The sequence below is a fragment of the Pipistrellus kuhlii genome, unplaced genomic scaffold (genome assembly GCF_014108245.1).
Source record: "Pipistrellus kuhlii isolate mPipKuh1 unplaced genomic scaffold, mPipKuh1.p scaffold_m20_p_1, whole genome shotgun sequence".
NCBI classification, from domain to species: Eukaryota; Metazoa; Chordata; class Mammalia; order Chiroptera; family Vespertilionidae; genus Pipistrellus; species Pipistrellus kuhlii.
The window spans coordinates 99,329,335-99,401,423 of record NW_023425404.1 but is presented as its reverse complement, the minus strand read 5'-3'; the positions used below and the strand labels follow the sequence as shown (position 1 = coordinate 99,401,423).

The following is a 72,089-nucleotide window of genomic DNA, read 5'->3' as shown; positions in this document are numbered from 1 at the left end:
TGAACCATTTTCTGAAATGATGTTTTTAAAGTGAGATAAATTGCCCTACCTGATTCAGTGGATAGAGTATTGACTTGCGCACCGAAGAATCTCCAGTCAAGGTCACATGCCCAGGTTATAGGCTCAATTCCCAGGGGGGGTGGGGGGGCATGCAGGAGACAGCTGATCAATGATTCTCTCTCATCATTGGTGTTTCTATCTCTCTCCCTCTCCCTTCCTCTCTGAAATCAATAATTTTTAAATAAAATAAGTTATTTATGAAAATTCTACCTGAAATTGCTATAAAACATAATATTCTGGAGGCCCATGCATGGATTCATGTACCAGTGGGGACCCTAAGCCTGGCCTGCAGGCCAAAACCAGCTCTCCAACAACCCCCAAGAGGTACCAGATTGCAAGAGGGCACAAGCAAGGCTGAGGGACCCACCAGGGCATGATCAGGGCTGGGAAGGGACTTCAGGAGGGCTCCAGGGTGTGTCTGGCCCTTCTTACCCAGTCCCAATCCACCAGACCCCAGCATCAAGCTAACCTATTTATCAGAGTGTCTGCCCCTTTGTGGTCAGTGCATGTTTAGTAACTGGTTGAACGGTCGGACATTTAGCATATTAGGCTTTTATTATATAGGATTATTTTCCAACTCTACCTTATTTAATAGCATAAATAATTTTCCTTATTAAAAAAAAAAGTTTTACTTTACAGAATATTTCTACCCACCTTCTTTCCCTCTTATATTCTATTGTACCAAACAAAGCCTTTTCACCAATGTGTCTGCCAAGTTCAGAGATCTTTGGGCCCTTCTGGCCTTTGACACACCTGATGCTAATGCTAAGAAAACTCTGGTGCAGGAACTAGGAAGAATCAGGATGCACAGGACCCTCATACTGGTCAAGCCCCTGAAGCACTCTCCATCCCAAGCTTGTGACCAACCTTGGGCCCAGAGTTCTGCTGTTACATCTTCTTCCCATTCACTGTACTAGCTGCCTATTGATGCTGTGGCAAGTGGCTTAAAATAACACAAATGTATTCTCTTACCATTCTGAAAGTTCTGAATGATCTTACTGAGTGTACTAAGTGGTCAGCAGGGCTGTTACTTCTGGAAGCTCTATTTACTTGTTTTTCCATCTGTATTTCTTGGCTCATGGCCCCATCTTCTATATTTAAAGCTAGCAACATAGCATTGTCAAATCTCTTTCTTCAGAGGCCGTATTCTGCCCCCTCCACTTTGTCTATCTACTGTATTTTTTGAGGCTATCTCAAGTTCAGCTGCAAATTATAAGCCTGTCTGCCTAGATCTCCACTATATTTCTCCCAGGAAAAGTAGATACAGACACCTTTCACTTTAAAGGTTTATACTGCTAATCACTATGGAGGAGTTAATTTAAAAACTACTAAGTGAGGAATACTATAAAGATCCAGGGAGACTTACTACAAGACCACAGTAGATGAGAGCTCATACTTTAGAATCCACAGGACCTGAGTCAGAGGCCTGGTTACCAACTTTGAATCAATTTATCGTGTCGGTTATTTCCAATGTCAAATTGGAGACCTGTTTCACTTCAAATCAATCTCCCTCTCGAAGGGGGAAATTGGACCGTTTTGTCTCCAGGATTGAAAAGATACAGCAAAATGTGTGATAAGAAACTATAACATCTGAGCTGGGCACAGCCTCTGGAACCTGGCTGCCTGGCCAACTCCTTAAACTCTCAGTGTATGTAAAGTACTAAGAACAGCACAAGCTATGAAAGTGTTGACTTTGCTGAGGGTTTCCATGTGGCCATGCAAAAAGGAGTCTAAGAGAGAGTTAAACCTGATTCTATGAACATAAACAGAGAGTAAGGGCAATGACAATAAGATGGCAATGAAAGTATTAGCTAAACTTGAATGCTTACTATGTGTAAGGCACCTTGCTGGGAGACTTATATAATATTTAATCCCTACAACAACCCTATAAAGTATACTTATTATAATCACCACTTAACTGTGAGGTTTTTATGATCTTTTTTCCCATCCCTATACAGTGTCATTTCCTACCTCCCTGATTTTGCTCACACGCTCTCCTCCACTAACCCTCACAGCTTTATCCCACACATATCCTTTGCCTTACCACTTGCCCACTTCTCTTCATGTCCTCCCAACTGGATTAGGAATACTTCCTCTATTTCCCCATAAAATACTATTCACATCACAATTATCACATACAAAATTCTCTTTTATGTATCTCTCTCCCCATTACACTGTGACCTTTTAAGAGCCAGGGCCACCTCTTCCTAAGAATTACAATACAGCCTCATACATAGTAACTGGTACAAATAAGTGTTCCTAGGGATAAAGGAAATACTAAAAATTAGATAAGTAAAACCATTAGAGAAGTTTACAAACATACAAAGATATGTTATATGGGGGCAACCATATCACAAATTGGAACAAGATGTCCAGCAATAGGGACATGGTAAATGCATTCTATTTCCTCCATAATTTGTCTCCTGTGATTTCCAAGATATTTAAAGTCATGGAGCCCTAGCCAGTTTGGCCCAGTGGATAGAGCGTCGGCCTGCGGACTCAAGAGTCCCAGGTTCGATTCCCATCAAGGGAATCGAACCTGGTTGTGGGCACATCCCCAGTAAGGAGTGTGCAGGAGACAGCTGATTGATGTTTCTCTCTTATCAATGTTTCTAACTCTCTCTCCCTCTTCCTTTCTCTCTGTAAAAAATCAATAAAATGTATTTTTAAAATAAATAAATAAATAAATAAATAAATAAATAAATAAAGTCATGGAAGGATGCTACATTAAACAAGTAGACACAAAATTACATACATAATATTACTACAGTTGTGTATTTAAAAATAACCAATGGATAGAAAACATACTATAAATAAAAATATCAATAGTAGCTATGTGTGGATAGGTAAATTGTGGATAATTGTTTTTATAAATATTTTTATACACTACACATTCATTTTTTTACAAATTAGAAAGTTCAGAGAAATAAAAATTTAAAAAATCTATATATATGACAGCCTAAGCAACTGTTATGACCGGACAAACAGCTGGTAGCTATGACACACACTGACCACAGCCAACCTCCCACGGTCCCTCCCCCATGGTCAGCCAGCCCAAATCAGGACTGGATCAGCCCTAATCACTGGCCAGGCCGAGGGACCCCATCTGTGCATGAATTTGTGCACCTGGCCTGTAGATTAAACATAATCCCACAATAGATAGGTGTGTAGATACATAGACAGATATGTAAGTTTTATTTAATGGGTTAAACCCAGTAGAGTACAAACAAAAAACCTCTTTTTACCACCTTCTTCAGATTGGATCTGTCAACCCTCCCTTCCCCCCTCACTCCCTCTGATAAGTGGATCACATCGTTTTTTGCCAAGTCACTTTCAGCTATAGCAACCATTCATCCTCTCCCCTACTTCAGAACTGATCCAAGGATTAGAGATCTACAGGGGCCAGGAGTCTGAGGGAAGAGACTTTTGTTCTTTCTTGCTTTCCTCCTCCCTCCTTCTTCTGACTGAGACAGGAGATTAAGTTCAACTAGCAAGAGAGATGTGGGGTGGGGGAGGCTTTTTTCCTCAACTGATGACCTTGTGTCAATCACCAGCTATCATGACAAGCAACCAAAATTTAGTTCTCTCTCATGGGGTAAAGAACATTATTTTCATAGTTATTTAGAGATACCTGTGTACCTCCATGGGCACCATCTTGACACCAATGATGTTCTCAAGGATAAAAACACTACCCTTATTATCTATCTTTTGGTGTTCACCTACAGCTTCTTTCTACTGAAGTCTCTCCCCAGAGCAAGCAGCCCTCTTGGGTGAGACACTTTAGAAAGGCATTAAGACCCTCCTCAGTGTCTACTTGGCTCACAGAACTCACAAATCTTTGTCCCCTCCTATTCCCATTTTTGCCCTGTCTCAGGCAGTCTCCCAAAATCAGGACTGTCCAAGTTAGAGGCAGTCACCAGTTTTAATATGCCTTTTTTTTTGTCCCAAATGCCTGGGCACTGGTATCCAATTCTCATCAAATCTCTCAAGTGACCCTAGCCAGTTTGGTTCAATGGATAGAACATTGGCCTACAAACTGAAGGGTCCCAAGTTCAGTTCTGGTCAAGGGCACATCCTGGGATTGTGGGCTCAATCCCCAGTAGGGGGTGCAAGAGGTGAGCTCAATTCCCAGTAGGGGGGTGCAGGAAGCAGCCGATCAACTATTCTTTCTCATCATTGATGCTTCTATCTTTCTCTTTCTCTCTGAAATCAATTTAAATTTTTTTTTTAATCTCCAAATGCCACATCTATGAATTTGTGCTGTTCAACAGACATTCAGCAGAGGAGCAAAATGCCATCTCCCCTTCTTACAAATACTCCTCCAACCTCACTGAGGAGTGCTCTTACAGATTTCTCACTTGGCTCATGGAGAAGATTCAAAGACCCATCTACTACAAACTACTTTCAAAGAATCTCCCAATAATGTACAGGCTGTATGTAAGCAGGCTGCTGCTGATAATGTATTCTGGGCTGGGCTGGGCTGGTCCAATACCTCAAAACAAGTCTCCTGGCACATCACCTAGCACCTCTTTTGAAAATGTGGTGGTACTTGATCCTCACCTTTGAGGATCAAGCCAGAATTCCATGGCAACAGAAAAATTGTCATTCCATCAGTTATGTACATATACTTTTATAAATATGGGATTTTATATATATTTATATATTAATAACCATATGTCCCAAAATGTTTTGGCCTATTATGTCCTTGGTATTAAGAGAAATAAAAATATGAATATGATAAAGTCTCGGTCCTTTTAGAAAGCTTGTAATCCACCAGGGAAGATAAGACATAGAATAAATAACTGTGATAAAAAGCATTAAAAGCCCAGCCACTGTGGCTCAGCGTTTGAGCATTGACCCAGGAACCAACAGGTCTCAGGTTCAATTCCCAATAAGGACACATGCCTGGGTTGCAGGCTCAATCCCCAGTAGGGGGTGTGCAAGAGGCAGTTGATCAATGATGTTTCTCTCTCATCTATGTTTGCATCTATTACTCAACCTTCCTCTCTCTCTAATAAAATCAATTAACAAAACACATATTTTTAAAAAGTATTACAAATGCCATAAAAGTGACAAAAGCAAAGCATTATAAGTGATACACAAACAGAACATTGTTTCCGGTGCTGAGTATAGAGGACCATTTCTCAGGAGAGCTTAAATTTCAGCCAGATTCTGAAGAATTGGTAAATCTCAGTAAAAATGGAGGTGGGAAAACACATATTCCAGAAACAGGAACTTCATGAACAAAAGGGCAGAAACTAAAAAGCATGACTTTTCTTCAGGGAATACTGAGTAGTCTAGTTTTCTGGGGAATACAGTATTGTGGAGTTACTGCGACAATGTCTTGGGCCTATGTCACAAGAGATAGCTAGAGAACTTAAACTGTTCATTTGGCAGGAGAGAGTCACTGAAGAATTATGAATTACAAAGAGATAACACGCTGTGCAAGGAAAGCCTTAAGGCAAGAAAGAATCATGGAAGCATAGGCAATAATCCCTGCCTGAACTAGAATGGTGACGGGGGAATGCAAAGGGACGCACACTGGTTCAGGTGGCAATCCATAACCTTTCAAGCCCATCAATCTCCCTGATAAGAGCAGTAAAGCCTCGCTGGAGAGACTGGCTTCACTGTCCACCAGTAATGAAGGATTTGCACTGAGAATACAAATTCCCACCTTCTATCCCTCTTAAGGCCAGGGTAATGCATTTTCAAAGAGGCTGTCTAGTGTGAACAGTCATGGAAAGACACAAAGTTAACTAGTTCATATAAGAATCAAACAAACAAAAAAAACGTCTTTTTAAAAAGTATTACAAATGCCATAAAAGTGACAAAAGCAAAACATTATAAGTGACAACAAACAGAACTCACCAACAGAGACAGAGCCACAGGCACAAGTCTACAAGCTTAAATTACAGAACAGAGGAAATGGATGGCAAATGTACTAACATCTTCTTGAACCTGCCTCCCTAATAAAATTTTCCATAATAGCAAAACATGAAATGATGATGGTAAGTAATGATCTCTGCTAATTAAGAAATAACAATAAATGTTACCTATGGATTGTGAATATTTAGACATGTGGTGCTGATTTAAAGTGCTATATAGCACTCAATTTCTGTACTAGGTGCCCTAATAACATGTCAATGTGACCAGGAATTCATGTTGTAGGCAGCCTTCATTTTTATTATCATTAAAACAACAAGTTTAATGGATGCTTTGACTTTAAAGCACCCTAAACACCCTGTAGCTATCTTGATGTCCTACAAATTTCACTTTGATGCCAGATATAATTAGTAATCAAATGTTTCAAGATTAGGTCAAAGGGGAAGTGATGAAAGGAGAAGACGTTATCATTGGCAAAATAAAGGTCATCTTTATAGAAGCAGGAATACCAATTGTGATGTATAGCAGAAAAATAGAAGAGCTTCTTGGATGGTACTGTACTGCCCTCTGGAGGCGCAGCAACATACCTATCACTTGCAGCATGGTTAAAACTTAGAAATGAAAATCTAGCAAATATAATTAAGGCAAACCAGAAAAGATGTGAAATTCTAGTATAATTTTTTCCAAGATCTTCTGCTTCAACAGGAAATAAAATTGGCATCTGAATCAAAAATAAAGGTAAGGGTGTTTTGAAGTACAGGATGTGCATTTTCCCAGAAATTTTGAAATGTAAGGGCAAGAGATTTAACAACGGAACTTGAAGTAGTATGAAGATCAATATAAACGTGGGCAAAAAGAAATTGAAGTAGGAGACAATAAAAGGAAAAGTTTTCTGGGAAGGCAAGCACCATTAATAACTTGAATAGCAAAAGATAGTTCAAAAGATGGGGGGTGGAAGAAAATGAGGAGTTTCAGTTATAAGAAGTAGGTTCTGATACCTAAAGTACAGCATGGTGCCTACAGTTGATAATAATGCATTGTGTACTTGAAATTTGGTAAGCGAGTAGACTATAGTTCTCACCACACACATGCCAAAAGAAATGATAAATTTGCTAGGTGATAGATATGTTAATTACCTTGGTTGTGGTAATCATTTCACAATATGTAATATATCAAAACATCACATTATATTTTTTAAATATATAGTTTTTATTTGTTAATCCTACTTCAATAAAACTAGAAAATAATATATGGGCTGTGAGGCTAGATAAATTCCCTTCCCTGGGCAAAAATTAAGACACCCCCCCCCCAAAAAAAAAAAGGACAGCCTTCACAACGTCTTTGGTCATTTTGGAGGGAATGGAGTGTTAATCCTCACCTGAGGATATTTTTTCTATTGGTTTTTAGAGAGTGGAATAGAAAGAGGGGGAGAAAGAGGAAGAAACATCAATTAAGACACATCTGTTAAGACACACATCGATTTGTAACCTCCCACATGTGCCCCAACTAGAGTCAAAAACAAACCTGCAAGCCAAGTAAGTGCCCTTAAGAGGGAATCGAACCTGTTTCCTTTTGGTGTGTGGGCTGTCTACCACTGAGCCACACTGGCCCAAGAGCATATCTCTGCTCATTTTAAATAATGCCAAGATTTCTCCCCTATAGCAGATGCCTCTGAAGCTTGAGTCACATTCCCTCATCCTACTCCTGATTCCAGCAGCAACTTTGGAGGACAGTCTCAGTGAGCTTAGACTAACCCAGAAGTAACTGTATTAACAGAATGCTTGAATATTCTATCGATATTAAAGGTCAGCTGAGGCACCAATTCGGGGATGCTACTTTGCAAGATAGGTACTCTGTTCTCCAGGATGCAGTACATGAATTCAACCAATGGCTGATATTGAGATCTGTGACTCAGTAGCTGAATATATAAGTACAGAACCAAGAGGATGATATAGTATTGTCACCTCTCTCCATCACTCCAGTGACTCCATGTCCTCTTCACCATCCTGGGCTCTCCAATCTTCCACCCTGGTTCTCAGGGTGAGGGGGGGAGGACGGCATTTCTACCAGGAGGCATAGGAGGACTGTGCTGAATCTGAAGCTACAAATAAAGACCTGATCATTTTGGCATCCTTATGCCAGTGGCCCAGCAGACGACACAAGAAGTTACTATGTTGCCCGGCAGATGTGGTTCAGTGGTTGAGTTTCAACCCAGAAAACAAGAGATCACTGGTTTGATTCCCCGTCAGTTCACATGTCCAGATTGCAGGCTCAATCCCCAGTGGGGAGCACCATGCAGGAGACAGCCAATTGATGATGTTTCTACTTCTCCCTCTTTCTTTCTCTCTAAAAAAAATCAATAAAAACAAATTTTTAAAAATGTATTATGTTGCAGAGGCAATGAACTCTGATTATCATGAGGAGCCAAGGTTGCTGCCATGTAATGGGAGCATGGAGAGGTATGTAAGTACCTGGGATGTTCACTTGCATCTTCTGGTGCTTTCATGTCCAGTTACCACAGCAAACAGTTAATTGCAACAACTAACACCTGATAAGAGCAAGACAGCCAAGAGTTCAGACACCTCAGAGATGAGCCTGTCTGGATCACCCTGCCAGATAAGCAAACTACGCCCCAAGAGCTGATTAAGAGAAACCTAAAATGGAAAAAAATATATATATCAGTCATGCCTTATGACCCACTGCCACAGCAGGGACTAAACCTTGTTCTTCTAGCCCTCTATAGTAAGTCTTACATAGTGTGAGGCCTGCCAACTCCTAAAGACTCAGTGAAAAAGTGGACTTAACATGCGGTACATGTGAATATGAGCTATGTGATGGATGGACAACAGTAAATGCCTCCTATGTCTACATCTCATCCTCAATGCCCACCTCTAATTTCAGCCATAATGGTGGCAGACAGCTCCATGTGACCCCAGACTTACTCCAGCCTCTTGCGTTAAAAGCAACACCACACTTCTTTCTCCTGCTCCCATGATTCACTTCTCAAATAAACTATCTACATCCAGCTCCTAATCTCTGGTTCTGCTTCTTGGGGAAACCCAACTTGTAGCAAGCATTTCTCTTCTTCCATCCTCACTGCCTTTGTATGGCTATTGCTGATTTTACTTCAACCACCCCAATCCTGCTGCCATTAATGTCCTCCACCACTTCTCCGATTTCCCATCACCCCTGCCCCAAAAGAAAGCCTCAGGAAACCAGCAGTTCTGTCCTTCAAAGGCCTGTGCTCAGGTACCAGACCTCCACAAATGAATCACTTAGTTGAGATTCTTTTTAAATACATTATATGAAGGCTCTCCAGTCTGCCTACATTTTCTAGTATAGAATATTTAGTACAATGACTGTCACCACCTCAAAAACTGTTCTTTTTTCTGTCAATACCAGATAATCATTAATCAATAAATAATCATTTAAAAGATTCAAAGACTCTCCTCATCCTTGAAGTATATCCAGCAGTAACACACACACACACACACACACACACACACACACACACACACAAAGCCCCACAATTTTATCCAAATGGAAATCCAAAGTTTACTAAAAGAATTTATACAACAAAAGATAAAAGAACATTGTTTGGCTTTGGGAGCTTATACAACACTAGAGGCCTGATGCACAAAAATTCGTGCAAGAGTAGGCCTTCCTTTCCCCAGCTGCCAGCACTGGCTTCCCTCCAGCACCTGGGACCTGGGCTAGTTTTCCTCAGGTCCCGGGACCCAGGGTAGCTTCCCTCCAGCCGCCCACAGGCACCCAGGGCTGGGCTGCTTTCCTCTGGCCACGGCTTTGTCAGGAAGAATGTCCAGAATGATGTCCAGAAGACATCCATTCTAATTAGCATATTACCCTTTTATTATTATAGATATTGTAATAATTAACTTTAATCTCATATGATGAAATGTACCAATTGGCAAATGTTCATGGACTTAATAAATACTAGGGATTTCCACTGCATTTAAACAAGGTACATCCTCTACTCCTAGGAGAGTGAAGTATAAAATAGGCAACAAATAAATACACTTCATCTTAACCTTTGGTCCTACTACTTTGTCCACAGATACAGCACTACCTTGAATATATCATGGTGGACATGGACACTCTAACCCAATGAATAATAAGTTAAAATTAAATTAAGTTGCTAGCACTTGACAAAATGGTATACTATGAACCTTCTCCCCCTGCTAAAATAGTTAATATGTCCCAATATAAATTAAAATATTCAATTATTGAAATTCATTATATAAGACCATTTACAGAAGGGGTGATTGTCCTCACTGTCTTTATCTTAACTTGGAAAGAATGAAAGGTGCATCATGTTGAATTACCACAACCTTAAATCCTGTGGGCTGATTCATCAGGGCTCCTATACCCAATGTTGTTGAAATTACAGGCTATCCAATCAACAACTGATGAACATTTTGCCATTATAGATTTGACTAATACATTCTGAGTGACTATTTCTCAGCTGCAGTTTGCCTTCACCTCCAAAAGGGAAGAATATAACTTTACTCAGCTGATAATGGGACACTTCAACAACCTTAATATCATACACAATCTTTGCAAGCAAGAGCTTAACTCTCCAATTTTTCTTAGGATTACAGGTATGACATTACATTGGTGAGATTCATTGGAAATACTTATTTGGGGCATTCAATTACTCACAAAGGAACTCAGAAAAGAGATGGGCCATCATCCCACACATAATACAAAGCCCCACTGGTTCAGTTAATTCCTAAAAAGTATTTCATAAACCAAGGGCTATTTTATCCCAGGCATTGTCAAGAAACAACTACTGACCATCCGCGCACCCACAATATCTTTTTATCCTTTTGGGGTTCTGAAGACAACATATTCTTCATTTACAAATTTTACTTAAACCCATTTATACTATTACTTGCAAATCAGTCTACCTTAAATGGTCCCCCTCCAACAAAAGACTAGAATCTACCCAAATTGCAACATAACATGCATTCTCATTAGTGCCCTAGAGACTCCTCCATAGAAGTTTCAACAACCTCATCTCAAGCCTCCTGGAGTCTCTGGACCCACCTGTAAGGGTCACAAGTTGTCAATATGTGTGTGTTTTAATCCCCACCCAAAAATATTTTTCCCATTAACCTTTTTTTTTTTTTTTTTTTTTGAGAAAGGGAGAAACATCAATGTGAAAGGGACACATCAATTGATTATCTCCCACACTCACCCAACCTTGTATGAGGATTCAAACCTGCAACCCCTTAACCAAGAATCAAACCCATGACATTTTGGTATAAGGATCAATGTTCTAACCACTTAGCAACATTGACCAGGGCTGTCCATATGTTTCTTTAGCAAAAACTGCTCTCCTCAGCCTATGCTATATACCATTAGAGCAGCAATTGTTAACCACTTTCTTGTCTCTCCTGGAACAAAAGTTCTCACAGGCTCTGAGTTCACAAACTAGACTCAGCTGTTCATCATTCCTTAGGCCATGGAAACAGCTCCCCACAAGCTCTGCAGCACCCCACTTGCTACTGAATGGAGCCAAACCTGAACCCTCAGGCATATTCCACCTGCAGGAGTGGGTGGCTTTTCTTAACCTCATTTTTTTTTTTTTTTGCCAGATGTTATGATGCTGATGCTCAAACCCCTCCCAGATTCCTTAGCTACCTGGAAGACCCCTTGGGATCAACTGAGTGAACAGCAACGTTAGCTCGTGCACTTTATAGTATTTCTTGGGCAGAAGGAATGGATCCTAGATGGAAAGACAAAGAGTTTGAAGGGATAAAAAGCAATTAAAATGTAAGTATGTGGGTGAATATAAATGAATATTGACTATACTGAGCAACAATAACAAAATATTAATATTTTATGGGGTTTCAAATGAATATAAAATTAAAATACAATACTAATAGCATGTAAGTAAAGAGAGAGTTAAAGTGTTCAAAGGCCCTAACATCACTTAGGAGAAAAGCAAATGTATAAATTAACATTAAACTCTGTTGAGTCAAAAATGCATGTTATAATTTCTAGGGTAACTGCTAAAAGAATAGTAAAAGAATATCTACCTTTCAGTCAATCAAAGGAAAAACTGGAATAATAACATAATAAGTCCAAAACATGAAAGCAGAGAAAAAGGACATAGAATAGGTGGGAAAAGTAGAAAGACATAATAAAGATATGCAATAATTAAATATAAAGTAAATATTCCTATTAAAAGACAATATTAATTATATTGGATTAAAGAAACAAAACCCAACATGTGCTGTTTATAAATTATACATCTAAAATGCAACATACAGAAAAGTCAAAAGCACAACAGAACACAAAAAGCTATACCATGCAAAAACTAACAGAAAGCTGACATATTACTATATTGATATAAAAAAATAGACTTTAAAGCAAAAAGTATTATAGAGATATAGAAGGTTACTTTATCATCTTAAAAAGGTTCACTTCATTGATAAGTTAAAACAATCTAAATTTCTATATCCCCTAGCTCCTACTTTTCATTGTTAAGTTTCCATGGAGAAATCGAAGTCCAAAAGTATCTAATATACAAAAGGCTAATATGTTAAGTATTCCTCTGCTATGACATCACTGATTACCCGAGTGGCAGACGCTCAATGCAAAAGCTGCTGTGATGCGCACTTGCCATTTACAGAGAAATGGCACCATAGACCTGATGCTGGCAAAGCAATACTCAGCTTGCTCCCATGTGGGACACAGGCCCACTACCACCCTAAAGTGACAGCCCACCAAATCATAGCCGATGCTACCAAGATACCATGGAGCAAAATGTGGCCCACAGCCCAGCTCAGCAAACAGTGGCTATGGGCACAGGTAATGACATCATGTAGCAACACCTGGCTTTCTCTCCCTAGTGACTAGTCTCCTTGGAGTTTCTTCAGCCCAGGAACACAACTTGCTTTATTGCCAGGGGCAAACATTTTATACTTTATGTCTGTGAAGCTTTTCCTGTGCCTCATCTCATTTGATCCTCACAGAAGTCCTGGAGTAGGTAGATAGGAGACACAGTGGAATCCTATATTCTTTTCATTAGCCATAAAAGAGAGATTTAGAAACTTGACTGAAAAGAAATAGTGGACCTTGAAAATTACTTCAGTTTTTCTCACTGTGCAGAATATATTAGGTCTAGTAATAATTAATGTCGTTTTCTAATACTTTTTTTAAAATCGAATTTATTTAAACAATACAACAAAATTTAATCAACAATATAGTTGCCGTTGTTTTCTACTACTTGTGCCCAACGCTCAGGAAGCATTTTAATCCCTCTGTTGTAAAATTCTTGTGATTTTGATGCAAAAAATTCGGTCAATGCATTTTTGAGACATTCTTCATTATTAAATTTTTTTCCAAGAAGAAAGTTTTGCAAAGAACGAAACAAATGGTAATCGGAAGGGGCAATATCAGGAGAATATGCAGGTTGAGGGAGAACTTCCCATTCCAACTGGCGCAGTTTTTCAGCAGTGATTCTTGCAGTATGCGGTCGTGCATTATCGTGGTGAAGAATTACGCCCTTCCGATTAATCAGTGCGGGTTCTTTTTCTCTTAAAGCTTGGGCTAACCTTTCCAATTGGGCCCTAGACACTGCACTTGTGACGGTTTGGTTAGATGGTAAAAGTTCATAATGAAGAATTCCTTTAAAATTCCACCAAACACACAACATCACTTTTTTCGCATGCAAGTCAGATTTAGAAACTTGAGCCTCATTTTTGTCCAACCATTGAGGCCGCCTTTTCAAATTAACATACAGCACCCATTGTTCATCTCCGGTAACAATTTGCTCTAAAAACGGCAAACGGTTTTGACGAGAGAGGAGCGAACTGCAAATTATGACTCTTTGATTACGGTTGTTGTCGGTCAACTCATGAGGAACCCATTTTCCAAACTTTTGGACTTTGCCAAGTGCACGCAATTGATTGGAAATTGTTTTTTGTGAACAATTTAAAGTTGTCGCAAGCTCTTGTTGGGTAATTTGAGGATTTTGCACCAAAAGAGCTTGAAGAGCTTCTTGATCAAAATTGGACACACAGCCTCGACCACTCTTGTCATCTAACGAAAAATTTCCCTCGCGAAATTTCTCAAACCAACGCTGGCATTTTCTGGCGCTAACTGCATCTTGACCAAGAGCACTACAGATGTTTTTTGCAGCCTCACTTGCTTTTCTTTCTAAATGGAACTCGTAAAGCATGCAGTGCCGAATATGCTCTTCATCTGCCATCTTCTTAGCCCTAGTTTTGCAACAAAAACCAAACCAAACACAAACTTTTTCAAGCAAAACTTGTTAATTGCATTTCACACGTTCTGTAGATACCACATGTTTGAAGGTTATGTCAATACAAGTCAACGCCAAGCAAGATTTTAAACGAATGTTTAAAAACGACATTAATTATTACTAGACCCGATAGTCAAACACTACTACAGTTAAATATTTTACTCTTTGTTCTCCCTGTGTGATCTACAATAATCTGCTTCATGTTGATATTTACTGCTATATTGCTGACAATTGCCTGAAAAATAAGTTAGCATGCTTCACTGGGCTGGAAAAAGTTTAGCTATATCAGAAAGCAGGTCTAATCAAGTAAATGTATTATTTACATTTATATATATATATATATATATATATATATATATATATATATATATATATATACACATACATATATATATGTATGTATATGTATATATATATATATATATATATATATATATATATATATATATATAGTGTATCCTACCTAATAAAAGAGTAATATACAAATTAACTATCACTCCACTACACCCACAAGCCACGCCACTAGCCAATCTGAGCGAGTATGCAAATAAACCCAACCAAGATGGCTACAGCCACAGAGAGCATGAGGGAGGCTTGGGTTTCCCAAGCAATGGAGGAAGGCAAGCTTTCCACCTGCCCTTGCTGGCCTAAGCCTCCACTCAAGGCTACAAAGTTTCAACTATAGCAGTTAAACAAATTCAAATAGAAATGGCAGCAGCCACGGAGCTGGAAAGAGCAGGAGACTAGGGTTGCACCTCAGCAATGGAGGAAGCAAAGCTTTCAACACACCCTGGCCAGCCCAGGCCTCTACTCCAGGCTTCAAAGTTTCAATTGCAGAAGGTAAATAAATTTCAGATACCAGGACCTCTGCTTGGGTCGCCAGGGGGCATAGCTGACCTGCAAACCACCACAGGCCCCTTGCCCAGGCTGCCCCACGCCCCAAGGGAACCCCCACCCTGATCTGGGATACCCTCAGGGCAAACCAGCTGGCCCTCACCCGTGCACTAGGCTTCTATCCTATCTAATAAAATAGTAATATGCAGATTGACCATCACTCCAACACACAAAATGGCTGCCCCTATGTGGACACAAGATGGCCAGCAGGGGAGGGCAATTGAGAGGGGCCAGGCCTGCAAGGGAGGGCAGTTTGAGGCAATCAACCCTGCAGGGGAGGGCAGTTAGGGGTGACCAGGCCAGCAGAGGAGGGAAGTTGAGGGTAAACAGACTGGCAGGGGAGCAGTTAGACATCAATCAGGTTGGCATGGGAGTGGTTAGGGGGTGATCAGACTGGCAGGCAGAAGCGGTTAGAGAAAATCAGGAAGGCAGGCAGGTGAGCAGTTGGGAGCCAGCAGTCCTGGATTGTGAGAGGGATGTTCAACTGCCCATTTAGGCCCGATGCACTGGGATCAGGTCTAAACAGGCAGTCGGACATCCCTCGAGAGGTCCCAGATTGGAGAGGGTACAGGCTGAGCTGAGGGACACTCCCCTGCCCCCGTGCACGAATTTCATGCACCAGGCCTCGAGTATATATACAAATTTATTATAAAAAAATATATGGTTAAGTTGACTCACACATTCATGATAATATAAAGCTCTTGCTGGTGCCAAACGCACGTGTGTATTTCGATCTGGCATTGTCGATTGTGAATTGGGTTGACACTTCTATTATAAAGAAAGGGCAAATAGTGATATTAAAATGTTTCTTCTAATTAATTTCCTTTCAAGGTGCACGCATTCATGCACCAGGCCACTAGCAAAGAAATAAAAGTGGCAAGGAAACTGGAGCCCCTAGTTCTCCCCTTCAATCTTTAATTTTGCTCAGTGTCCATAGAAGGGTAGCCTCAGAGGACTGGCTGCCTTCTTCAGCTGTCGCCTAGTACTCTTCCCCTGAAATGAGTGTTATTCCTTCGGCACCACCCTAAATTAAATTAATCCCAATATCAACCTGCAGGTATCTGAGTTCTGTCCTTCAACATGTCAGTAAAACACACATGAACAACAATGTCATCACCTATCTATTTTAAAATTTAGAACCAAATGTGATAACTGCCCCAGTGGCATTTTCCAGACAAATCCAAGTTCCCACATTGTGTCACCTACCATGACCATGGCAGAGAACTGGTATTATCTGAGAAAGAAGGGCAGACCAAAACAAGCAATCAAGAAAACACAAGACTCTCTGTGGTTTCTGTCTTGCCAAGATGCTGGTCAGTCCATCCTAAACATTTGGATACTCAGCTCACAAAATGAATGCAACTGAATTCAATGAAATCCAAGGCTTATAGAAACTCAAGATGTTGGTAATTTGTGAAGTTGCTGTTATCTTCTTTTTCCCTGGGGTCCAAGGAGAAGCAAGAATCTCTCACCAAAACTTGATTTTCCTTAGATTTTTCATTCCCAAGGCCTTAGTTAATCTTCACTAGTCCAGGGGTAAAAATAAAATAAAAAATCCTAATCCCTTGCTACTGTCTAGTTTCCCATTGCAAAAGAATCTGATCTTCCTTAGAGAACAAAACTTGCCTTTGCTGAAAGACCAGAGACACAGGGGAGGAGGAGAATGGGCTTCTGCTACCTAATTGTAAAGTACATTCTCACAAAGCCTGAGCATCGAAGATGTGCCGTTTTGACATTGGTTTTCTCTGATTCCAGAGAGAGTTTGCCCTCTCCCTATGTATTCTGTTCATAACATCTGGCGCTGTCTCTGCAAGACTACAAGCTCCTAAAGAGGTTCTCGCCCTGAGAAAATACTTCTCTCCCCTTAGCAAGACCAGATCCCTGCTTGCTCAACCAAATCTGTTCTGACCCCAAAATGAACCCTTTTTTTTTTCTTTTTTTGCCAACCCCAGCCATGGCCTCATGCCAGCAATACCATCTGCTGCAGCTGGGCTGCCACAATTGAAGCCTGCTGCTGCATACCACACAAAAAGCACTGTGACTCTAAACTCCAGGCTCTGTTTATACTCACTCAGCCCCACAGTGAACAGCAACATTTAGGCATGCAAAGTGAGGTTTGAATGACATTAAGCTGGTATTAAACTCAGATCCTGCCCTATCCTCACCTCTCCTGTCTGCACATTTTCCAATCGTGGGGAAATTACTCCTTTATTAGCAGCCAAGCCAGCACCCAATAACTCCCAATGCTGAGGTATGACAGAAGCTGGTTTGAAGAATGTGACTTAGTCCTAGAGGTTTACAAATCAAAAATGGCAAGACTCACAGAGAAAACAGACTCTGCCATTATGTAACCACCCAGTTGCAGACATGAAATGAAAGAAAAAGATAGACAATCTTGTCTAGGCAGTTCAACATGACAACTCAAGATGCAAAAGACATGTAAAATGCCTGGCCTCTTCTAAAAAGACAGGGCCTACTTGGGAGTGTATACCACATCAGGGTAGGATAAACAAACAGGACACCACTCATAGGTATTGACACTTTTATATATACATACCATATATATATAATTTGCTTTCAGAGAGGAAGGGAGAGGGGAAAAGAGATAGAAACATCAATGATGAGAGAGTATCATTGATTGGCTGCCTCCTACACAACCCCTACTGGGGATCAAGCCCATAACCTGGGCATGTGTCCTTGACAGAATTGAATCTGGAACTTCTTGAGTGTCTGCAAGCTGACACTCTATCCATTAAGCCAAACCAGTTACCTCAAAAATTAAAAATTGAATTGCCTTATAACCCATTGATTCCTCTTCTGGGAATTTATCTGAAGAAACCAGAAACACTCATTCAAAAGAATATATGCATCACTATGTCCATTCCAAGATTTGGAAGCAGCCCAAGTGTCCTTCAGTAGATGAATGGATTAAAAAAAAAATTGTGGTTTTACACAGTGGAATTCTATTCTGCTGTAAAAAAAGGAAGAAAGTTTTATCTTTTAAGACAGCATGGATGGACCTGAGAAACTTTATGATGAGTGAAATAAGCCAGTCAGAGAGGACAAGTACCATATGACTTCACTCATATATGGAATTTAATGTACAAAATTAAGTACCAAGAAAAATGTAAACAAACTCACAGAGAGCAGATTGACAGCTCTGGGGTAAAGGTGATGGAGGGATCGAGCAAAAAAGAAAAAAAAGAGAGAGAACTCATGAACATGGAAAACAGTGTGGTGATTTTGGGGGTGGTGGGAAATAAGAGGGCATAGAGGGGATAAAGGGTGATGGGGGAAAAATAATCCTATATAATAAAAGCCTAATATGCAAATTTCCCCTCTGGTGTTGTTCCACTGGGAGTTCGACAGCTCACTATGACATGGGCTGACCCTCCAGGGGGCAGTGCAGGACATGGTGGGCACCGGTGACGTGGCACTGGCAAAGGTGGCAGTGGAGGTACTGCTATCCCCAATGGGCCCCTGACTAGAGTGGGATTGTGGTGGGATGGTGGAGCAGGTGAGGGGGCAGTGCCAGGCCACAATAGGGTGCCAGCTGGGGTTGCAGGGTTGCAAGGCTGGGGGAGTGTGAGCTGAGGCCCAGTTCCCATAGGCCACCCCGAGGAACCCCACCCATGCACAAATTCGTGCACTGGGCCTCTAGTTTTTTAAATAATAAAATAAAAATAAATAACTAAAAAGAGAAGTTATCTATTCCACACAGACCCAAAATATGATTGTGTGAAAGACCCAGGGGTGTCAAACTCAATCAGAGAAGGGGCCAAAATCTAAAATCCAGCCTAAATCGCGGGCTGAATGGTTTACTGAACAGTCATAAACTGACAATGTTAACCAGAAATGTGAATTTAAAATGAGTGGAACAATCTTTTCCTTAACAGTGCTGTTAACCAACTCACATGCTATCAAGCAAAACAGTAATATTGGTATCAAGCAAAACAGTAATATTGGAATGTACCTAAAATGCTCATTGTTTTGTTTTCTGGCTAGATGTCTGACACCGTTTTCCCCGGATCAATGAGTCAATGTTCGGTTTTATTTCTTGGGCTGTAGCAACCCGCAAAACAGCATGGAGGTTGTCATCGGTAATGCGTGATCTGTGCTTGTTTTTGTTCAGATTCATTATTGAAAATATCTGTTCACAAAGATAAGTGCTCCCAAACATGGAAAGAATACGGGCAGCAAGAAGTCGGAGCTCTGGCATTGAGTCAGGGGGCAGTAGAGGGTAGAAGTCCTCAATTTCAACATCCTGAAACCTTGATTTCAGGCCACTGTCAGACTGAAGCTCGATTATCTCCATCTGAAGGTGATGGGGCACATTGTTGATATCAACTGTAAAAGGATTGGCAAAGATGTCAAAGCCTGAGTGCTGTGTTCTAAAGTCAGAGAAGCGCCGCTCAAATTCACTTAGTAAACTGCTAACTTTGGTAGCCAGCCGACTGCAAGGAAAAGTACCAGAAATAGTGGTTGAGATACTCAAACAAATGGGAAAGTGGGCAAGATTGTCCTGTTCCAGTTGGGACTTCCATAGTTGAAGTTTACGCTGGAATGCTGTGATCATGTCAGACATCTTCGTGATAACTTGTTTGCGTCCCTGCAGCTTCAGATTCAGTTGGGCAAGATGCTTGCATATGTCACACATCATAGCAAAATCACATAGCCAGGCGGGATCCGACAGTTCAGGCAAGGGCTTTCCTTTACTTTCCATGAAAAGAGCAATTTGTTCTCTGAGCTCAAAAAATCTTTTGAGGACTGCGCTCTTGCTCAGCCATCTTACTTCTGTGTGGTATGGCATGTCTCCATGCTCTGCACCCACCTCCTGTAAAAACTGCTGGAACTGGCAATGATTCAAGCCACGTGCCTGTATAAAGTTAATAGTTTTAATGACTGTGGTCATTATGTCATTCATGTCCAGAACTTTTCCACACATAGCCTCTTGGTGGATAATGCAATGATAAGTAATCAAGGGTGTGTGGCAGTGACTTTTTTGCATTCTTTCCTTCATTAGTCCAACCAAGCCTTTCTTTTCTCCGCACATTGAAGGTGCGCCATCGGTAGTTAGCCCCACCAACTTTTCCCAGAGTAATTTAAAATTATTTATAGATTTCTCCACAGCCTCAAATATATCTCTACCAGTCGTCGTCCCATGCATGGCAGCTACATCCAAAAGTTCCTCAGTGACAGAGAGGTTGGTCTTCGTAGCACGTATAAAGATGGACAGCTGCGCTGTATCAGTGTTGTCTGTGCTTTCATCGATAGCAAGTGAAAAAGCGAGATAACTGCATGCCTGTTCGGCCAGCTGTGATGATAGATTTCCTGAGAGTTCTTGAACTCTATCTGCAATGGTGTTTCTTGACAAACTGACATTTTGAAAACTCTGTATCTGGTCTGGGCATACTTGCTCACACACTTTTAGCATGCATTACTTCAAAAAGGCACCCTCTGAAAAACATCTTGAAGTACGGGCAATTTCTTCAGCCACTATAAAGCTTGCTTTCACTGCAGCATCATTTTTCGCTGTAGCCTTTGTAAACATTTGCTGCTGTGATTGTAGTTTGCCTTTTAGTTCTTTAACAATTTTATGCTTTTCTTCCAAAGTATATTTGCCATACTTAACATTATGTTTGGTGTCAAAATGACGACGTATATTGTACTCTTTCATCACCGACACTGTCTCATAACACAATATACACACTGGTTTGCCCTCTCTAAGCACAAACATGTATTCATTTTCCCACTTGTCATTAAATTGTCTGCCTTCACCGTCAACTTTTCTTTTCCTGGACATTTTGGGATCAATATTGGCAGTAAAAGATGTAGTTTATTGGAAATCTGCGTTAGAAGGAAAAAGTTGAAAACTGCACAGGGATAGCTTGATTTGGCAGATGGAGTGGAGAAAAAAAAAGTCAGTCAATAAATGCCTGTTTGGGTACAGATACCAGATTCTGTTGTGATTTTTATGCCTGCACTTTATGCCAGGAACTGGCATCTTCTGCTGTGTATTTTTTATGCCCGCACACTCACTCTCTCCTCTGCTCTGCCACCCGCACAACCACATCGGATGCCGGACTATAGGTCACGCCTCCTGAATCTCGCGTGACTTGTTATCTATGCACATGCGTAATAGATAGCAAGTACGGTGGCCAGCGAGGCGGCCGGCGAGATCACAAGCCTCCTATGTCACCGCGCGTCATTGTGATGGAACGCAGCGGAGTGCAGTGATGACAGCGCGGTGCGGGCCACATTGCAAGGCCTGGCAAGACGGATTTGGCCCGCGGGCCTTGTGTTTGACATGTGTGACCCAGAGTAACTTCAATAAATAAATAGCCATTAATAAAGGAAGAAAATAGGAGGTCACTAAGTCATTGAAATTATAAAATACAGTTGAGCATAGACTTTCAGTTCATGATTGGGGCCTAATCCTGCTTAATAGAAAATGATTTTCCATTTTTGGTTATTCCCTTTGAGATTTTGGTTTTGCCCTCCAAGTCATTCTTCCTTTTCCTTAAAACTATACCATTTCTTCTTCTTTTTTTTTTAATTGGGTTAAGATTGGTTAATATGATCATACAGGTTTCAGGTGTGGGTTTCTATGTTACAGGATCGGATTATTGCACTGTGTGCCCACTACCCAAGTTCTCTCATCACAGTACATTAGGACCCCTGTCACCCTCCACACCCTTCTCTCTGGCAACCACCACACTGCTGTTTGTGTTCATGAATTGCAGTTTTATATCCCACAGATGAGTGAAAATCATATGGTATTAGCTTTTTCTGATTGACTTGTTTCACTTAGCATAATGTTCTCAAGGTTGTTGCAAAAGGCAGTATTTCATCCTTTCTTCTAGCTAAGTAGTATTCCACTGTGTACATGTATCACAGCTTCTTTTCCCAGTCCTCCATCGCAGGGCACTTAGATTGTTTCCATGTCTTGGCCATGAATAATGCTGTAATGAACACAGGGGTGCACATATCTTTCAGAATACAGTATTTTTATATTTTCAGATATGTATCCAGGAGAGGGATTACTGGGTCATATTGTAGCTCTATTTTTACTTTTTTGAGGAATCACCAGACTCCTTCCCATAGTGGTTGTACCAGTCTACATTCCCACCAGCAGTGAATGAGGGTTCCCTTTGTCCCCAAACCTCTCCAATACTTATTATTGCTTGTCTTGTTGATAATAACCACTCTAGCAGGAGTGAGGTAGTATCTCATTGTAGTTTTGATTTGAATTTCCTTAAATGCTAGTGATATTGAACATATTTTCATCTATCTATTTGCTGTTCTTGGGAGAGGTATATTTTCAGGTCCTCTGCTCACTTTTGGTTTTGTTTTGTTTTTTGACTATTTTATATTTTAACTAGCGACCCGGTGCACAAAATTCATGCAAGAGTAGGCCTTCCTTCCCCTTGTCAGCACTGGCTTCCCTCTGGCCCCGAAACCCAGACTTCCCTCACAGCCCCAGCTTCATCCAGAGATTGTCGGGAAGGACATCTAGTTTAATTAACATATTATACCTTTATTATTATGGATATTTTTTATTATTCTTTATATCTTTATTGTTGAAAGTATTATAGATGTCTCCTTTTATCCCCCTTGATCCCATCTATAACAAATCCACCCCTGCCAAGGCCTTCACCACACTATTGTCCATGTCCATGGGATATACATATATAATACAAGTTCTTTGGTCAGTCTCTAACACCCATCCATCCCCACCTTTTCTCTGAGATTTGACAGTTGGTGCCATGTTTCTATGCCTGTGAATTTATTTTGTTCATCAATTTATTTTGTTCATTAGATTCCACAAATGAGCAAGATCACAAGATACTTGTCTTTCTCTGACTGGCTTATGTCACTTAGCATAATACTCTCTAAATCCCTCCATGCTGTCTCAAAGGGTAAGAGATCCTTCTTCTTTACTGACGCATAGTATTCCATGGTGTAAATGTTCCACAGCTTTTTTATCCAGTCATCTACTGATGGACACCTGGGCTGTTTCCAGATCTTAGCTATTGTAAATTGTGCTGCTATGAACACAGGGATAGATATATTCTATCTGATTGGTGTTTGGTTTCTTAGGATATGTTTCTAGAAGTGGGATCATTGGGTCAAATGGCAGATCCATGTTTCATTTTTTGAAGAAACTCCTGTATTCTACAATGACTGCACCAGTATCATTCCCACCAACTATGTGCTTGGGTTCTCTTTTCTCCACATCCTGGCCAGCACTTAGCATTTGTTGTAGCAATTATGACAGGTGTGAAATAATAAATAGGTGATTATCATTTTGATTTGCATCTCTCAGATGATTAATGACTTTGAGCTTTTTTTCTTATGTCTCTAGGCCAGTGGTCAGCAAACTCATTAGTCAACAGAGCCAAATATCAACAGTACAATGATTGAAATTTTTTTTGAGAGCCAAATTTTTTAAACTTAAACTTCATCTAACACCATTTCTTCAAAATAGATTCACCCAGGCCATGGTATTTTGTGGCCACACTCAAAGGGCCAAAGAGCTGCATGTGGCTCGCGAGCTGTAATTTGCTGGCCACGGCTGTAGGCCATCTGTATGTCCATTTTGGAGAAGCGTCTATTTAGGTTCTTTGCCCATTTTTTTAATTGGATTGTTTGACTTCTTTTTATTAAGTAGTATGAGTTCCTTATACATTTTGGATATTAACCCTTATTAGATGTATTATCTATCTATATAAAAGGCTAAATAACCAACTGTCTGTCCCTTTGACCATCTAGTACATATGACACAAACTGGCAATTTAAAAATAAACATTGACAAGCAAGTTCACAATACATATAAAGTTCTCACTGGTGCCAATCGCACACGATAACAGAATGTATCAAAAGACCAAGTACTGGCACTTTGTTATTGTTATATCATGCTGTTGTTATTTTTTTTGTTGTTATTTATTCATTAATCACTTTATCAATCATTATTTTTATCAATGTTGTTTTTGTCTTGTTTTTGTTATTTTTATATCATGTCTTTGTTGTTTTTATATCATGTTGTTATTGTTTATTTATTTAATAAACTTATATATTATTTTCATATACATTTTACTAATTTTATTCCACCTCTGACACTTCTATTATAGAGAAAGGGTGATAGCAATATTAAAATATTTTGTATTTTAATTTTATGCTATATTATATATACTACTTTGACATGTAATTTTTTGCAGTAACATAATTACCACAAGGATCTTCTAATTAATTTCCTTTCAATGTGCATGAATCCATGCACCAGGCCACTAGTTGGCAAATATATTTCCTATACAATGGGCTCCCTTTTTATTTTGTTTGATGATTTCATTTGCTGTGCAGAAGCTTTTTCTTTTGATATTAGAGGCTCGATGCACAAATTTGTGCACCACTGGGTCCCTCAGCCTGGCCTGTGGGATTGGGCCAAAATCAGCTCTCCAAAATCCCTTGAGGGGTCCCAGATTGAGAGAGGGCACAGGCTAGGCTGAGGGACCCCACCAGTGCATGATCAGAGCTGGGAAGAAACATGGAAGGTTGGCCAGCCAGGGAGGGCTCCAGGGCATGTCTGGCCCTCTCACTCAGTCCTGATTGGTCGGACCCCAGCAGCAAGCTATTCTATTGATCAGAGCATCTGTCCCTTGATGGTCAGTGCACATAATAGCAAACAGTTGAGCAGCCTTAGCATATCATTAGCATATTATACTTTGATTGATTGAACAGACAACTGGACACTTAGCATATTAGGCTTTTACTATATAGGAGAGTCCCATTTGTTTATTTTCTCCATAGAGTCCCTTGCCCTAGGACAGTGTTTCCCAAACTTCTCTCATGATGAGAATCAACTGGTGGAGTTGTTAAAATACAAATTCCTGAATCCCAACTAAAAAGTGCTAAACTAGAATTTTTGGGAACATATAGGTAAAATTGAATATTTAACTTAGTGCTCTAGCAATATATTTTAAAAAATCATGCATCATGACCAATGTGATTTATTTCAGAGCACTAGTTAAGTATACAATTTTACCTATATGTTCCCAAAAAATCTAGTTTAGCACTTCTTAGTTGGAATTCAGGAATCTGTATTTTAACAACTCCACCAGGTGATTCTCATCATGAGAGAAGTTTGGGAAACACTGCCCTAGGAGATATATCAGCAAACATATTGCTATGAGAGATGTCTAAGACTTTGATGCCTATGGTTTATTCTAAGGTTTTTATAGTTTCACAATTTACATTTAAGTTTTTTATCCATTTTTAGTTTATTCTAGCATATGGTGTAAGTTGGTGGTCTAGTTTCATCTTTTTGCAAGTGTCTGTTCAGTTTTCCCAACACCATTTGTTGAAGAGACTGTCTTGTCTCCATTGTATGCTTATGCCTCCTCTGTCAAATATTAATTGAGCATAGTAGCTTGAGTGGATTTCTGGGGTCTCTATTCTGTTCCATTGACCTATATACTAGTTCTTGTGCCAGTACCAGGCTATTTTGATTACAGTGGCTTTGTACTATAACTTGATATTTGGTATTGTGATTACTCCAACTTTGTTCTTCTTTCTTGAAATTGCTGCAGCTATTCAGGGTCCTTTATGGTTCCATATAAATTTTTGTAGTATTTGTTCTAGATCTGTGAAATATGCTGCTGGTATTTTAATAGGGATTGCATTGAATCTATAGATTGTTTTGGATAGTATAGACAATTTAATTATGTTAATTTTACCAAGCCATAAATACTGGATATTCTTTCACTAGTTTATATCTTCCCTTATCTCTTTTTCAATGTCCTGTCATTTTCTGAGTACAAGTCTTTTACCTCCTTGATTAAGTTTATTCCTAAGTATCTTAACTTTTTCGTTGCAATGGTAAATGGAATTGTTATTTAGTTTCTCTTTCTGAGAACTCATTATTGGTGTATAAAAATGCCTTCAAATTCTGTGTGCTAATTTTGTAGCCTGCTACATTGCTGAATTCATTTATTAAATCCAATAGTTGTTTTTTTTGGTGGAGTCTTTAAGGTTTTATATGTACAATATAATATCATCTGCAAATAAAGACAGTTTTACTTCCTCCTTTCCAATTTGGATGCCTATTATGTTTTCTTCTTGTCTAATCACTATGACTAAGACTTCCAGTACTATCTTGAGTAAGAGTTATGAAAATGGACACCCCTGTCTTGTTCCTGTTCTTAGAGGTAATGGTTTTAGGTTTGCTCATTGAGTATGATTTTGGCTGTAGGTAAGTCATATATGGTCTTTATTATGTTGAGGTATGATCCCTCTATTTCCACTTTGCTGACAGTTTTTATCAAAAATGGGTGTTGGATTTTATCTAATGCTTATTCTGCATCTATTTTTATGACTGTGGTTTTTGTCTTTCAGTTTGTTTATATATCATATTTATTGACTTACAAATACTGTGCCAGATGTGCATCCCTGAAATAAATCACACTTGGTCATGATGCATGATTTTTTTAACTATATGGCTAGATCCAATTTGCTAATATTTTGTTGAGAATGCTGGCATCCATGTTCATTAGGGATATTGGCCTGTAATTCTCTTCCTTTGTAGTGTCTTTATCTGGTTTTGGATTAAGGTAATGCTAGCCTCATAAAAAGAGCTTAGAAGTGTTCCTTCCTCTTGGATTTCTTAGAATAGTTTGAGGAGGATGAATGTTAATTCTTTGAATGTTTGGTAAAACTCCCCTGTGAAGACATCTAGACCAGGGCTTTTGTTTGATTGGCGGTGTTTTTGTTTCATTTTGTTTTTTATCACTGCTTAAATTTCATAATTTATTATTGACCTATTCAGGTTTCTGATTCTCCCTAATTCCATTTTGAAACATTGTATTTTTCTAGGAATTTTTCCATTTCATCTACATTGTCCATCATGGTATCTATATATATATATAAAAGGTTAATATGCAAAGTGTCTCCTCAGGAGTTCAACTGGGAGCTCAATCGCTTGCTATGATATGAGCTGACCACCAGGGGCAGTACAGAGCATAGCAGTTGACCAGCTGTGGCAGTGGAGCACTGAGGGAGCAAGAGAAGGAGGAGGTGGGGAGATCGGGAGGCAATGTAACAGGCTACAAAATTAGCACACAGAAATGGAAGGCCTGAATGACCCTGATTGCCAGCCAGGCCTAGGAACACTACCAGTGCACAAATTCCATGCACCAGGCCACTAGTGTTCTTATAATTTGGTACTGTGATCCCTCAATGTAGCTTCCACATGATCTTCTGCCATATTTGTAGCCCTCCCTCTGCCCACTTTTTGATTGGGTTGTTTGTGTTTGGTGTTGAGTTTCTTTTTTATGTATTTTGGAAATTAAACCTCTGTCAGAGCTACTGTTTGCAAATATTATCTCCCATCTGGTTGACTGTCTCTTTGTTTTGTTAGTTTCTTTTGCTGTGCAGAAGGTTTTTAGTTGGACATAATTACATTCATTTATTTTTTGCCTTTACTTCCCTTGCCTTTGGGTCAAGTTCCTAAAATGTTCACTACAACCAAGGCCCATAAGTTTGGTTCCTATATTTTCTTCTATGTAACTTATTGTCTCAGGTCTTATATTTAGGGCTTTGGCACATGTTGAACTAATTTTTGTATATGGGGATCAAAGTGTAATCCAGTGTCATTATTTTGCAGGTGCCTTTCTAGTTTTCCCAGCCCAGCATTATTTATTGAGGAGACTATCTTTACTCCAATGTGTTTCTGGCTCCTTTGTCAAAAATTATCTGTCCATATATACATGGTTTTATAGCTGGGCTCTCTGCTCTGTTTCATTAATCTGTGTATCTCTTTCTCTACTAATAACAATATATATATTATTGATTTTTTGCAGAGAGGAAGAGAGAGGGATAAAGAGTTAGAAACATCAATGAGAGAGAATCATTGATCAGCTGCCTCTTGCACACCCCTACTGGGGATGTGCTCACAACCAAGGTACATGCCCTTGACTTGAAGCTGGGACCTTTCAGTCCACAGGCTGACGCTCTATCCACTGAGCCAAACCAGTTTCAGCTAACATGTTGTTTTTGGTTATCATTGTTCTGTAGTATAATTTGAAGTCAGTTACCATATTTTCCAGCATATAAGATGACCCCCCTAATTTTACAGTTAAAACATAGGTTTAGGCCTATATTCGCTGTATAAGACTACTCCCCACATCAAAGAAAAGACTTACTTTGCCATCAAGATCTGCAGGTAATTTTTGTGCAATTTTGGTCTTTTGCCCCCGATTTTTGGTTGACTTTTTTTTGTTTCAAAAGTTGTCTTATAACATGATACCTCCAGCTTCATTCTTTTTTCTCAGGATCGCTTTGATTATTTGGGGGGTTTTGTAATTTTATACAAATTTGATGATTTCCTCATTCTATTTCTTGAAAATATGACAATGACATGTTGATGGAGATTGCATTAAATATGTATATTGCTTTGGATAATATGTCCATTTTAACTGTGTTGATTCTTCCAATCCATGAAGATGGGATACTTTTCCTTTTTGTTGTGTCTTTTTCAACCTCTTTTATTTTTTAAAACATATTTTTATTTATTTCAGAGAGGAAAAGAGAGGGAGAGAGAGATAGAAACATCAATGATAAGAGAGACTCATTAATCAATTGCCTCCTGCATGCCACACACTGGGGGTCGATCGAACCCACAACTCAAGCATGTGCCCCAACCAGGAATCGAACCATGACCTCCTTGTTCATAGGTCAATGCTCAAACAATGAGTAGCACTGGCTGAGCCAACCTCTTTTACTAACGCTTTGTAATTTTCAGTATATGGGTCTTTCATGTTCTTTGTTAAATTTATTCCTAAGTATTTTATTCTTTTGGTTGCAATTGCAAAAGGAACTGTTTGTTTTTTGTTTGTTTTTTCTTTTCTGAAGTTTTGTTGTTAATGTAAGGAAGGCAATGGATTTTTTTTAAATATATGTTTTATTGATTTCAGAGAGGAAGGAAGAGGAAGCGAAAGATAGAAATATCAATAATGAGAGAGAATCATTGCTCGGCTGACTCCCTTCTGGCAAGCCCTAAGCTGGAATAAAACTGACTTCCTGGGTCATAGATCAATGTTCAACAACTGAGCCATACAGCCAGGCAAGGCAATGGATTTTTGCACATTGATTTCGTATCCTGGAACTTGACTGTCTTTGTTTATTGTTTCTAATAAGGTTTTTGGTGAAGTCTTTAGGTTTTCTATATATAGAATCACTTTGTTGGCAAAAAGTGACAGTTTTATTTCTTTCTTGCCTATTTGGATGCCTTTTATTTCTTTCTCTTGCCTCATTGCTCTGGATAGAACTCCCAGCACTGTGTTAAATAAGAGTGTTGAGAGTGGACATCATTGTCTTGTTCCTGATCTTAGAGAAAAAGCTTTCAATTTTTCACCATCAAGATTGACATAAGCTAAGATTTTATCATAGATGGCCTTTATTATGTCGAGGTACTTTCCTTCTATTCCTATATTATTGAGCATTTTCATCATAAATTCATGTTATATCTTATCAAATACTTTTTCTGCATCTATTGATAAGATCATATTATTTTTATCCTTTTTCTTTTTTAATGTGGTGTATTACATTGATTGATTTGAGTATTTTGAACCATCCTGTGCCCCTGGAATGAACCCCACTTTATCATCATGTATTATTTTTTTATGTACTCTTGTATTAAATTTGCTAGTGTTTTGTTTAGGATTTTTATATCTGTATCCGTCAGATACTGGTTTTTCATTTTTCTTTTTTTGTGTTATCCTTGCCAGATTTTGATACCAAGGTTATATTGGCCTCTTAGAATGTGTTAGGAAGTATTATTTCTTCTTCAATTTTTGGGAAGAGTTTGAGGATTGGTTTTAAATCTTTGAACATTTAATAGAATTCACTGAAGCCATTTGTTCCTCGACTTCTATTTTTTGGGAGGTTTTTGTTTTTGTTTTTGTTTTGTATTTCATCTGACACTTTATTTCCATCTTTTATGTTATACATGGGATTTCTTTGAGTGAGGTGGAGGTTTTTTTTATAGTTGTTTTAATTTCCTTACTGCTGGTTGGTCTATTTCAATTTTCCAGTTCTTCATGATTTAGTCTAGGAAGGTTATATATTTCTAAGAACTTCCCCATTTCTTCTAAGTTATTGAATTTGGTGTCTTTCATAATATTCTAGTATGATCTTTTGAATTGGTGTCTTTCATAATATTGAATTTGGTGTCTTTCATAATATTCTAGTATGATCTTTTGTGTATCTTTGATGTCTGTGATAACCTCTCCTCTCTGATTTCTGATTTTGTTTCTATGGAGCTTTTTCCCTTTTTTCCTTAGTGAATCTAGTCAGGGGTTTGTCAATTTTCTTAATCATTTCAAAGAACCAGTTCTTTGTTTTTTGGGGGTTTGTGTTTTTTGGGGGGTTTGTGTGTGTGTGTGTGTGTGTGTGTGTGTGTGTGTGTGTGTGTAGTCATTTTGTTCTCCATTTTATACAATTCTGCTCAAATTTTTATTATTTCTTTCTTCTACTGACTTTGGGTTGCTTTTGTTCTTTTCTCTATTTCTTTCACATGTGATGTTAGCTTGATTACTTGGGATTTCTCTTATTTCTTGAGATAGCCCTGTATTGATAAAACTTCCCACTTTTTACTGCTTTCACTTCATCCCAGAAAATTTGATATTTTGTATTAACATTCTCATTTGTCTCCATATATCCGTTGACCTCATCTGTGAAAGCCACAACCTGCACAGCTAGGGTTTAGGATCTGAAGAAGGGCTGCACACAAATGGAGATACTAGACAAGAAATATGAATTTGGAAATTACAGGGGGCCAGGCGGAGAGTATTCCTCTAGCAGAAAGGCTTCACTGGATCCCAGACCCAGTTAGCTTTTTATTCACTTTTAGAGTACACCTTTTGCCCATAGTCAGCAGGCAATTCTGGTAGCAGATAGATTATCTTAACGGTCAGTAAATATTAGTAAAGATTCACTTTGATACTATTAGGTCAGGAAATTGCATGAGCCACCATTGTCTCAACAGACCAATTGGTGCATAGCTTTTAGCCCTTGCCAAAGCTCAAGGTCCATCAGCCCTCTGGGTTTCCTGTTTGCACTTTCATGATAGTGTAGACAATGCATAGCTTCCAGCACTCATCTTTTGTTTCTTCTTTGACTCAAGCATTTGCTAGAAGTATATTGTTTAATCTCTACATATTTGTGGGTTTCTTTATTTCCTTTTTACAGTTGATTTCTAATTTTAAGGCATCATGGCCAAAAAATATACTTGGTATAATTTCAGTTTTCTTGTATTTGTTGATGCTAGCTTCGTAACCCAACATATGGTGTATCTTTGAGAATGTTTCATGTGCACTGGAAAAAATATAAAATCTTCTGTACATGTCAATTATGTCCATTTGGCCTAGTGTTTCATTTAAGAGTGATATTTCTTTATTGGTTTTCTATCTAGAGCTGTCAATGAAGTATTAAGGTCCCCACCTATTATTGTGTTTTTTATCTGTTTCTCCCTTTAGTTCGGTGAATAGTTGTTTTTATATATTTCAGTGCTTACTCTTTGGGTGTAATATATTAAGAAGGGTTATGTGCCAAAACCGGTTTGGCTCAGTGGTAGAGCATCGGTCTGCGGACTGAAGGGTCCCAGGTTCGATTCCAGTCAAGGGCATGTACTTTGGTTGCAGGCACATCCCCGGTAGGGGGTGTGCAAGAGGCAGCTGGTCGATGTTACTCTTTCATCGACATTTCTAGCTCTCTATCTCTCTCCCTTCCTCTCTGTAAAAAATCAATAAAATATATTTTTTTTTTAAAAAGAAGTGTTATGTGTGTGTGTGTTTTATATAGTGTCCCCTTTTCATTATAAAGTTTCCCTCATTACCTCTTATTATATTTGTTATTTTGAAATCTATTTTGCGAGGTATAAGTATGGATATTTGCTTAGAGAATCATTATCCGCCATTTTACTTTGGTCTTTTTGTTTCTTGGTTTTTAATATTTTTTATTGATTTCAGAGAGGAAGGAAGAGGGTGAAAGAGATAGAGGTATCAATAATGAGAGAGAATCATTAATCAGCTGTCTCCTTTTTGCCCCCTCCTGAGAATGGAGCCCACATTCTGGGCATGTGCCCCAGACATGTGCACCAAACTGTGATCTCCTGGTTCATAGGCCCACACTGAGCCACTGAGCCACACCATTTTACTTTGAATCAATCTTTTCTTTACTCTTTAAATCTGTCTTTTATAGGCAGCATATAATTGAGGTGTGTTTTTTTTTTTTAATCCACTCTGGTACTCGGTGCCTCTTTTTTGGTGAATTCAGACCATTTATACTTAGGGTAATTATTGTTGTATGAATGAACATAAAGTTGTGACATTTCCTAAAGTCATTTTATCTTTTGTTGTCTGGTAGCTCTGTACCTCCATTGGTTCTTTCCTTTGTGTTTCTATATGTTGGGTTTTGTTGTCTTTGTTATTTGTTTGTTTGTTGTTTTGGTGATATTCCATAATTCATTTTTTAAGCTATGTGTCCTGGTTTATGGATGTTTTGTGTGGTTACCATTATGTTTATAAAAAATAACGTTGCATATATACAGGTGTTTATTTTTCTTTTGAGTGCATCTAATCTTCATCCTCCTTTTCCAGTTCATATCTATGTCCCCTCCCCTTTTATGTTTTTGTTGTCACAAATTATCCCTGCTTATGCTATATGGTTTTTGGTGATCTTATATGTAGTGTTGTGGCCTTGTCTTCTTTGTTTCAAGTAGAATAATTCCCTAAAGTATTTCCTGCAATGGAGAATATCTGATGATAAAATTCCTCTGCTTCTCTACATCTCAAAATGTCTTTATTTCTCCTTCATATTTAAAGTATAATATTTCTGGATATATTATTTATAACTGGTAATTTCTTTTTTTCACATGTTTGAATATTTGATTCCACTCTCTTCTGGCTTGTAGAGTTTCTGCTAAGAAGTCAGATGAAATTCTAATGAAATTTTATTTTGTAGGTAACTTCCTTATTTTCTTTGGCTGCTTTGAGAATTTTTTCTTTGTCATTAATTTTTGACAGTTTTAATACAAAATGCTTTAGAGAGGGCCTCTTTGAATTGAAATATTAATAACTAGGTGTTCTGTTTGCTTTTTGGATTCGAGGATTTAGTGTTTTCCATATGTGTGAGAAGTTCAGACACTGTTCCTTTCTCCCTCTCTTCCTCTTCCAGAATTTTTATTGTTCTAAAACTGCTTTTTCTGGTGTAGTCAGATAGTTCTCACAGAGCTCTTCCATTTTTCTTTATTCTTACGCCTTCTTCCCTTCTTCCCTCTGCAACATTTCTAGATTCCTGTTTTCAATATCACTAATTTTTTTCTCCATCATGTTGGCTCTGCTTTCTATGCTCAGTAGTTCACTCTTAATCTCCTTAATTGCATGTGTCATTTCCAGGATTTCTGATTGGTTCTTTTTAAAAGTTTCAATCTTTTTAATAAACTACCTGTTTTGCTCATTGATTTCTTTCTCAGTGCATAGCATTGCCTGTCAGAATTTTCTCACATCTCATTGAGTATTTTCAGAACTGCGAACTTGAAATCTGTCATTTTTATCACATATTTACATGTCTTCCAGTTTGCTTTATGGGAATTTTTCATTTTTAAAAATATATATTTTATTGATTTTTTACAGAGAGGTAAGGAGAGGAATAGAGAGTTGGAAACATCAATGAGAGAGAAATATGAGTCAGCTGCATCCTGCACACACCCTACTGGGTTTGTGCCTACAACCAAGGTACATGCCCTTGACCAGAATCGAACCTGAAACCTTTCAATCTGCAGGCTGACACTCTATCCACTGAGCTAAACAAGTCAGGGCTTCATTTTCTTTTTAATAATCCTCATTACTGTGGTCATTCATGGTATTTTCTGTTCTTCTTAGTCTAGGCATGTATATCTATTTATATTACTGTCCTATATCATCTTTCTCTGAAGAGGTCTTTCTACTATTTCCCGTAGATGGCACTGAATAACAAGGTTTTTTATGCCCATGGCCTCTCAGATTTGCCCTCCATGGCATCCTTAAGATAGTACAGCCGCACTGTTTAGAAATGGAGTTTATTTTGCTCTCACTATAATGGTGACCCCTGACCTCTGTGGGGACCCACCACATGCACCCCACCTGTGGATCAGTCACTGAGGGAAACGGCAGTTCTACTGAAATAGTTCTTGGTTTGCAGGTAATGTACTCCTTGATCCAATAACAAAGGGAACAGTGAGTTTTAGGATAGCAGAGCTCTGTTTCTTTGTCTGAAACCCCACTACCCAGTCCTACAGTGGAGAGCCTCATGGCAAAACCCAATGCTCTGTCGGGTGTCTCTTTGTTTAGTCCCTGTTCCATCCACTTGCCCTGCTGGACTGCCCCCTGCAGATCTCTGTCCTTCCTGAGGGAAGCGCCAGCTACCACCAGCTCCCTCCCCTCTCCAGGCTGAGCCACAAGCTCTTGGCTGCAGAGCTGCATCTGTGGGCCATCTGAGCTTTGCACCCTTCTTGTTTGCACATTTATTCCTGGTTACCTGCCTTTAGATGTTTCAATGTGCATGTCTCTCAGATGTGCCTCTGTATTGAGCAGGGAATTCTTCATTGAATTATAGTTGGTTAACTTGTTAACATTTCAAGGAAAGAGCTCAAGGGGATCTCTCATGCCACCATTCCTCTGTCAGTCAGAACTATGCCATTTCTGAAGCTGGGTAGCCCACTCAGCCTGCTTCCTGCCCATAGATGGTTGAAAGTCCAAAATTCTCTCTTCATTTCATCAAGTCTCTGTTTTGGTTTTAGGGGTGGTGTGGGGGGTTTAAGTCCAAGCTGATATAATTACTGTACAAATTTCATGGATTTTTTTTTGTGTGTGTATCAACTTATATCCTAATTCATAGATAAAAGTCACATCCACAAATTCCTTCTAAATAAGTCCTTTTCTACCTTGGGCTACCCGTATGAGGTTGCTGTGGGGCAATGTCCCAAAGATTCTTAGAAACTGTAATGTTTGCCAAAACCGGTTTGGCTCAGTGGATAGAGCGTCGGTCTGCAGACTGAAAGGTCCCAGGTTCGATTCTGGTCAAAGGCATGTACCTTGGTTGCAGGCACATCCCCACTAGGGGGTGTGCAAGAGGCAGCTGATCAATGAATCTCTCTCATCGATGTTTCTAACTCTCTATCCCTCTCTCTTCCTCTCTGTAAAAAATCAATAAAATATTATATATATTTTTTAAAAAAGAAACTGTAATGTTTAAGAGAAAGTTTATACTATAAGTCTTTAAGCATCTTACAAGCCCTTTTATTTGTTTCTGAAGTCTTTTTTTTCAAATCAATCTTTATTGTTCATATTATTACAAAGGTTCCTCATTTCTTCCCCCCTCCACCAGGTTCCCACCCCACCCTCTGCACCCTCCCCACCCCCCATTGTCCTCATCCATAGGTGCACAGTTTATGTTCAGTCTCTTCCCGCATCCACCACTCCCCCTTTCCCCAATAACTGTCAGTCCACTCCCCTCCCGTATCGCCGACTCTACTACAATCAACAGCTAATATCAGGTTTTTCAATCTCCTTTTTTTATTGTTGTTGTTGTTGTTGTTTAATTAATTAATAAGTTTTAAAATCTAATAAATTTAAACCTTGTTTTTTTCTGCCCTGGGAATTGAGAAGCAAACTTGTTTACATGTAAACTTGCCCTTAGGCTATCAAAAGGTGTAGCCATTCAACTGTAAATGGACACATTGTTTAAAGATAGCTGCTGGTTGGAATTGGATTACCTGTTCTGGGTGGGAAGGGCTTGTCCTCCCCTTTCTCCATTAAAATTAAGGTGTTAGGTTTAAAACTTCTTTTTGGCAAGAGACCTTAAACTTTCAGAACTTTAAATTTTTCAGATAGTAAATCAGTTACTTAGCATTTTCTCAAATCAATAATACCTCCACATGCCCAAGGATACACTTCACACAAAAGACATTTCCAAATAGATCAACCAACCTCATCCAGGCCCCGCACAAGGCACTCACAGATCAACACGCCAGCGCTATACTAACTCAACACATCCAGATCTAAGTCTTCATCGCTTGATTCAGCAGACCCTCAAGTTCCCCCAAAAGTTTCCAGCCATGTCTGCGAGGCAGCCCTAGGGCGGGGGCAGGTGAGGAGCGAGCTGCTCCAGGCCTGGACGCTCCCGACCTGGCTGTTCCTGGCCTGGCAGCTGCTGCTCCGGGCCTGGCTGCTCCCAACCCAGCTGCTCTGGGCCTGGCAGCTCCGGGACCGGCCGCTCCGGGCCTGGCCACTCCCGACCTGGCTGCTCTGGGCCTGGCTGCTCCCAACCCGGCTGCTCTGGGCCTGGATGCTCCCAACCCGGCTGCTCTGGGCCCGGCTGCTCCAGGCCCAGCCACTCCTGGCCTGGGTACTCCTGGCCTGGCCACCCTGGGCTTGGCTACCTCCACCCCAGGCCTGGCTGCCACTGCCCCAGGTTTGGCTGCTCAGGGCCTGGCTGCTGCTGCTCTGGTTTTGGCTGCCACTGCCTTGTGCCTGGCCACTCTGGGCCTGGCCACCGCCGTTCCAACATTCTGTCCTTTTTTTAAAAAAAAATGCATTTATGTTGCAATGTTGGCTGCTGAGTTGAGTTCTGACTTAGTCTTCGAATTTTCAAGATCTTCTTTGTATTCTTTCTTAAGTAATTTTACTATCTTTTGCTCTCACTTGATTTCTTCACATTGAAAACTTCTTCGGTTTCTTCCTCCTTGTCCTGGAAGCTCAGCAGGCTGGCCTGTGGCACCCCTTTGTTCTCCGCGGGCTCCTGTGCTGCTTCAGCCTGTTGCAGGGGTCAGCGCCGCCCAGGAAGCAGCCCCCAGCCTCGGCTCCGTGGCCCGCGCTCAGCGGTCGAGGGCCCAGCAGCACCGCCCCCCTGGGGTCCCCGTCTCCCGACTCCTTGCCGGCACCCTGCTGGTCGGTGTCCAGCAGTGGCTCCTGCTCCTCATCACATTCCTCCCAGTCTGGAGCTTTTTTTCTCCTTCCCGCTAGGGGAGTCTAGCATCAGAGTCAACAGACTGTCCTCTGCACGCAATGTGTGCAACCCCGGAGCCTCTGCCCCTCGCCGTTCCCCTGGGACTCCGCCTCACAGCCCCATCTCCCTCTGTTTGAGCCTGGGTCCCCAGGATCTGCCCTAGAACTGGGGTTCAGAGCAGTCAGAACTGGGGCCCAGCATGGCCGGAGCTCTTGTTTCCTTCCCGCCAGGGCAATCCAGCATCAGAGTCAACATTCTGTCCTCTGCACGCAATGTGTGCAGCTCCCGGGGCTCCGCTTTTCGCCGCTCCCCTGGGATTCCACCTCACAGCCCCGTCTCCCCCTGCCTGAACCTGGGTCCCCAGGGTCTGGCCCAGAACTGGGGTCAGTGCTGTTGGTTCTGGGGTTCAGCCCAGTCGGGGCTTTTATTTCCTTCCCGCTAGGGAACGCCAGGCAGGCACCCAGCCCTCTCCTCCTCTCCAGCTCCGTCCTCTCCGCGCACACGCGCAGCATGTCTCTGTACCTTAGGCTTTTTCAGCTTCTCTGATTTTCCTTCTGGTTCTCTCTTTCCTTCTTGTAGAATTTTCAGTCAGTCGACTACCTGTAGCTCTGGGCAATGTCCATTTTATATTTTAGTTGTATTCCACTGAAATTGTTGTGTGCGGCTGCGGTTAGGTGTTTACCTGAGCAGCCATCTTCTGTTTCTGAACTCTTAACAGAAAATTTTATGAACATAGCCTTGGCTTCATCTCTACCTTGAATCCTTGCTTTTCTAACAGGGCCTTAGATTTGATCTTTGTCCTGAGGTTGTACTTTACTTTGAGTATGTTCTGCTGGGAGAAACTAAGGATGAGAAATAGTTTCATTTTCAGATCTTGTTCCTCTAAATTCTGTTTGAAATTGAATAGTTCCTTCTCTAGTATAGCTTTGTCTACCCATACTTTATGATTCACAGTTAAAAGCAAACAAAAAACAGTTGACCCATTCAACATTCTATCTCCAAATCTCCTAAGCAGGATTCATCAGTTCATTAAATACATAATTATCCACATTATAAAATTTTCTAAAGCATGTGCCATGACACAACAAGGTCCTCCATTATCTTCCAGTAAAATTTTTCTTACTTTTCTTTAAGTCCTCATTGACACCTTCCTCCATGTCCATGAGGATTCTACTAACAGTCTTCTCAAAGTCCTTTCAACTTCTCTCTGACATCTTGTCACAAAGACAAGGCCACATTTTGGGTTTTTTACAACAGCACCCCAAATTTTGTCCTACTTATCTAATGTTGTTTAACTACTTCAAAAATAATTTCTTAAACCAATGATTTCATTATATCTCACAATTAAAAGAATCAGGAATTTAGGCAGGTTTTGGCTAGGTTATCTTTCCACTCCTAGTAAATGAGAGGCTTAGTGGGGTTCAAGACAGCTTCACTCACATATCTGATGCCATGGCAAGAGTGTCTAGGCTGCTTGGCTTCTGTTGACCAGAATGTGGCCTCACCAGCCTGGTAAGTTTTTGCTGGAGGATAAGGACAGTAGATAACATAATAAATGTGAGAAATCTGTCAGAAGGCTGATGGACCTCTTTTAACACTTACCAACAAAGTTTATAGATTCAAAGCACAAATAAAATGTTGGAAACATAATATTAAAAATAGTCTACTAATAATAATATGAGTCCCAAAATTACCTATTAAATAGATCAATATCTGTGTATGTTTAAAGAAAAACATTACTATTAAGTACTTATATGAAAAATTTGAATTGATTGTAAACCCATTCTCATTATTACAAAGAATTTCAACCTTACCTTGTTAGTGAAACAGTTACTAGATTTAGAATACAATTTTTAAAAAATCAAATTATCTAAATTCTGATTAATGACAATGCTGTGAATTGAAGAAATGCAATCGAGAATTCATTTCTCATGCAAAAACTGGGCTAGACTTCTGAGTTTAGTTCAACAAGGCCATGCAGATTTTGCTTTGTAACACTTGCTGTTACAAACCTGAGTCCCCATGTGAGAAGACACCATGCTAGAGAAGCCACATTCTGGTCAACAGAGATAACTGAGCCCAGCCTTGTCTGTCAATAATAACTATCCACAATCTGAGGAGCACATTATTAATACATCTTGAAGAGGATTTTGTGTACCCTTTTCAAGCATAAAACCTAGTATTAAGAAACCATGTTCAAAATTACCAGGTGGCAGAGTTTGGAAAACTGTTCAACAATTAAATTATAAAATTTAATATATGCATACCCTAAACCCAGTAATTTCACTCCTACACATATTCTCAACACACATACGTACTATAACACATGGACTAGAATTTCAAATTAAAACCTCTCATATTAGCCAAAAACTAGAAACTGCCCAAATGCCTGTCAACAGTAAATAGGACAAAAAACATTATGTGCTATTTACAAAATAGAATACTAAACAGTAATAAGAACAATCTACATGGAACAACATAGATCAATCTCACAACCAATGCTGAGAGGGGGAAAAAGCTAGACACAAAAGGTACATATTGCATGATTCATTTCAATAAAGTACAAAAATAGGCAGCCTGTGCTAATAGAAATAAGGGAAATGGTTACACTTGGGGCAGCAGGTAATGACAGGAGTGTGAGCTTGAAGTATTGGTAATGTTCTGTTTCTTGAAAAGAGAGCTGGTTACATGAGTGTGGTAGTTTAAAAACATGTCCACAGATCCTTAGACACTTCTCCCATCAGAAGGTGAAGTCAAATTCCTTCCCCTTGCTGAAACCGGTTTGACTCAGTGGATAGAGCGTTGGCCTACAGATTGAAAGGTCCCAGGTTCAATTCTGCTCAAGGGCATGTACCTTGGTTGCGGGTACATCCCCAGTAGCGGGTGTGCAAGAGGCAGCTGATCAATGATTCTCTCTCATCGATGTTTCTAGCTCTCTATCCCTCTCTCTTCCTCTCTGTAAAAAATCAATAAAAATATATTTAAAAAAAATAAAAATAAATAAAAATATATATTTAAAAAAAATAAATTCAAGCCTTGGCCAGCTAGCTTAGTTGTGTAGAGTATCATCCTGATATGCCAATGTTGAGGATTTGATACCATGTCAGAGCTCATATAAGAATCAACCAATGAATGCATAAATAAGTGGAACAACAAATTGATTCTCTCTCTCTTCTCTCTTCTCTCTTCTCTCTTCTCTCTTCTCTCTTCTCTCTCACTCTCTCTCTCTCTCTTTTTTCTTTCTCACCAATAAATTTTTTTAAATTTTAAATTGTGGCTATGGTAAATTTTTAAAAAATTAACTCAAAATATATCATAGACCTAAATATACAGCCTAAATAAGAAAAATTCTAGAAGAACACAGGTAAAGGTCTTTGTGAGCCTAGAGTAGGTAAAGATTTCTTAGAAATTATACTAAAAGCACAACCATTAAAAAAATAGTTTGAACTTTATTAAAATTTAAAACTTATGTTCTTAAAAAATGTACTGTTAAGAGAATGGTGTTGGGGGAAGCCACATACTGGAAGAAAATCTTTGTAAAGCCTATATCTGATAAAGAACTTGTTTCCAGAAATATATATAGAACTCTGAAAGCAAACAACCCAGCTTTTTTTTTTATCCTTATCCTAGGACATGCTTAGAGAGAGGAAGGGAGGGAGGGAGGAAAGTAGGAAGGGAGAGAAAGAAACAAACATTGATTAGTTGCCTTATGTATGTGCCTCAACCAGGGATCGAACCCACAACTCAGGTATGTGCCCTGACTGGGTATGAAACCAGCAGCCCTTTGGTACACAGGTAGATACTCAACCAGCTGAGCCACTCTGGCCAGGCACAACCCAATTTTTTTAATGGAACAAAGATCTGAACAGATACATCACCAAAAAAAGATATACAGATGGCAAATAAGCTCATAAAATAATGCTCAACTTCATTAATCACTAGGAAAACTCAATCCACAAGATATGACTATATACCTATTAGAACAGCTTAAATTAAAAATGATTGACATACCAAGTGCTGGTGAGGTTATGGAGGAAATGAAACTTGAATACCCTCCTAATGGGAATGTAAAATAGTACAACCACTCTGGAAAACAATTCAGCAGTTTCTTACAAAGTTAAACATACATCTTCCATGAGATCTAATCATTCCACCTCTAGATTTTTACCCCAGAAAAAAATAGAAATAAACAGGGTTGGCCAAAGTAGGCTTACAGTTGCATTGTAATATTCCAATAAAGCTACTCCAATAATCATAACCTGCATTTTTTTTTACATATAAACAACTGTAACTCTATTTTTGCTCATTCCTGTATGTCCATATAAACAGTTGTATACACTGTTCATAGTAGCTTTATTGGTAACAGCCCAAAAGTAGATGCAATACAAATGTCCATCATCAGGTAAGTGAATAAATAAATTACAGTACATCCACATAATAATGTAGCAAAAAAACTAAAAGGAATGAACTATTGATACACAGAACAACGTGGATAAATGTCAAGATAATGATGCTAAGTATAAGAAACCAGACACCACCCCCTAAAAAAAAATACATACTGTCTGATTCTACTTATATAAAACTTTAGAAAATGCAAATGAAGCTATCATGATAGAAAATGGATCAGTTGATGCTTAGGTGTGGAGGCAAAGAGGGATAGGGGAAAAGTTTAAAGGGAATGAGAAAACTTGAGGATGATGGATCTATTCACATGATGGTTTCAAGAGAGTATACATATGTCAAAACTTATCAAATTATATACTTTAAGTATGTTCTATATATTTGTCAATTATACCTGGATAAAGTTGTCTTTTAAAAAACTGCAACTCAGGTATCAGACTTTAAGGGGAGCAGAAAAGAAGCAGAATGAAAATCTGGGTTAAAGGCTTCAGTGAGGTTTGTGAGTTATCCAAGTATGCAAGGAATTCATGATTTCCCTCCCTAGCCAACCTTCAGTCCAATTTAATGGGCCTTGCTATATCTCATATTCTCCAGAAATGGTAACAACCACCATTATTGGATCTGTTTACTGGAAGAGAATGACCCAAAAAGTATAAAATGAATTCCATGTCTCATGAGAGATTGTCAATTAAACATATAATCCAACTTATAAACATTTTAAATAAATTTTTACTTGCAGAATGGTTTTAATATTGAGAGTGAACTTTTTTGCACGTGAATTCCAATACACACTAGTTATTTAATGAGCCTAAGTTTCCTCATTTGTGAAATACCATAATAAGAAAAGGCAGAAAAGAGCAGACTTTGACACAATTATTAATTCCTTTGGTTGAGGCAGAGCCATCTTTCTTCCCCTTCTGCTCTGAGAGATATCCATTTATTCCCACCTCCACCAGCAGTAATTAACTTCATAAGTCAAGCTTCTCTCCCAGCCTTCATCCTTCCATCACAAGACTCCTTGAGAGAGGTCTGAGGTCCACAGTCTGGCTGACCATCACATTGGTCAAGATGGCATTCCTCTTCCACTGTGACTAAGGACCACAATGATGTGCTGGGCTGACAATGAGCTCTCTGAATTGTGTGTTCTAACCATTGCACTTCACTTTCCAGACAATCATCTGTTGAATGACTAGATAGGGAAAATCTCAACATTATCCCATTTCTAATTGTAGGTGGAGTAGTTTTCCAAGGTGGACTGTGCTCTACAGAAGCAAAGCCATGTGGGCTTTGACTCTTAAAGAAGAATACAAGAACCAAGACCTACTGAACAGCTATTATGGTTGAGCCCACAGACTACAGCATTAAGCAACTCGAGGTTAAATTTTTGGCTGTCACTTCGTGTGTAGAGTCTTATCATACCCAAACCAAAACATTTTCATCAGGAATTAAAGCTATCTAATTTATTTAGATGGTGTTAACTTCTATTATAAATTACAGCATTTTGACCGAGCATTACCTTCAACACTGCAGACAGCATTTAATACACTAATTCAAAATTTTCCTAAACTTATATAAAAAAAAAACTTGAATAATTAAAAACAAACTGAGAAAACAAAGCTTTCCCCCTCCAAATTAAGAATTTGAGAAGGCAAGATCTAGCTAGAATCAAACAAATCAAGGAAGGTCCAAAAATGGTACAGACCTCAAAAAGCCTAAGGGGCTTGGCACTCAGCTCCACCTCCGTGCAAACCCCGCCCACTTGGACAGCTCCACTTTTCCTCCGACACTGGGACCACGCCCCGCTCTACGAGGTCCCGCCCCCCGCACCTGATCTTCGCTCCCATTGGGTAAAGCTGAATGCGGTGTACACCCCCGACACACGAACATCTGACGGGGGCGTCTCTGCGCCTGCGCAGTCGCACCGCCGGGCGTCTGGGAACTGGGGGCTGGGGGAAGGGAGGCGGAGGTCAGGCCGAATCTTCCTCCGTAATAAGCAACGCGGCCCGCGGTCCTGGCTCGGTGGATCCCGTCGGGTCGGGCCTGGGCGCCGGAGCTGCCGTGGCTCCCGCCGCGGCGGGTGCGATGGGGGCCGTGCCGGAGCCCACCGCTCTCGCCGCGGGCGGCCGAGGCAGCCGGCGGTTCTAGTCCATGCGGCGGCGGCGGCAGCGGCGGCAGCCCGGGCTCTCCATGAGCGAGCGGCGGCGGCGACGGGTGCGGTGGCACCGGCGGTTTTCGGTCCCCGAGGAGGTACGAGGACTCGGCTTCCTGGCGGACGGAGGCTGTCGCGGGTGGAAGCCTCCAGCCCGCTGCCAGCCGCCCCGGGCGCCCTGCGGGCCGCCGCCGGGCCGCGGACCCTGGCGCCCAGCCTTTCCCGGCGGCTTCTGTCCGGGGACCCGCCCGCATTGCGGAGCCGGTGCCGGCGCCGGGCCTCCAGGGGCGGCGGGCGGGCGGGGGCCGGGCCGGGGCGGGGTGGGCGCGGCCGGGCCGAGCTGGGCCCCGCGCTCCCCTCCCCGAGCCCGCGGCGGGGCGCGCGGCTGTTTTCACATTGTTTCAGAGCGCGGCTTCCAGGCGGGACCTGCAGGACTCCGAGCTTTTAGGGAGTGCGGCCTGCAGTTCCTTAGGGAAATGGTCTGGTTTCCACACCAGTGTGGAGTACAGATTGTCACTCTTGGAAATGACCGCAAAAAAAAAGGCGGTGCTGTGCCAAGGAAATCCCGTAAGAGATCTGAGCAGTTCAGCATGTTTGTTCAAACTGGAGGGCCTGTTGAGGCAGGAAAATAAAGACAGCAGGGTAACTCCTCCAGGGTTTCTAGCACAATGCCTAAGGAACAATCTTAGGTGTGGCGAAAACAAGTCAGGGCTTTGCAGGCGTTTCTTCATCTTTTTAAGTAATTTTTAGTTCCTTGGGACACATCACACAATAGTGTTGATACTAGAGTAAGTGCCGTCTTGTTCCTCCAGTCCTCTCTACCCCCTCTTTTTTTTTTTTCCCTGAAAAAGGCTAAAGAAGTTTCATTGTGTGTGTGTGTGTGTGTGTGTGTGTGTGTGTGTATATATATATATATAATTGTAGTGTAATCCTCTTAAGTATAAATGTTGCTTTGTAGAGCTGTAGTTAGTTACTCTTCATTTGGTCATACCCAAAAGATAATTTGGAAAATAGTACTAGAGATTTACCATTCCTTTTCAGTGTGGTATGTAGGAGTGTGAACTCAAGCTCTTGATCCTATGACTTTGCTACAAAGTTCTTTAAAATTCAACAGAAATAAATCAAACCATGAAATTTATTTTCATTTTTAAAGTATTTGAATGCCTTATGATTTTTTTTTCAAATCTGTTCTGGATATGTTAGTTCTTAAGAAGAAGAAACTGAGTTTGTGTTTTCCTAGGTTCCAGGTTTACCACACCCTCTTATTCCTAATTGGTTGACTAGAGCCAACCTGTTACTGACTATATATAAACATCTACATTTCAGACTAAATATAGTATTGAATACTTTAGAGTGGAGGATATCTTTTTTCAAGCCAAAAATACCGTGTGTTTATATATCATAACTGAAAATTTTAGTCTAATACTGTTGTAAAATCAACTTCAGCTAAATTTTTCGCACAAATAAGATATACAGGCCCAAAGTATTGAGTGTTGAATTCATGTTATGCTTGGGAGGGTGTGGCACTTGAAAAAAATGGTCAAAATAAGACACTGACCGCAGTCACTCACTTCTCTTTTCCTATTCCCAAATGATTCCTTTTTTTCACGAAAAATATACTTTTCCATGAAAGTAATATATTAGAAAGTACTATGATGTTTTTAGATGACATTTTTATCCCAAATAAAGCAGTTTTATATTGTTTTATTAAGACATTGTTCTTTAATTTTTTAAAAAATTTTGTCCTGCATACCATATATATGACATGACCATTTTTGTTAGAATAGTCAGTGACTTTAAAAACAGAATACTTAGAGCTACCCTCAAAGTTGGGGGAAGGATATGTACCAATTCAAACAGAGAGGACACCTCATTTCATTCCCAAATTGTGCAGAGAAGGGAATCAGGATACTTACCAAGTTCTGAATCAAATCTTCACAGCATGAAAAAAAAAAAAAGGAGGGGGTGTGGTCTTCACAGCATGGCCTCAAATTGTAAGGATATATAGCATGTCCTAGATTGTAAATAAAAATCCCAAAGTACATACAAATAATATTTGTGTTAGCTGTGCTACTATTCAATTCAGTTCTCACAATTACTCTTCCTACGTTATCTTTCATAGCTAATTGGTCATCATTCTGTAGCCTAAATAAGGGTTCCATTACAGTTCTCTTTATAAGTAAAATCACACATATTAATTAAATGAAGCACAGCTTGTATTTTGGAGGGTGAAAGAAGTTTACATTAGGAATACACAAAACCAAATTTAGATTGTATCATTAAATAGTTTTACCTTCATTTAAAATTTAATACAGGGTTTTCCTATATCATTGGAAAAAATCTGTGGTATAATATAAAGCCTCTCAAAAAAAAAAGATTGCAGTTTCTTTTCCCCCCCATCTTTATTGTTGAGAGTATTGCAGACGTTTTCCCCCCTGCCCCCCCGATTTTTCCCCCATTGCCCCCCTCTGCCTGGTTTCCACCCGCCCTAGGGCTTCACCACTCTGTTGTCTGTGTCCATGGGCAATGCATACATGCATATAATAAATTCTTTGGTTAGTCTGTTCCTGCCCACTCCCCCAGACTCCTTACCTCTAAGATTACCTCTGAGATTTGCCAGTTTGTTCCATGTTTTCATGCCTTTGGCTTTATTTTATTCATCAGTTCATTAGATTCCACATATAAGTGAGATTATGTAATATCTTTCTGACTGGCCTATTTCACTTAGACTAATAGTCTCCAGGTCCTTCCATGCTGTCTCAAAGGGTACGAGATCCTTTTTTATCCACTTACCTACTGTTGGGCACTTAGGCTGTTTCCACATATTAGCTATTATAAATTATGCTGCTATGAACCATAGGGGTGCATATATTCTTTTTTGAGATTCTTAAAATATATTCCTAGAAGTTGAGTTTTCCTACATCACAGATAAAAATTTTCAGTATAATTAATATAAAACCCTATCAAATAGCATTCAGTACCTCAAAAAAAAGATGACAGCCTCATAAGTGGTCTTTTCAAAGAATATGTATATTGCTCCCAAAATGACATAGCTGGAATTGTCTTTTTGTTGCATTGAGAGGCCATCTAACCAAATTAAATCTTTAGTTTATATATCTAATCATATATATGTTCTTTTAATTTTTAAAATGCAGGATGAAGACACTGTTTGAAGAGATCAAAGCATCAATTAAAAATAACTATAATCAAGATCGCTCATTTTGGAGGCCTGTTCTTCCTTGGGGAGGTGTTTTTACTATCAAAGCTGGCCGCAAAGCAGTATCCTGTACACCACTCTATGTTGAAATAAGACTGAAAAATACCTGCACCATAGATGGATTCTTGATGTTATTATATGTCATTCTTCATGAAAATGAAAATTTTCCCAGGGAACTCTCTCTTCATTTAGGTAGAGAGTTTGTAGACTGTTTTCTTTATTTAATGGACACCTACAGTTTTACAACTGTGAAGCTACTTTGGATTTGGGACAAGATGGAAAAACAGCAATATAAATCTGAAGTTCATAAAGCTTCATTAATAATTGATTTGTTTGGAAATGAACATGATAATTTTACAAAAAATCTCGAAAATCTCATGTCTACCATACAAGAGAGTTACTGTTCCAATTGGCGATGCCCAATTCGAGTGCAGGAAGATCAGCAGCGTACAATTAATATAAAGTAAGTTTTTCTAAAAGTCTTTATCTGCTCTACAGTTTGTTTTTGTCACTTTTTTAAAAAAAATGATTTTATTTTGTTGTTAATCCTCACTTGAGGATAATTTTCCATTGATCTTTCAGAGAGAGGGGAAGAGAGAGAGGAAGACAGAGAAACATCGATGTGAGAGAAACACATCAATTGGTTGCTTCCCGCCTAGGTCCCAGGCCGGGGAGGAGCCTGCAACCAAAGTTCATGCCCTTGACCAGAATCAAACTTGGGACCCTTTGGTGTTATTATATGTCATTATAAAGAGCAGGCCACTGAGCCAAACCTACCAAGGATATTTTGTCACTTTTAGAAACAGTATACAACTTTTTTAATGAAGTGCTATAAATGTAAATATATAGTCAAAGTACTTCTTAAAGTACAACACTGTAATTACACATAAATCAACCACACAAATTCAAGGTTTTTTAGTCCAATGACAGAAATATCCAAACATTTTAGAATTTACTTTAGAAAACCAACTGATAACCATTTTGCTTGCAAAGTAATGAATTATTCAGAGTGCAAAATATATTGCCCTTGCTCTGAATTACTAATGTGATTTTATAGATAGTAAATTTCTGCATCACAAATGTAACCTCTTGAAGAACATTATCCAATATATGTTTCCAAGATCATTCACTTTTAAATAGATCTTTGCTGAGTGGGCTAGTTCTACATGAACAGGAGGATTGAGCCATGGCCAGTGTGGCTCAGTTGGTTGGTGGCAGATTGATTCCAGGTCAGGGCATATATCCAGGTTGTGGGTCCAATTCCCCATAGGTTCACCTATAGGAGCAACTGATCTCTCCCTCACTCCCTCTCTCCCTCCCTCCCTTTCTTCCTCTAAAATCAATTTAAAAAAAAAGATTGAACATACTCAATGTACTTTGAATAATTATAGACAGAAATCACAAACTTGGAACCTTAACACCTGGAGATGTGGCTGTAAGGAGCATTTTCACTGATTAGGAAAGGTTCTGGTAGCCTATTTTTGGCTTTCAGAACGAAGGCAGACCTCCAGGCTAGTAAATGTCAGGGAGGAAGGCCAAACTGGCAAGCCCTAGTAGAGTGTTAGGAAACATTAACACCCCCAAGGGGCATGAGCTGGAACAGGGATAATTGTCAGTGGAAAAAAACATGACCGAAAAACAAACCCAAACACATTGTTGTCAGAAATTGTATTTGGCCCTATGGTCCAGAAAAACAGCCTAATAGATTGTTCTCTTTGAAGGATGTATCTCACATACAGTTCATATTTCTTTATTGCACATTTACTTTAATATTATACCAGAAGCCCGGTGCACAAAATTTGTGCACTTGAGGGGTGTCCCTCAGTCCAGCCTGCACCCTCTCCAACATGGGATCCTATGGGATCGGGCCTAAATCGGCAGACATCCCTCTCACAATCCTGGACTGCTGGCTCATAACCACCCTTCTGCCTGCCTGCCTGATCCCTAACCACTCCCCTGCCAGCCTGATCAACCCAACTACCCTCCCCTGATGGCCCAATGCCCCCAAATGCCTTCCCCTGCCGGCCCTATCACTCGTAACTGCTCTCCCCTGCCAGCCTGATTGCCCACAACTGTTCTCCCCTGTTGGCCTGATTGCCCACAACTGTTCTCCCCTGCCGGCCATCTTGTGGCCATCCTGTGATGATGTGAGGGCAGCCATCTTGTAGTGGTCTAAGGGCCACCTAGGCTTTTATTAGTATAGATTAGGGGTGTCGAACTCAATCAGAGAAGGGGCCAAAATCTAAAATCCAGCCTAAATCGCGGGCCGAATGGTTTACTGAACAGTTATAAACTGTCATTGTGATGGAAACGCAGCGGAGTGCAGTGATGACAGCGTGGTGCGGGCCACATTGCAAGGCCTGGCGGGACGGATTTGGCCCACGGGCCTTGTGTTTGACACATGTGGTATAGATCATGGAACACTGAAGATACTTTATTCTTTTTAGAGTCAATGTCTCTATTTTTCTGAAAAATGCTTTGTCCATTTTCCTGTATTGCTGATTGATATAAGGATGTTGATTTTCAAATCTTATCTGGCAAGAAAGTTTTATTACTTTAAACCACATTTTAAAGCATTTCAGGAATTTGTCTTTTTTTTAACTAATATTTTAATCTGCATATGTTTTGGAACTATAATGAAATATTTATGGTAGCATATTAATGCTAATATTTTATGTTTCTCAATAAAATATTTTTATCATACTCTACTTTTTCAAGCTTTTGCACATTTTATTTAATCCTATATTTAAAACAACTTTTGAAATATGTAGGAAAAAGTTTTTTAACAAATCAGGTAAGTGAAGCCAACAGTGGCTGCAACTTAGGCTGGCAATTTTAGTAACAAATCAGCTGCTTTCCTGATTCTGGGTCCTAATTTCTCTCTTCTGTTGAATCCTCTGGAAATTTTTTTTAAAATATATTTTATTGATTTTTTACAGAGAGGAAGGGAGAGAGATAGCGAGAAACATCCATGAGAGAATCATCAACCAGCTGCCTCCTGTGGGGATGTGCCTGCAACCAAGGTACATGCCCTTGTCCGAAATCAAACCCAAGACCCCTCAGTCTGCAGGCCGACACTCCATCCACTGCACCAAACCTGTCTCAGCTGGAAATTTTTTTTAAAGTAATAACAACTGCATATTTCAGCATTAGTTTACAGAAAGATTTAATATTTCTTGGCAAGCTTCATGCATTGACATTTATTAAATTTAACTGGTTTCTCTACTATTTACAAGAAGTACAAAGATGAGTAACAGAGGTTATTCTTTTATTGGGTATGTTAATAATGAATTGACCTGTAAATTTTGTAACCCTAATAATGTATTTGCCTGTAAAATGTTGAAGCAGTTCTTACATGCATTTTGCAATTTTTGTAGTCCTCCCCAAGAAATTCCACATGGAAACTTGATACGACTGGCTGTGGATGAGTTATTCTGTTCTAGGATTGAACTGTGTGAAGAGCAGGGGTGAGTATATGATAGACATTTAAGATGAAAGTATTCTGTGTTTTTTATAAAGAAACCTGGACTGATATTTTTTTTATGTTAATACTATATGAAATAGTTACTCATAAGTATTTAGGAAGTCTAACATTTTTAAAATCTTAACACTTCTAGTTTCCTATACTTCTTCTGCATTGTCATTACCAAGTAAAATATAATACTACCAGAGGCCCAGCATACAAAATCATGCACAGGTAGGGTCCCTAGGCCTAGCCTGTAATCAGGGCCATCCCCGCTGCCACCCACCCCGGTTCCCCGTTTACCATCCAGCGATCGGAGCCTGCAGCCTGGGGGGAGAGACCAGGAAGTCTGCCTTCTATCTGCTTGTCAATCTCCAGTTCTGCCCTACCACCACCCACCCCAGTTCCCCGTGGTTTCCTATTGCCATGATCAGAGCCTGTGGGCGGGACCAAGAGGTCAGCCTTTCCTCCCACTCACCAATCCCCGGTCCGGCCCCACTGCCAACACTCACCTGTGGTTCCCCATTCACCATCCGGCGATCAGAGCCTGTGGGATGGGGGGAGGACCAAGAGGTGGTCAGTGCACCTCATGGCAACTGTCAATTGGTCCTTATGCCATTATGATCACTGGCCTTTTGTTATATAGGATAGTTAATTGATGAATACAAAGCAAATGCCTTTTCTTTTTTTCCCCACTGCTGAGTAGGTACAATAAAACCTTGCTTAACCGGAACCCAGATAGTCGGCACCCTCAATTAACTGGATTTTTTCTGCACTCCTCATTTAGGAGAAAGGTAAATTGTAACCACAAAATTTAACACAATAAAATGTTTAAAAAATAGAAATCCAAAGGGGCAGAAAGAATATATTCATCCCAACCTCTTTATTTCTATATCTACATTATTGTACAATGAGAATAAATATTGAGAATTATGATCTTACAGCTAATTAATCACTGAAGAAGGAAAGAATAAAATATTTTCAATTAATTGTACTTAAGTTCAGAGAGTGAACTCATGCATTTTAGCAACCAATACTACAGCAAAATGGTTTTCCTGTTAATTTAGTTTAGTCAGTGATGTTTGTTAACCAAAATATTATACCCTGAACATTCCGGTTAATCGAGATTTTACTGTATAACTGTATTTGTTGTATTCTAATCCATATGCTTAATACCTGATGTTGCTAAGAAAACAGAATTTGCTTCATTCAATAGCAAAAGGAAGCAATTAGAGGATTATATGCAGTCTAAAGAGGCCTGTAATCCTATTTTCCCATCTCTGTCATTATTTCCCTTTGAAACCATCTTAAAGAAAAATGTATCTAAAAATCAAAGCTACTCACTTTTATAAGCCTAGATAAAGCAGCTAGCTTTTCCTTGAATTTTAAAAGTATCAGAACTTGTGAACCTTTGGAAATAGATATACAAAGATGTGCAAAAGTAAATTTACAGTTTGAATGCAAATAAATAATATAATCCTATCTAATAAAAAGGGAATATGCTAATTGACCTTCATACCATCACAAAGTTGGCAGCACCCACAGCCAATAAGGAGGGAATATGCTAATTGAATGGCCATGCCCTCAAAGATGGCAGCACCCACAGCCACAAGATGGCTGTGCCCAGTCTCCTCAGCCGCCCAGGGCTCAGGCAAACCTTGGATGGTGGCTGCCCAGCCGACACCCGAGGTGCAGGCAAGCCTAAGATGTCCAGTCTGAGGTGCAGGCAAGCCTCATGTGACAGCTGCCCAGCCACCCAAGGCTGGCCCGAGGTGCAGGCAAGCCTCGAATATTGACTGCCCAGCCATCCAGGGCCACCCAAGGCTCAGGTAAGCAGGGCCACCTAAGGCTCAGGTAACCAGGGCCAGCCAAGGCTTGCGCTGCTGGCAGTGGCAGCAGCAGAGGTATGATGGGTTGTTGCCTTCCCCTGATCACCGCACCCCAGAGGGCTCCCGGACTATGAGAGGGGTAGGCAGGGCTGAGGGACGCCCCCCCTCTAGTGCATGAATTTTCATGCACCAGGTCTTTAATCTGTATACTAAAAGCCTAAGCAGCCATTACAGTAGAATGACCAGAATGACTGGTCAGTATAATGCACACTGACTGCCAGAGGGCAGATAACACAGGAGCTGCCGCCTGATAGTCAGTGCCCTCAGCCAGAAGCTGGGCTCATGGCTGGTGAGCACAGTGGCAGGTGGTAAGGAGTGAGGGCTCCCAGACTATGAGAGGGCACAGACCGAGCTGAGGGGACCCTACCCCCTCAGGGCATGGATTTCGTGCACCAGAGCTCTAGCACTAAATAATAATAGAAGAATAAACTGTGTTTGTGTACTTACAACTATAAATCTACTTTTGCCTACCTTGTATAAGCTATTAATATGGTTACATTATTATTACCCATTCCAAAATAGGTATTTATGCTTATTATGACATGAAGTAATAAAGACAAGACAAAAGTGATAAAAGGCAGCTTTATTCCAAGTTTAATAAAGTTCATGCGTACTTTCAATTTTAGGTGTGGTGGCTTAAGAGAATTCTCCCAACGAGTTTTCTGCCATGGGGCACCTCCTTTTGTTGTCTTAAATATGCAGCATTGGAAATCTGAAGATCTGGCATATGTACCCTATTATTTGGATTTATCTGATCACAAGTAAGTGGGTTTTTTTTGTTTGTTTTATAAAATTAGTGAAAAATAAATTTATTTTATGTTTTTCTGCTATTCTGGTATGACTTTTTGTAGCCCGAAAGGAAATATTATTTAAATTTGTGAATACTGAATAGGATCAGCATCTACTACAGGAACTTAGTTGCTGACAGGGTGCATATTGGTTAGGTGCTTGAATTATGGAATAGAAAGAATTGGATTCAAACCCAGCCCCGCCATTTATAAGCTATGTGACCATGGACCAGAAAGGTCACAAAGCTTATAAAAACAGTTTACTTGTCAGATTTCTTACCTATAAAGCAGAGATGACAACATCTATCTGGGGTGCCTTACTGTGAGGATTTAATTTACATAGCACACGAAAATGTATGGGATAGTATCTATACACTGAGTGGCCAGATTATTTTGATCTCTGAACACATAAAAATCTGGCCACTCAGTGTATATATATTTATATTAGAAGCCTGGTGCATGAATTCATGCATGGGTGGGGTCCGTTCAGCCTGGCCAGGGGGAGGGGACATGGGCGGTTGGCCTGCCTGCTGGTCAAACTCTTGGTCAAGGGAAAAATTTGCATATTAGCCTTTTACTATATAGGATGTACACTGAGTGGCCAGATTATTATGCATTCAGAGATCATCATAATCTGGCCACTCAGTGTATTCAGTAAACAGTAAATTCTGATTATTAGTGGTATTTCAAGTCAAAGTAGTGTATAGTATGAAGTCATCATTTAAAAATAAAAGGTTACTACTCTCTAGCCGGGAACCTCAGTTGGTTGGAGCATTGTTTAAATGCTCCAAGTTTGCAGGATTCAATACCCAATCAAAGCAACTTTAAATTTTTTTTAAATAAAATGTTACTATCATTATTATAGATAAAAATAACTGCATACATTGCCCTAACTGGTTTGGCCCAGTGAATAGACCATTGGCCTGTGGACTGAAAGGTCCCAGGGTCGATTCCGGTCAGGGGCATGTACATTGGTTGCAGGCACATCCCCGGTAGGGGTGTGCAGGAGGCAGCTGCTCGATGTTTCTCTCTTATCAACGTTTCTAGCTCTCTGTTCCTTCCTCTTTATAAAAAAAAATAAATAAAATATATTTAAAAATAATAAAATAAGTTTAAAAAATAAAAAAATACAAAATAACTGCATACAAATTGGGACATACAGGGTTCCTTTAACTTTTTTCTTTAAAAGTTTTTTGTGTGTTTTCTCTTACTTAGTAGAACCATATAGGTTATGAATTAAGATTTTTTTTTAAATTCTTAAATTACATCAATTTTTTAAATTCCTAAATGTTTTATTCCAAATTTCCTATTATAGTACATCAGTTTTATAGATGGATATCTCAATTTTTTTTCTTAGTTAAGAATTTAAGGAATGTTTCTCTTAAGAACAAAGCATTTCAACTTTCTGCTACACTTTGTCATTGAATTTACAGGTATTTGTTGGAAGGTGCCACATTATTTAACAAAGAGGAACATCATTATTCTGCAGCTTTCCAAATTGATGGACATTGGATGCATTATGATGGCCTCAGAAATGTGAATTTAATTTTGTTAAATAAACCCCCAGAGTTTCTCCTCTTGTCATCATTGGTTTATATTCGAGCAGCAGAGAAATAAATATAGACTGATGCTAAATTTAATTGTTTTCCCTCATGCCCATTGCTCCCTAAGATGAAGGGCTTTTATTTTGTATGTACTTGGTATCCAAGAAAAATAGTTCAACTATATTAGTTTCAGAGGTGTATTTTCCAGTGTATAGTCCCAGGTAAATATTTTATATGAAGAATCTATGCAAAAATGTTTGTATTTCTTTTTTCTATATCATGGGTTATTTTTATACAAGCATATTTTATGTTGAGAGAAAATATATCTTTGTATTTTTTATTTATATTTACCTCAAAGGTTTTTTTACAATTCTGTCTGTGAATCTAAGAAAATATTTGTCATTGAATTATCAAAGTTTTTGTTTATATTCAACTAAAACCTGGGTACACGTCACTGTTTAAGTTTTTATAAATTTCACAGTTCAAGATACATCTGACTTTATTTCTTTGCCCTACCTCATTATAAGCCAAAGTGCACTATAGGATTAGTATGTATTTGAATGTACAAGTTATAGATGGCTTAGTCTATTATACCTGTTGTTTTGCCTAATTTTTAAAATTTTTGGTGAGAATGATTTTTCTGGAATAATTTCCTTACAATGGCAAATTCCTTTAACCACTTGCTAAAGTATTATAAATCTGCCAGTGGATTTTAAATGTTAACTAAGTTCCTGAGAGTAATTGGAGTTACTTTTCAAAATAAATTATATAACTAATCTAAACATTTATTTCATAATTAAATGTAATGGAAATTCTCCAGTAGAAATGTATTTTGCAGATAAGACAACCATAAAAAAAATTAGGCAACTGGATGTTTACTAATGTTGGATTGATAGTAGAAATGTACTTTAAATATATACTTAGGAAAAAAAAATGGGTGCTTGGGAATATTTCTTTTTCTAGTAAGTCATATTGGCACAGGAAAAAAAAACAAATTTTTGTAGTAATATCCACTAGCTCCCTTATAAATAGTAAATTGGGAAGATCAGGCTTTGATTTGCAATAGAAATAACTAGAATTGTATAGATAACAGAATATTGTCTTTCTCTTCAAAGACCCTAAGATCTCTCCTTCTTTTGTGATGTAAAGGAAAAAAATAAGTAATTTTCTTAAGAAAAATTACTTTTTGAAATTAATAATTTTTTTGTGTTTACATTTCATTTCTACCTTAGGCTTTGAGTTGAGATTGAGCGCAACATATTGGAGATTTCTATATGATAACCCAGGTCACTGCCATATACCAAATTGCTAAGTTTTAATTTTGTAAATTAAGTCTTAAATTGGCATAGTGCCATGTAGAGAATTTGCCGAAGAATGGATAAATGTGAGTGAAACTTTGCTGAGAATGCCTCATTTTGAGCAAATACTATGAAAATTCCTTTTTTACATAAGATTAAAAATACTGATTTATTTTACAAAAAAACTTCACCGCAGAGTTTGTTTAAATAGTTCCCCATGTGTATTTAAATAGAATTTGATTTGCAGTAAACTTTTCTGGAGACAGCTTATTGCATGAATCAAAGTATACTGAAACACAAATTCTAACATATTCATAAATGAAATCATTAACAAAATTATTCCTACTGTAGATTTATTTTTTTAGGAATTGCACTTTATTTGGAATGATGTTAGTTTATCACAAAACAGTGACTTACCTACCTCACAGGGTTGTTGTGAGGAATTAGACATTTGTTAAAAACTTGACTACCTTGAACATGCTAATAAACATATTTTTTCTACCTCTTTCATGTACAGGAACGTCTCCCAGATTCTTACTAATGAACTTTTCAGACAAGATGGGGCGCATTCAGGGTGGTATGGCCGTAGACTAATGAACTTTTCAGAACTTTTATTATTTAAACAGTAGCTCCTTGAGTAATGGATTTAATGTATAATGGAATTTAAGTATGTCTTCTGGGCCCCAGATGGCTGGGTTTTTCAGATAATAGGTAGTTTATTTTTATGGTTGATTGATTGGTAGAAATAAAAAATTACTCCCTGGTGATCAAATAGTAGAAAAGGGGTGAAAAAGAATAAATTAGATTATTGGCAGATGTTAAGGTGAGGGCATGGAACATTCTTTATAACCTTAAACACCCTTAGAGAAATTGGGGAGAGGAGGCAAAGATCTGAGGGGATAATCAGAATATATTTTTGATGCCACAAATCGTATACCTATGGGGAAGGTAAAAATGGTTTTTAAACCCTGGCCTCAGAGAGGTATAAAGAATAAATACAGCAAATTTAAGGAGGACTTTCCAATTTCTCTTCATAAAAAGAAACCTTTTCCCTCCCAATTTAACAGATGATCTTATTTAGATGTATTCTTCAAGGTGACTTTTAATTGCTAATTATTAGACTTTATTTAATATCTGAGGCCTTCTCACTCCATCTGATCCTATCAAAGAGGAAAAAGAAACTAAAGATAACTGATTACAGGCAAGCTTTGCATGCTTGCTACGGTAAATTCTATATCTATTACATTTTCAGTTCATGAGCAGCAAACAACTAAGCTATATAAGCCAGATAACTACTATGACATAAACAAAAAGCTGTACTTGTTAAGCATATCAACAGTTTAATTTTATAATTAAATGAATTTATGACAATTATTTGAAAATAATTGTAATACACTATACGAAGAAATAATAAGCAGTTTGCATAAAAATGACTGCAACAAATATTAAACTATAGCCAAAGCAAGCATGTATACTCAAAGAGGCAAAAGTAGGTTTACAGTTGTTTGTATGGGAAATAATACAAGAATAAACTCTGTCTTGCCTACTCACAACTATAAACCTACTTTCCTCACCCCGTATTCTCATCATCCTTTGTTCTCCAACATTTAAAATCAGCATCAAGTGTTTCTGCATTAAAAGCTAAACTCACAAAGCTTTTGACGTGCATCTTAATGATGCCCTACTAATAGGTTCCAACCCACCTAGTGACCCAGGTTCACTAGGGTCACCTGGACAGCCTTTAACTTCCAATTTAAATTTGATTCCAGGGAAAACATAAACTTTTATTCTATCTCTGAGAAATTGAGAAAGAAGTTAGTGGGGAGTCTCTGTAGCAAAATAATTTCTTTATATGCTGATATCTACCTGAGGGGTATATTGGGTTATTTTCCCTCAATGAGCAATCAGTTCTATAGACCTCCATTCTTTCCTCAATGAGGTCTGCTGGAAGCTATCAAGAGGAATTATCTTGAAAATGAAAAAGTGAGCAGCTCTTTGGGGCCTTTAAAAGTGATGGACTGGAACAGGAGCTTGGGAGCAAATGATCTGTGCAGTCAAGTTAGCTATGGTAGAATTAGGAATCTGTTCCGCCCAACCAGCAGCTGAGTGGCTCAGTGGTTGAGTATCAACCTATGAACCAGGAGGTCACAGTTCAATTCCTGGTCATGGCACACGCCAGGGTTGCAGGCTCCATCCCCAGTAGGGGGCGTGCAGGAGGCAGCCAATCAATGATTCTCATCATTGATGTTTCTATTTCCCTCCTTTCCTCTCTGAAAACAAATATATTTTTTTATAAAAAGAAAGAAATCCATCCTAACTGGTTTGGCTCAGTGGATAGAACATTAGCATGGACCAAAAGGTCTCAGGTTCAATTCCAATTAAGGGCACACATCTTGGTTGCAGACTCCTCTCCAGCCCGGGCCTGGTGGGGGCACATTCAGGAAGCAACCAATTGATGTTTCTCTCACATCGATGTTTCTCTCTGTCTTTCTCTCTCTCTTCCACTCTCCCTAAAAATCAATGGAAAAATACCCTCGAGTGAGGATTAACAAAAGTAAATCTGTTCACCACAATGACATATCACCTCACACCTATCAGAAGGTCATCAGTGAATTAACAAACAAGTGCTGGTGAGGATATAGAGACAAGAGAGCCCTCATGCACCTTTGGTGTGAATGCAGATTGGTGCAGCCACTGTGCAAAGCAGTGTGGAGTTTCCTCAAAATATTAAAAATGGAACTGTAGCAAAATAATTTCTTTATATGCTGATATCTACCTGATCACTTTTGACCCAGTGATTCTACTTCTGGGAAATATCCAAAGGAACCCAAAACACTAATATGAAAGAATATATACACTTCTATGTTCATTGCAACATTTTTTACAATAGCCAAGATTTGGAAGCAGCCCTGGCCAGTTAGCTCAATGGTTAGAGTGTCAGCCCCATGCACTGAAGGATCCCAGGTTCAACTCCTGGTCAGAGGCACAGCTCGGTTGCAGGTTCTCCAGCCGGGGTGAGTGTGGGAGGCAACCAATTGATGTCTCTTTCTCATCTAGCTGTTTCTCACTCCCACCTCCTGTATCGCTTCCACTCTAGAAATCAGTGGATAAAAAACCATGGTACACAATGGAATACTACTCAGGTACAAAAATACCTGTACTACTAATAGAGGATTATGCAAATTAACTGGGATGCTGTCATGTAACGGCCAATCAGGATGGAGCTGAGCTGTGGCAGAGAGCTCTCAGCATGCCTGTTATGAGGTCCAAAGGGCATGGAGAGGGAGGGAGAGCAGATAGGCAGTTGGGGGATCAGGCCAGGAGGAGAGAGCAGTTAGGCAGTTAGGGGGATCAAGCTGGCACCGGGGAGCAGTTAGTGTGATCAGGTCAGCAGGGGAGAGCAGTTAGGGCCAGCAGGCCAGCAGGGGAGCAGCTAGGGGCATCAGGCAGTCAGGCAGGAGAGCAGTTAGGAGCCAGTGGTTCCAGATTGTGAGAGGGATCCTGGATTGGAGAGGGTTCAGGCCGGGCTGAAGTACCCCTCTCCCCCACATGAATTTCATGCACCAGGCCTCTAGTAAAATAAAAAAATGATGAGTAGACCTGGTAAGTATTATACTAAGGAAAATAAGCCAATCAGAGAAAGGTAAGTACCAAATTATTTCACTTACGTGGAATCTAATGAACAAAATTAACAAAATAGAAAATGACTAGTAGAGAATAGACTGTCAGAGGAGAGAGAGGTTGGGAGGCTGGGTAAAAAAAGTAAAGAAGTTAAGAAAAAGAAATTCATAGACACAGACAACTGTATGGTAATTACCAGAAAGAAAGGAGGATCAGGGGAGATAGAAGAGAGTATGGGGCTGGGGGGAGGGGAGGGTGTAAGGAGTTGAGGGATTTAAAAAATCTGTTCTTAATTTTATTCCTTGTTTTCTCTTTGAATTCTATAGTGTTATTTTTTTTAATATATTTTTATTGACCTTATGAAGGGAGGTAAGGAGAGTGACAGAGATAGAAACCTCAATGAGAGAGAGGAAACCAAGATGGCGGCCTAACTGCAGCTTCACACAACAATTTCAAAAAATACAACTAAAATATAAAGTGGACATTATCCAGAACTACAGGAAAGTTGACTGACTGGAAATTCTACAACTAGAAGGAAAAAGAAAACAAGAAGAAAAATCAGAGGAGCTGTAAAAGCCTAAGGTACGGAGACACAGGGCACGGGTGGGGAGAGGACGGAGCCAGAGAGGAGGTGCGCCTGAGTGCCTGGTTGGCATTCCCTAGCAGGAAGGAGATAAAAGCTCCAGACTGTGCTGAACCCCAGTTCTGGCTCATTGGGGGAGAGACTAGACTGTCCGGTAGTCGGCAAAACTCAAGGGCGCCTTTCTCTCAGAGGTGCTTGCAGCAAGTACCAAAGGACACTGAGGAACACTGACACTCAGGAACCTCATAGGGTGGGGCTGACAGGAAGCCAAGGCTGTAGGCTCCACCCTGAAACTCCACCCCATCCAAGCTGAGCACAGAGGCTTTTGAATAAGGCTGTTTCCAGGCATAGACACAGCTGATCCTCACAGCCAATTGGCCTGAAGGTCAGTTCCTCCCAGTGATACCAACAATAATTAAGACTTAAATACAAAAGATTGTACACACAGTCCACAAAGGGGTGCACCAAGAGTGTCCACCTCAGATAACTGGGAGGCTGACCCACTGAACCATATAGGACATCTTAACACACAAAGCCACCCTACTAAGAGAAGCAGCGAAAATGCCGAGACAAGAAAACAGATCACAAATGAAAGAAATGGAGGACCAAAAGCTACTGGATATAGAGTTCAAAACCACACTTATAAGGTTTTTCAAGAATTTCCTAGAAAAAAGCCGATAAAATAAATGAGACCTATGAGGATATGAAAAGGGATCAACTAGAAATAAAGAATACATTGTCTGAAATAAAAAATATTATACAGAGTCCTAAAAACAGAATGGAAGATTGCAAGAATCAAGTCAAAGATTTGGAACACAAAGAGCCAGAAGACACTTCACAGAAGCAAGAAGACAGGAGAATCCAGAAAGTTGAAGATAGTGTAAGAAACCTCTGGGACAACTTCAAGCAAACCAACATCAGAATTATGGGGGCCCAGAAAATGAGAGAGAGCAAGATACTGAAAACATATTGAAAGAAATAGTGAAAGAGAACTTCCCCCACTTGGTGAAAGAAATAGACTTAAAAGTCCAGGAAGCACACAGAACCCCAAACAAAAGGAATCCAAAGAGGACCACACCAAGACACATCATAATTAAAATCCCAAGAGCAAAAGACAGAGAGAATATTAAAAGCAGCAAGAGCAAAGAAGGTAGTTACCTATAAAGGAGCACCCATATGATTATCAGCTGATTTCCCAACAGGAACCATGCAGGCCAGATGGGAATGGCAAATATTCAAGGTGATGAATAGTAAGAACCTACAGCCAAAAATACTCTACCCAGCAAAGCTATCACTTAGAATCGAAGGCCAGATAAAGAGCTTCACAAAAAAAAAAAAAAAAAAAAAAAAAAAAAAAAAAAAAAAAAGCTAAAGGAGTTCATCACTGCCAAACCAGAATTATATGAATTGCTGAAGGGGGTTCTTTAGGAAGAGGAAGAAAATAAAGATAAAAATTAAGAACAACAAATACGTAGCTATCAAGAAGTGAATCTAAAAACCAAGGGAATTTAAAAAAAATCTGATGAACAATATTAACTGGTGAATATAATAGAATCAGAGGCATGGAAGGGGAATGGACTGATGATTCTCAGGGAAAAGAGGAGTGGGTGGTGCGGGAAGAGGCTGAACATAAACTGTGCACCTATGGATGAGGACAATGGGGGGTGGGGAAAGGGCAGAGGGTGGGGTGAGAACCTGGTGGAGGGGAAAAATGAGGAACATTTGTAACAATATGAACAATAAAGATTTATTTAAAAAATAGGAAAGAAGAAACCTCAATGAGAGAGAAACATTGATCATGCCCCTATTGGAGATTGAGCCTACAATTCGAACATGTGCCCTGACCTGGAATCGAACCAAGGACTTCTTGGTGCATAGGTGGATGGTGAACCACTAAACTGCTTTGGCCAGGCTTTTTGTTTTCCTCTTTCTTTTAAAATATGTTATTGATTTTTTTTTTTTTTTTACAGTGAGGAAGGGAGAGGGATAGAGTTAGAAACATCAATAAGAGAAAAACATCCATCAGCTGCCTCCTGTACACCTCCTACTGGGGATGTGCCAGCAACCAAGGTACATGATGCTCTTGACCAGAATCAAACCTGGGACCTTTCAGTCCGCAGGCTAACACTCTATCCACTGAGCCAAAGCAGTTAGGGCAGCCTTTTTTTTAATCCTAGCTTGAGGACTTAGAAAGAGGGAGAGGGGGAAGGGGGGAGAGAAGAGAGGAGAGAGAGAGAGAGAGAGAGAGAGAGAGAGAGAGAGAGAGAGGGAGGGAGGGAGGGAGGGAGGGAGGGAGGGAGAGAGAGAGAGAGAGAGAGAGAGAGAGAGAGAGAGAGAGAGAGAGAGAGAGATGGATCAGTTGCTTCCTGTACACTCCCCAAGTGGGGATCAAAACCTCAACCCATGTATGTGCATGGACCAGGAATCGAACTGGCAGTCTTTGGGTGCACAAAACAATACTCAACCAACTGAGCCGCTCCAACTGGGCTGTAGTGTTACTTTTTAATATAATTATAAAAATAAAATATCAATTGATTTTTAAAAATCAATAAGTCCAAAAAAGTATAAAGAAAAAAATGATCATCCATGATTTCTCCACCCACTGAAAATAATTAGTTCATACTGGTAAATTCCAGCCTTTTCGAAACATCCAGCATAGCTGCCTAGTACTGAAGAGGACCAAGAATCAAGGAGTTAGGGATTTGAAATAAAAAATGCATACTCCTGGGGTCTGGTACAGTGGTAATGGAAATAATCAGCATGAGACAACTTGGAGAGGGAAGTGAGACTGAAGAAAACTGCTGTGGCCACCTGTTCAGACACTTCCCTTCAGAAGCTTTCTCTTCTCAAACCTTCACGAACTTGTTATTTTATTTTATGAATTATATCATTCCTTTATGTTCCTCTACCTCACATGTGTCAAACACAAGGCCCGCGGGCCAAATCCGTCTTGCCAGGCCTTGCAATGTGGCCCGCACCGCGCTGTCATCACTGCACTCCACTGCGTTTCCATCACAATGACAGTTTATGACTGTTCAGTAAACCATTCGGCCCGCGATTTAGGCTGGATTTTAGATTTTGGCCCCTTCTCTGATTGAGTTCGACACCCCTACTCTACCTACATCTCAAAACTAGTATGCCAGTTGCCAGAGTTGGGAAGACCCTGTGGTATACATTGTCCCCAGAAAGATACAATGAAATAGACTTTGTGTTTCCTGTTAACATAATAAAGAAGTAACGGAAGTTTAAGGTCCTGGCTAAGTAGCTCAGTTGGTTGGAAGGTGGTCCCAATGTGGCAAGATTGTGGTTCAATTCCTTGGTTGGGGCACAAACAGGAAGAAATCAATGAATGCATGAATGGGTGGAACAACAGATGGGCATCTCTTCCCTTCCCTTCCTCTCTCTCTCTAAAAAATCAATAAAATAAAATATAATGAGCATGATTAGCTTGCTTTAAACATAGAGTAGGTTAAAACTATGTGAGGGAGTTTGTGAAGAGAAGGGAAGGAAACAATAAGTACCTGTACATTCAACATATAAGAATTTTAGAACAGAAGGAAAAGAAATGAGTAGAGAAGATGTCAGGTAACAGGAGAGCTGTCCTGGGCTCAGGTCAAGAAGCCCCATGCTTAAGACTTAGAGGAAATTGCTAGGAAAATCTTTACCCAAGCAAGCTAAGCTTGATTTGGGAGCTGCAAGCTAGGACAAATTAGTTTCAGACATACTTTCTCTGTAGCATTCACTTAATACCTATTTACTATCTACTGTTTGCTAGTTGAACTAGATATGATTTCAGCCCTGAAGGTGTACACATCTAGAAAAAGGGAAAGACGCGTCAGTCAATGAATGTATGAAGTGAGGGACTGTGGCAGGGTAAGCACCTGAGGCTTTGAGAGTACAGAGGAGGTCAGCAGACATCCGTGTTAAAGTCCTCAAAATAAGCCCTCCACAGTTGCTGCCTAGCATTCCGGCAAAGAGGTTTGGGGAGGAAAGATGGTCCAGTTTGTGATTTTAAGGGCAACTGTCCGCGCTATTGCCTCTACAGAGCCTAACCCCTTTTAACACATCACATTTAGAAACATGTTTATTATAGTTAAAGCAATTCACAAAGATTCATTATCTCAAATATTTTTTATTTTTAATAAGAGGGAAGAGACTTGAGAGGAACGTGGAGGGCCATTGGGATAGGTCCTCTGCGAATACTTGGTGAATGAGCTAACTTGTGGAGGGGCAGGACTGGATTTCCAACTCCTGCAGTCTTCTACATGAACAATAGGTGGCGGACGCTCCTCAGTGTGGAATGCAAAGGAACTTTCTAGCCTTAAAGTATAAATCTACTTTATGATTTGGGTGAGGCAAGTCCAATCTTCCTTCTGTTCTATGACACAATACACACTCATAGTTTGGGGATAACATTCAGTGGTGATGTCTTTGGTGAGGTTAGCTTTGCTCTCTGCCAACAAATAACACTTGTCAGTTGACTCTGGTTTGTTTCTTCATCTGCTTCTCCAACTCTCGTGGTTTCTGGACTCCTCTATGCTTTCTTTCTGCTTTCAAAGAAAGCAAACTCTGTTCCTAGAGATCTTATGGAAATGCCAGAAGACCTGATTCAGGACTCACATTTTTCACTAGGGCAAAAAGATAAAGGAATTGCATTTTCGAGATGAGTCATAAGATACGACCACTCTACCACTGATTTATATCTATTATCATCAGTCCTAAACTACTGAAATTTATGCCCAAAGAGAGAAGTAAGAGGATGGCAATCTAAAGCCAGGTTGCCTGGGTTCAAATTCTAACCCGGTCACTGATTATATGCTTTGTGTCTATTATTTAACATCTCTGTTCTGTTTCTACTGTAAAATGGAGATAATAAAATATATCTCATAAGGTTGTGGTGAGGGTTAAGTGAATTTGTATAGCATCTAGTGTGTGGCACATAATATGAACCATGAAAATGTTAGCTACTATTTTTGTTGATTTATCTTTTAATATTTTGTTAAAAATGAAATTAGTAGGTGTGTAGCACTGCTGTAGAAAATAAACTAAATGCTCTGAATATTTTGAGTTTATTGGCTGGCCTTTCTGTGGGCAATTAAATGCACAGAACAAATTATGACATTAAACTGGAAAAATGTTAAATACATTCATTAGTTTGAAATGCAAGAACAAATAAAGCAAAAGTTAAAATGTTGGAGAAAACTTAACAGCTTAAATTTTTCTTGATACCAAATAATAATGAAATATTCTACCTTATTCCTGCTCAAAATTGTCCAAAACTATTTATTCAAATTCTTTTAAAACTAGGCTCTAAAACTTTTTGACATGTAGCCCTCTATATAGTGGGAACCACCTACTCAAATAGATTATAGGACCACTGCTATTTAAACTCATAAGTCTCCTCAGAACACACCAAGAATATACCTTCCAAGACTTTCTGATCACAATAACAAAAGTGATTACTCCATCCTCATTTAGATTCTGCTTTATTCAATAAAGGATTCAAGTACACTAAAAATTATAAACTTTTCTTTTTTATTGACTTTACTGTGGACAATGATTAATAAATTTATATAGGTTTTTCTGTGTATAATACATCCTCTGTATATAGTATTGTGTGTTCACCACCCAAAGTCAAGTCTCCTTCCATCACCATTTATCCTCCCTTTAACCTAAACTACTTTTCCCTCTCCTACCTCCCCATACCCACGTTCCCTCTGGTAATCACCATACTGTTGTCTGTGTCTATGAGTTTTTTGTTTTGTTTTATTTTGTTTTGCTTTGCTTTGCTTTTTCACCCAGCACCACAATGTCCATCCCCTCTGACTTCTGTCAGTCTGTTTTTTGTATCTATGAGTCAGTTTCTATTTTGTTTGTTAGTTTATTTTGTTCATTAGATTCCACATGTAAGTAAAATCATATGGCACTTGTCTTTTCTAACTGGTTTATTTCACTCATGATAATACTCTCCAGGTCCATCCTTGCTATCCCAAAAAGTAAGATTACTTTTTTCTCTTTCTTTTTCTTTCTTTCTTTTATTTTTATTTTACTTTTTTGTTGTTGTTAAACCAAGTACTATCCCATTGTGTAAATGTATCTTTTATTTATTTGTGGGTTTGTTTGTTTTTTTAATCTCCTCATCTATTTACGGGCACTTGGGCTGCTTCCAAGTCTTGGTTATTGTAAATAATGCTGCATTGAACATAGGGGTATATATTTTTTCCCATCACCATTTATTCCCTCTATGCTCTCTTCCACCTCAACCAACCCCCCTCCGTTCCTTGTCATCACCAGATTGTTGTCCATGTGCACGTGTTCTCTTTTTTTCTTTTTTGCTCAATCCATACACACACACACACACACACACACACACACACACACAACACCCCATACACGTGAGCTGTCTGCATGCTATGAGTCTGTCTCTATTTTGCTTAGTAGTTCAGTTTATTCATTAAAAGTCCACATATGAGGAAAGTCATATGGACTCATCTTTTTCTGGCTAGCTTATTTCACTTAGCATAATGTTCTCCAGGTCCGTCCATGCTGTTACACAAAGTAAAAATTTTTCTTCCTTTTTATGGAGAGTAAATTGTGTAAATGTACCACACCTTTTTTATCCACTCACCTACTGTTGGACACTTGGGCTGTTTGCAAATCTTGGCTATTGTAAATAATGTGGCAATTGACATAAAGGTGCATATATTCTTTCAAATTAGTGTTTTAGGTTTCTTTGGATAAATTCCCAGAGTGAAATAGTTGGGTCACAAGGCAGTTCCATTATTAATTTCTTGAGGTAACTCCATACTGCTTTCCATAGTGGCTGCACTAATCTTCATTCCCACCAACAGTGCACAAGAGTTCCCTTTTCTCCACCTCCTCACAAGTACTTCTTTGTTGATTTATTGATGATAGCCATGGTGACAGGTGCCAAGTGATATCTGGTTGTGGTTTTAATTGGCATTTATCTGATAAATAGTGACATTGAACATTTTTTCATATGTCTGTTGGCCATCTGTATGTTCTCTCTTGAGAATTTTTTCAGGTCTTTTGCCAATTTTTTTTATTGATATTTTTTATTTTTTTTAATATATTTTATTGATTTTTTACAGAGAGGAAGAGAGAGGGATAGAAGGTTAGAAACATCGTTGAGAGAGAATCATTGATCAGATGCCTCTTGCACAACCCCTATTGGGAATTTGCCCACAACCAAGGTACATGCCCTTGACCGGAATCGAACCCGGGACCCTTCAGTCCACAGGCTGACGCTCTATCCACTGAACCAAACCTATTTCGGCACTTTAGCCAATTTTTAATTGGATTGTGGAAAGGTTGGTGTTGAGTTTTATAAGCTCTTTATAGATTTTGGATATTAACCCTTTATCAGATATACATTCATAAATATATTCTCCCATTCAGTGGTTTATCATTTCATTTTGTTGATGGTTTCCTTTGCTGTGCAAAAATTCTTTACTTTGATGTAGTCCCATTTGTTTATATATATATATATATATATTGTTTTGTTTTGTTTTGTTTCCACTGCCTGAGGAGATACATCAGGAAAAAAATTGCTATGAGAAATGTTTGAGATCTTACTATCTATATTTTCTTCTAGGATTTTTATGGTTTCAAACCTAAGATTTATTTTTTTTTTTAAAAAGAAAACTTTTAATACATTTAAAACAAAATTAGAAACTTTAAAAACATTTTAAAGTATATAAGCACCCAAGTGCTTTTTATAAGGATAAAACTAATAACAGATGTTGTTTTTTATCCAAGAATTTCTTAAAGACAAAAGCAGTCAATTAAAACACATCTTGCCCTAACCGGTTTGGCTCAGTGGATAGAGCATCAGCCTGCAGACTCAGGAGTCCCAGGTTCAATTCCAATCAAGGGCATGTGCCTTGGTTGCTGGAACATCCTCAGTGGTGGGTGTACCGGAGGCAGCTGGTCGATGTTTTGTTCTCATCGATGTTTCTAACTCTCTCTCCCTCTCCCTTCTTCTCTATTAAAAAAACAACAAAACAAACAAACAAACAAAAAAACATCTTGATTGATCCTGGAGGCTGTGGGTGAGGACATTTGGTTGAACTGGGAGCCTCTATGTAAAATTGATTGTGGTCTCAGAATTTAAAATGAATTTCTTTTTTTAATTTAATAAATCTTTAATGTTCAGATTATTACAGGTGTTCCTCTCCTCCTCTCCCCTCCATATCTCCTCTCCACCAGGTTCCTAACCCACCCCCTGCCCTTACCTCCCCCAACTCTCCTCATCCATAGATGTATGATTTTTGTCCAGTCTCTTTCCACACTCCACATTTTCCTTTTCCCCCAAGAAATGTCAGTCCACTCCCTTTCTATGCCCGATTCCATTATATTCACCAGTTTAATCTGTTCCTCAGATTTTTTATTCCCTTGGATTTTAGATTCACTTGTTGATAGATATGTATTTTTTGTTCATAATTTTTGTCTTTTTCTTCTTCTTCCTCTTCTTAAAGAATACCTTTTAGCATTTAATATAATAGTGATTTGGTGGTGATGAACTCCTTTAGCTTTTTCTTATCTGTGAAGCTCCTTATCTGACCTTCAATTCTGAATGATAGCTTTGCTGGGTAGAATAATCTTGGTTGTAGTTTCTTGCTATTCATCACTTTGAATTTTTCTTGCCACTCCTTCCTGGCCTGCATAGTTTCTGTTGAGAAATCCTGTGACAGTCATATGGGTGTTCCCTTGTAGGTAATGAACTGTTTTTCTCTTGCTGCTTTTAAAACTCTCTCTTTGTCTTTTGCCTGGGCATTTTAATTTTGATGTGTCATGGTGTGGTCCTCTTTAGATTCCTTTTGTTTGGGTTTCTGTGTGCTTCCTGGACTTGTAAGTCTATTTCTTTCACCAGATGGGAGAAGTTTTCCGTCACTATTTTTTCAAATAGATTTTCAATATCTTATCTCTGTCTTTTCTTCTGGGACCCCCATAATTCTGATATTGATATGCTTGAAGTCCCAGAGGCTCCTTACACTATCTTCAACTCTTTGGATTCTTTTTCTTTCTGCTTTTCTGGAGGAGTGTTTTTTGTTTCTTTGTATTCACAGATTTTTAATCCACTCATCTGCTGATGAGCACTTAGGCTGTTTCCAAATCTTAGCTATGTTAAATTATGCTACTATGAACATACGGATTCATATATCCTTTCTGATTGGTGTTTCTGTTTTCTTGGGATATATTCCTATAAGTGGGATTACTGGATCAAATGGAAGTTCCATTTTTAGTTTTTTGAGAAAACTCCATACTGTTCTCCACAGTGGCTGCACAAGTCTAATCCCACCAACAATGCATGAAGGTTCCTTTTTCTCTGCATCCTAGCCAACACTTGTCCTTTGTTGATTTGTTGATGATTGCAATTCTGACAAGTGTGAGATAGTATGCCATTATCATTTTGATTTGCAATTCTCTGATGATTAGTGACTTTGAGCATGTTTTAATGTTTCTTGGCTTTCCTTATGTCTTCTTTCAAAAAGTATCTATTTAGGTTCCTTGCCCATTTTTTTTTTTAAAATTGGGTTATTTATCTTCCTTTTGTTAAATTGTCTGAGTTCCCTGTAAATGTTGGAGATAAAACCCATATTGATGATAACATTGACACATATGTTCTCCCATGCAGTAGCCTTTCTTGTTTTGTTGATGGTTTCTTTTACTGTGCAAAAGCTTTCTATTTTGATGTAGTCCCATTTGTTTATTTTCTCTTTCATTTCCAATGCCCTAGGAGCTGTATTGGTGAATAAATTACTTTGGCATATGTCTGAGATTTTTCTGCCTGTGTATTTCTCTAATATTTTTATGGTTTCCCTTCTTATGTTTAAATCCTTTATCCATTTTAAGTTTATTTTTGTGTATGGTGTAAATTGGTGGTCTAGTTTCAAATTTTTTTGCATGTATCTGTTCAATTTTTCCAACACCATTTATTGAAGAGACTATCTTGACTGCACTGTATGTTCTTGTCTCCTTTGTCAAATATTAATTGAGCATAGTGGTTTGTGTTGGTTTCTGGGTTCTCTATTCTGTTCCATTGATCTATATGTCTGTTCTTGTGCCAGTACCAGGCTGTTTTGAGAACAGTGGCTTTGTAATACAGCTTAATATCTGGTATTAAGATCCCACCTACTTTGTTTTTCTTTTTCGGGGTTGCTGTAGCTATTAGGGGTCTTTTTAAATTCCAGATTAATTTCTAGGTCTGTGCAATATGCCATTGGTATTTTAATGGGAGTGTATTGAATCTATTGATTGCCTGGGTAGTATGGACATTTTAATGATGTTGATTCTACCAATCCGTGAACAATGTATATTCTTCCATCTGTCTGTCTTCCTCTATCTCTTTTTTCAGTGACCTGTAGTTTTCTGAGTATAGTTCTTTTATCTCCTTAGTTAAGTTTATTCCTAGGTATCTTTTTTTTTTTTTTTTTTTTGGTGTGATAGTTAATGGGATTGCTTTTTTAGTCTCTCTTTCTTGAAATTGCACTATTGGTGTATAGAAATGCCATAGATTTCTTGGCATTAATTTTGTATCCTGCTACATTGCTGAATTAATTTATTGAGTCTAATAATTTTTAATGGAGTATTTAGGGTTTTCTATGTACAGTATCATGTCATCTACAAATAATGACAGTTTTACATTTTCTTTTCCAATGTGAATGCCTTTTATTTCTTCTTCTTGTATAATTGCTATGGCTAGCACTTCCAGAACTATGTTGAATAGGAGTGGTGAAAGTGGGCATCCCTGTCTTGTTCCTGTTCTTAGGTGAAATGTTTTTAGTTTTTGCCCATTGAGTATGATGTTGGCTGTTGGTTTGTCATATAAGGCTTTTACTATGTTAAGGTATGATCCCTCAATTCTCACTTTGCTTAAAGTTCTTATCAGAAAAGGGTGTTGGATTTTGTCAAATGCTTTTTCTGCATCTATGGATATGGTCATGTTATTTTTGTCTTTCACACTTTTATTTATGTGATGTATCATGCTTATTGATTTGCTAATATTGTACCATTCTTGCATCCCTGGAATAATGGTCATGATGTATGATCATTTTAATATATTGTTGTATTCAATTTGCTAATCTTTTTTTTTTAAATATATTTTATTGATTTTGTACAGAGAGGAAGGGAGAGAGATAGAGAGTTAGAAACATCAATGAGAGAGAGTCATTGATCAGCTGCCTCTTGCACACCCCCCACTGGGCATATGCCCACAACCAAGGTACATGCCCTTGACCGGAATCGAACCCGAGACCCTTCAGTCCCCAAGCCAACGCTCTATCCATTGAGCCAAACTGGTCTTGGCGTCAATTTGCTAATCTTTTAAAAATTTATTTTTATTGATTTTAGAGAGGAAGAGAGAGGGAGAGATAGACACATCAATAAAGAGAGCGAATATTCATTGGCTGCCTCCTACACATATGCACACCCACCCCAGGTCCCCTGAGCCCACACCCTGGACATGTGCCCTGACCAGGAATCAAAACCATGACCTTCTGGTTCATAGTTTGATGCTCAACCACTGAGCCATGCTGGTCAGGCAATTTGCTAATATTTTGTTGAGGATTTTAGCGTCTATGTTCATCAGGGAGATTGGCCTGTAATTTTCTTTCTTTGTAGTGTCTTTATCTGGTTTTGGAATTAGGCTCATGCTGGCATCATAAAGAAGGCTTGGGAGTTTTACCTCCTCTTGAATTTTTTTGGAATCTTTTGTAAAGGGTAAGTGTTAGTTCTTTGAATGTTTGGGAAAATTTACCTTTAAAGCCATCTGGTCCAAGGCTTTACTTTGTTGGGAGTATTTTGATTACTGCTTCAATTTCATTGGTAGTACTCTGTCTATTCAGATTCTCTGATTCTTCCTGTTTTGGTTTTAGAAAGTTGTATTGCTTCTAGAAATCTATTCATTTTCTCCAGATTGTCCAACTTATTGTCATATAGATGTTCA

General features: G+C 39.2%; 1 protein-coding gene across 3 annotated transcripts; it reads left to right on the top strand.

The window, feature by feature from the left end:
• Positions 1-43,678: 43,678 nt before the first annotated feature.
• On the top strand, positions 43,679-56,431 carry CUNH14orf28 (chromosome unknown C14orf28 homolog). Of its 3 annotated transcripts, none has more exons than XM_036458343.2 (6): positions 43,679-43,816; positions 46,874-47,398; positions 50,313-50,402; positions 51,105-51,192; positions 52,914-53,048; positions 54,509-54,710. In XM_036458343.2, the coding sequence occupies exons 2-5, from the start codon at positions 46,875-46,877 to the stop codon at positions 53,001-53,003; spliced, it is 792 nt and encodes a 263-aa protein (XP_036314236.1). In that variant the 5' UTR covers positions 43,679-43,816; position 46,874; the 3' UTR covers positions 53,004-53,048; positions 54,509-54,710. The 3 variants fall into 3 exon arrangements, with proteins under 3 accessions (XP_036314236.1, XP_036314224.1, XP_036314230.1); XM_036458337.1 differs by lacking the exons at positions 43,679-43,816; positions 51,105-51,192 and adding exons at positions 44,631-45,650; positions 45,690-45,739 and having other exon boundaries at positions 54,509-56,431; XM_036458331.2 differs by lacking the exon at positions 51,105-51,192 and having other exon boundaries at positions 54,509-56,431.
• The last annotated feature ends 15,658 nt before the right edge of the window (positions 56,432-72,089 follow it).

Coding starts and splice junctions, on each gene's coding strand:
- CUNH14orf28 (XM_036458331.2), top strand. CDS start 46,875: ATGAAGACACTGTTTGAAGAGATCAAAGCATCAATTAAAAATAACTAT. Junction 47,399..50,312: donor CAGCGTACAATTAATATAAA/GTAAGTTTTTCT, acceptor CAATTTTTGTAG/TCCTCCCCAAGAAATTCCAC. Junction 53,049..54,508: donor TTGGATTTATCTGATCACAA/GTAAGTGGGTTT, acceptor TTGAATTTACAG/GTATTTGTTGGAAGGTGCCA.